General features: G+C 40.1%; 1 protein-coding gene across 1 annotated transcript; it reads right to left on the bottom strand.

Annotated features, from left to right (window-relative positions):
- Window positions 1-16123: 16123 nt before the first annotated feature.
- Window positions 16124-34324, bottom strand: LOC134856668 (mitochondrial import receptor subunit TOM70-like). The gene is made up of 11 exons (XM_063872940.1): window positions 34029-34324; window positions 25401-25548; window positions 23469-23554; window positions 21993-22172; window positions 21572-21712; window positions 21038-21218; window positions 20405-20604; window positions 19453-19624; window positions 18092-18242; window positions 17585-17768; window positions 16124-16733 (listed from the first exon to the last, which is right to left on the bottom strand). Exons 1-11 carry the CDS (start codon window positions 34266-34268, stop codon window positions 16623-16625), a joined length of 1794 nt encoding a protein of 597 aa, XP_063729010.1. The 5' UTR covers window positions 34269-34324; the 3' UTR covers window positions 16124-16622.
- Between the last annotated feature and the right edge of the window lie 37765 nt (window positions 34325-72089).

Raw genomic sequence — 72089 nt, 5'->3', positions numbered from 1 at the left:
AACACCTTAGCTTATATTAGCCACTAGAAAGTAAAAAATCATTCTTCGGAATCGATATACTTTTCTCTCCAACCCTAAACAAATAGACCCAGGTTAAGCTAACCAAAAAATCGTAAGGACTAACAGTTTAAGAAAATAAACATCATCTAACAACTTTTTGCATCCCTCATCCTAAAACTTATGTCATTCAAAAATCTAGGAAATAAACAAACAATCGTTTTACACAACTGTTAAATAGATAACAAAAAATACGATCTTGTAATCACACCTCATACACAAACAGTTGGATATATCAGAACAAAACGACTAACAATAAAAAGAAAAATAATAAACAAACAAAGACAAATCACACGAAAAAGATTTTCAAAAAATAGAAACGCATTTTCAGAATCAGAAGCCAGCAATTTAGATGAACTCTATAAATTAAAAGAATCAATTGATAAAAATTGTCCCATTCACGATCAATTATATTTTTCCGACTCAGAAACAACTTCAAATTCATCAAAAAGAGGAAAAAGAAGAATAAAAAAGCAAAATAAACACAAACCAGTACACTTGTATAATTGGAATCAACCAATTAGACACATCGATAGTTATAGATTAACAGTCATTAAACGAAAAAATGAGCCACAGCCACACTCAAAGTGACGAAAGTCCAGATGACGAAGAGGTTTACCCCTTCCTCATAGATGCACCCGATAATAGAGGGCAGCATGACTTTTGCAAGAATTTACTCCTAAATTTGTTTGAACCCGGAATCAGCCCATGCAAAGCAGAATTCCCAGATGTAAAAATCAAAAGACAAATTATCGAACATTATCTGAAAGATATATGTAATTTAACACAACAATACGGAATCTATACCATAGAATTCAGCACACCAAATCCGAATCACCGCAAATATGTAATGCAAACAGACGATCTTGAATTAGAATTTTCAAAAGTATTCTTAGAATATATTAAAAGCATACAATATCATAATTCACAAAGAGCAAACTCCATATTCACTAACGAAGTTTTTGCAATATTATATAGCTATATTTCAATATTGGAAAAAACAGAATTTCAAAGTATCTCACCAACTGAGACATCCAAACATACAAAAGTACGACATGAAATCACATTATTTTCAACTTTTCTACATATAATCAAAGAAAATTTCACTAAAGACGAAGTTTCACAACACACAAAACATGACTTACAAAAAATTTTGGCATGGTTTACAATAGATTATTTCACACATAATATAGACTTAATTTCACAAGCAAGAAAAAATTTCAGACCTCAAAATCCAAACGATGATACTGCCATCACAGAACAGTCAGACTACGTTTGGGACCCTGAATGGTCTCATCATGCATTTATAAATATCCCACAATCAATCTCAAGTCAAGCAATAAGTACAATATCTTATCAAAGAGACTATGTGAGAGTAGTACCACTGACTATTGACGCAACACCATTAAACTAAAATACATTTTAACCTGATACGCGAAATAACAGTTTAAATTCGACCGTCATACACAATGAAAACCTTAATGGAACTAGGAATCTTACACAACAAGATATCCAAACACCATCACACTTTATAAATGAAGAAATCGTCCAAACAACAACAACTACACAACAAAGCATTTCACCGATACGTCCAAATTTAACAACACTAAAAAATACAAACACTTCACTAGCACAAGTAACCTTACAATCAACCGTTAAACCTTCGGTTGCTCCAAAATATTCACATATGGATTATCAAACATATAGACCTATGACAGTACCGTCAAAAACACGAAGAACGTTCACAAGAAACACTTTTGCAAAACACAATTATAATTACGCACATTCGTCAAAAACAAACTATCCCCCACGAAAAACTAATCATAATCATGTAAGTTCTCAAAATTGGGATAACCCATTGACAACAACTAACACAGTAAATTTTCGAACTAATTCACATCCTCCACAGGATCGTACTGAAAATTACCCATTCTTTCAACAAAATGAAAATAAAAAGCAAGCACCTCATCATACGGATTACTTATCATCTGATGATGATTATTTACAACCAGATATTTTTGCACCGTATACTCAAGAATATCGCGGACAAGGAGTGCAAAAACCTTATACATATCATAGAATTTTTTCTCCAAATCCAACAGATACACAAAATCAACAACCAATACAAATGCAAAATCCAACTATAACACAATCTCTTCAACCAATTCAACCACAAAACCCAATGATCACACACTCGTATCAACCAACTCAAATGCAAAATGAAATACCACTCCCATATTACCTTCAACAACACGAAATAACAAAAAATCAACTTTCAAATTTTTCCCAAAGCCAAATGCCGCAGAATCACTACAAATGACAATGAATCCATACCTCATGGGTGGATCATCAATAACATCAAACAAACCATTAATGGTATTCACAGGAACAGACCCTGAATATTCTGTAGAAGATTATTTAAATGCAGTAACAGCAAATTTAATTTTAAATATAGGACCTGAACCAATTAATACACCACTACATCAAAATTGGATACATCGACGCACAGCGTTGATACAAACAACCTTAGATGGCGCAGCTCAAAAATGGTTTTCAGTATTACCTATAGAAATAAAATCAAATTGGAAAAGATTTACACAAGAATTTTCAAAAATGTTTGACTCCGAAAGAAATAAACAACACCAAAGAGTTATATGTAATGAAATTCGCAGATTACCAAATGAAACCATCAAACAATTAGCAGTACGCATCGAAACACTAGTTCGAAAAGCATATTCATTAAATACACATGACTATTAAAACACAAAAATGACAGAAATTTTAATGATGACCTTAACACCTCAATTAAGGAAAATAGCAATAAAAAAGAGAGCATCTTACCCTTCCTCAATTCGAGAGCCCAATTTAGATTTTCGAAAACTAGTAGACAAACTAGAGCAAGCGGAAATCACAATGAAACTTGAAGAAACAGAAAATCTGAAACTACAATATGTTAATCGAATCGAAACAAACACTACACATATCAATAAGATACAGGAATCAGATACAGACCTAGTTGAAAAAATCACTGCAATACTAAATATTTATGAAAAACGCCCAAATTTTAAAGGCAAACCATCTTTCAAAAAATGGTGTAATTATTGCCGACGATACGGACATAGTATTTCTGAATGTAGACAAAAACAACAAGATAACCAGAACAAACCTCAAAAGTATAAAGAACCAAATAAATCATTCTATCAATATATGAAGAAAGATCAAAAACTACCAAACAAAAATGTATACAGCAACAACAGTTCAGGAAAACCACTACCGAACAATACTAATTACACGAGGAATCAATCACCATATAACTCAAGTTATAGAGGAAGATCACCAGAACGAAGAAATACACAAAATTCTTCACAAAATCATTACAATCGACCAAATAGTCGAAATAACTACTCCAGATCAAATTCAAATACAACACAATTTGTTTCTAGATCTAATTCTCAATGAAACACAAGAAATAAATACTATCCAAACAATCAATCACGAAACTCATCATATAATAGAAATAGAAACTATTCAAAAAATCGAAATAGAAGTTATTCGAACAACCGAAATCAGAATTACCCGAACAATCGATCAAGAAATAACTCATATAACAGATCAAACTATCACAGATCAAACGATAATTATCAAAACAGATCACGAAACAATTCACAAAATCGACATTCAAGTTATAATAATCGTTATAGAAATTATTCTCAATCACCACATAGAAATAATAACCATTATAATAATTCTAAACATCGCCACAGAAGTAGTACACCCAAACATCACAGACATATTAATCAAGTACAATCAAATGAAGAAACAACATCAGACCCCCCAGGTATTGACGACACAGGAAATAACGAACTACAACTAAATCAAATAAACTGTGGATCATCAGACACAGAAAGTGATACAGAAAACACTCTCTCCATAAATATGATAGCAGTCGAAAACGACTACGAACCTATTATATATGAACAACCTTTTTCATCACATATATATGAAAATCAATTAGAACTCCTTCACAATTATTATATTGAACCCATCCATACTACACAAACGGCACAAGAAGCTAACGAAATCAACACTGTAAATAAAACCAATGAAAATGACAAAACAAAATGCTTGAATACAAATCACATCTACCAAAACGTACAAAAAGAACAACCCAAAAAAAAAATTTGGACAATACCATTTCTTTTAGAAAGTCCAAGAAACAAAGAATTTCAAACACCAGATCTTGATTTTTTAATTGATTCAGGAGCAGAATCAAACATAATTAACATTCCCACATGGAATGAAATCAAAACATTACACCCAAAATTAACGCCTCTTGCAACCTCCAGTAAACTAGCAACAGCACAAGGATCAACATTAGTAAACTATGGAAAAGTTCAATTATTTCTTCTCCCCACAAGAACAATGGAGCAAAATAAAATTTTAAACAAGCCATTTAAACAAATATTTCATATCACTGATATTAAACACAATATCATTGGCATACCATTTATCTCGAAATATATACCAACAATCAACATCTTGAATATTAAAATACTAATCAAAGATAAGTACACAAAAACAAAAAAAACAGCTCTAACATTTTTTCAAAGATTAAATAAACAACCACCATTCTTTTCAAAGTTTTATCCAATTTATAACCAACAACGGAAACACCTGAAACCACTATCAGGAAATATATATAACTTTTCAATAAAACAAGTTCACCAATATGATAAAAATCAAAATAAACAACAACTCTTTATGTCAGACTTTGAATTCAAACCTATCCATAAGTTTTTCAAAATCACGATTTCATCCGTAAAATATTTGAAAAATACGAATTCAGACATCATTTCGTTACATGTATATAACAATACACCGTATCAAGTAACATTACCCTTAGGAATTTTAGGATATTGCGAAACAAACGCTACAATATCACCCATACATGAAAAAGCATACCGCGTAAATAATATACTCCAATTATTAGATATTTGTCAATCCACAATTCTTAACGAAGAACTATCCATAAATAATATAATAAGTAATGAAAAAAGAAATACAGATTATTTCACAAAAACCCCATTTTTCAAACCTACATTCAACATAAACAACTATACAGAAGATCAACAGAAGATACAGAAGATCAAAGTTTTTAACAATGTTTAACTTCCAACATTCACAAATAACACAAGACGAATTTGATAAGTTAGCCAAACAGCTAATAAAATAATCATCAGTCTATGCAACATCCAAATTTGATGTTGGAAAAATCAGTTCATCACTACATCTCCCGTTAACACCTGACGCAGTTTTCAAAAAACAAAGAGCAAGTAAAGTACCAATTCAATTACACGATAAAGTGAACAAATTACTCGATATTTTAGAGCAATACAAAATTATCTCACCGGTAAACAAAGAAGAACAACCAAAAGGTAACACATTCATTAACCCTGTTATCATCCTAGCAAAAGGAGAATCATTAAAAATAGTTTTAGACGCTAGATACCTTAATTCACTAATAGACGAATCAAAATGCAATTGGCCTATTGAACCAATACAAGTTATTTTAACAAAAATAAACGGAAAATACTTTACAACCGCAGATATGAATAGTGCATACAATCAAATGCCACTAGATGAACAATCACGACGTTTAACACAATTTGTTATTGGAAATCAACAATATGAATTCAACCGCCTATTCTATGGAATATCCATAGGACCAGCAGCATTTTCAGCTTTTATGAGTAAAATTTTTAGACTACTAATACTTAAGAAAACCGCAATCACCTATTTAGACGATGTTTTTATGCAATCACAGACAAAAGAAGAAATGTTTACAGTTTTAGAACACTATCATAAAATACTTCAGAACGAAAATCTGAAGGCCGCCCCCGATAAATCACACTTCTTTTTAACACGAGTTAAATTTTTAGGGCATAATATAGAAAGAAAGACAATTACTCCATTAAAATCACGCATTGATGCTATTCAAAAACTTCAACCATCAACAAACAAAAAGAAAATCCAAGAATTCCTTGGAATGTTAAATTTCTTTCACAAATTACGACAACTCTAGGAATGTCACCATATGAAATGGTTTTTAATCAAAAGCCACGTAAACCAATTATGTTTACAGCAAACTCTCATAAAAATGCACAAAGTCATTGTCAACCGAATAAAGACTCAATTTGTTGTAACCTACCTTTACACACACATGATGAAGATCATTTTCATCACCCACAAATTCTTAAATTAGCCTTCGGTACACACCGAATGGATTTTAAATAGAGATAAAAAACACAACGAAATTTTCCAAAAAGTAAAAAAAAAATTGTTACAAAGGCAAAACATTAACGAACAAATAAATTCACGCTTTACACCAGCCTCCGATTTAAAAATTGGAACATTTGTCTTAATACCTAATTTTAATACTCAAAAGGGAATTTCTAAAAAATTACAACCCCTTCGTAAAGGACCATACCAAATAATCGCCAAACCCACTGACGTAACATATAAAATCACCGATTCAGACCAAAAAGAAATTGTTCAACATCGAAACAATCTACTACCTTATTACCCAAAAGAATACGCACTACGCAAACTAACTCAATTATATTCTTTTACAGGATTAAAAGTTATTCAAAATCCCCCACATACAGAAAATGAAATCAAAGAACAAAATGACACTCACCTTGAAAAACGAAATAAAACAACTACAACCAAAAACAATACAAAAAAGCTAGATCAAAATATACCTCAAAAAGAAAGAAAAAATAGAAAAATGACAGAAAAAATTATACCCCAAGAACAATTCGAGAAATCAGAACATAGAGAGTCATCACGACTTAGAAATCAACCACGCAAAAACTACAAAAGATTCATTCCACAATCTAAAATATTAAAGAAAGTTGAATTTCAAAAACAACTTTAATTTTAAAATCAATAATCTTTGCACCTCTGAAACATTTTGAACTTTCATTTTTCAAATAACATGCTGACAAACACGCAGCGATTCTAGTTCAAAATTAGCCAAAAGGATCCATTCAATCCGTCACCTTCTATAACTCTAACACAAACCAATTAGACAAAAGATATTAAACTCCAGGCATATCTATAACTATAACTTTACAACCTCCAGGTCAAAAATAAGCAAAATACTCCAACTTGACAACTAAAATAAAAACCACCATAATATCATAACCCTCGCTTATCTAATAACGCAAAGATCAACAATATTTTTCCAACTCAGACCTCAAAAACCCCCCAAACAAAAATGTTAAATTAGCCTAAAGTAAAAGAACGACCATATTAAATTAGCCTAAAGTATAAAAATCTCAAAAATACCCCAGATCACCTGACAAATAAAAATAAAGTAAAAGAAGACCTCCCGAATACCATAAAATTCGCCCACAACAATTTTTCACAAAACTCAACCCACTTGTCAAAAAACCAATAAATAATTCGACCACACTTGAAAATTGCCCCAAACAACAAAAAATATTCGATAAAGAAGCCATTTCTTAAATGCTCTTCTCTCGATCAGTCAACATAATTTTCAACATTTTCATAAACTTTTTAACAATATTTAAACTTTTATTCATATTTCTTTTCGATAACTTTGAAGCTTTTGTAATAATCTTAATCATTTTTTGCAATATTTTTTAAATTTTCTATTCCATATTTGAACTATATTTCAAAAGCCATTGACCATATTCACAGGTACGAAAAACCCAAAATTTATATAAATGATACGAACCATTTTTGGTAGAACAGATATTTTTTTACTATTTGTAATTTTTATAACATTTTTATCATCCCTCATATTGACAATCTGCAAATGTATAAAGAAGGCAGTCATAACATTCGCCTTAGCAACAATCCTTTTAATTCTTTTTCTAGAAGAATAATACAATAAACATAAATTTTTTCACTAAAAGAAATCAATAAAAAACCCTCAAAAATTGCTAACCAACAATCACACAGTCAGTCTTCACCGACATCATCCCGAGAAAACCCGACACTACCTACATCTACCCAAAACCCCCAAACATCTACACGAATTTCTTTCCAAGATAACCCATATACCTTTGAAGAACGACACGCTCGCTTATCTGAACCAGTTCAGCGACAGGCACCTCTAAGTGAACCACCATATAAGTTGTACCCAACACTACCACAAGAATTTAGAATACGAAATCTTAGTCAAAATCAAAATACAGTTGAAATAAATAGACAAATTATACATCCACGACGAAATAGAAATTTTCAAACCCCCCGAGTTCATTTTGATATACCCCAATCCCCATCACCAAGTACTCCGGAAAACCCAATTAGCATATTACCGGAAACCCCTACGCTTCTTTCACAACGTAGCACCTCAAGTCTACCCTCAGATTACTTAGGTTCAACACCAACATCTGAACAAATACGTAAAAATCCCTTTAACACCCCAAACCAAACATCACGACTACCATATTGGACAACACAATCATTCACACAAGGTGAACCCAATTTAATAAATGATCCAATAGATATTTCTACAGATACAACAACATCATCATCACTACCAGAAACATTATCACTACCATCAACACCATCAATAAGCCAGATTTCACCGACAACTTTTCCTTTAAATTTCCCAAATAACCTCGACGCTAGATATCGAGAACAATCATCAACAAATATCCCTTTAAGATTAGACTGGAATACATTCACAGCACCCCCACCATTATTTGGACAGCACCCAGAAAGTAACCGACTCCACAACTGGGCACTTAATAGATTACAATATAGACAAGATATCCACGAAGACATTCGTGACCATAACATCCAAATACTCCAACAAAATAGTCTACAATTAAATTTTGAAATCACGGTTAAACTAAACAATATTGCTCAACATCCTTACCCATTAAACCCACCAAATATAACAGCTCAATCGCTACCACCACCATTTATAACAACTGAAGTAATATATAAATACGACAGATATACCAAAAAGACAATTGGTTACATCACATTTTATAACCCGTACTAAGGATTATCATACACATGTATATTCTAAAAATATTGATTTTTCTCCAACTCCTTTTTCTAATAATCTCCGATCAGAACATAAATCGTTCTCCCCGCACAAGACCCCAAGACTTATTAGTAACACATTACGATTGTGAAGAAAATGAACAAAAAACACTACACAAATATGCAATAAATCAAGTATCACAATGCGAAACAGAACCACAAGCTATAGAAACTACAAATGTAATAGCGACACTCTATTCAAAAGCCCGAGCAACAACAGTTATAGGATATAAATTTACAGCAACTTTTTCCGAAAAGAAAGTACATTGTTCACAAGTCTCAAACGGAAATGAAAACCGACTTGACCACGAATCATTCTACCAAAGTAATATAGAACGACTTTTGCATCTAAACCCCGACGATTGTAAAAACGAGTTACTCAGACTAAATATTACAAGAAATAAAAACACCGACAGAAAACTAGTATATTTTCAAGTCTTTGCCGATTCTGTACATCAAGCAGAACTTGAAAGATATCATGGACATATAAAACTAGACGAAAAACACCCATACAACGGCGCACACGGAAGATTAACTTATGACATACACGATAAGCACTGGATACCACACATTGGTATAAATAATCCATCAAACTGCAAAGCAGACACAAAAAATAGAGGATATCAAGAAACAATGTTTTTCGATTGGAAAATACAACTCGAAAAAATACAGCTCACACGAGATTTATCTGACAACACAATGATCTATCAAGGAATTAGATTACCTTGTAAAAACGATCAAGGTTATTGTGACCCTACAACACGAACACAAGCAACAATTGTTTGGTTTCCCGAAGATACATGTACAACATTTCAAGTAGCAAAAATACACGCTCGAATGATAAAATTTCACGAAAAATATTTTATACAATCAATTCCATATGAACAAGTAAATCCATCACGAAAACAAAGTACTGATTTTCGAAACATCCACAATATAGAAAATAAATTGACACGTTTTCAAATATATCAAGAAACAGAACTCGCATGCAAATACAGAAATCCACTTCACAAAACACAATATTCTGAAATATTAGTTGAATACGAAAAAGGTTTCGACATGACCACTGGAAAAATAAAAAATGACCCTTATGCCACAGGTCATCCTCTAAACGAAGGAACATCATATATACCAGTTAACTTTCAAAAAAGTAATGGTCAACCTGGTGGACATCTAAAGCCACATGACACTAGAAGCACACGTTTACAAGAACTATCACAGATGAATAATTCTTATTTTGGTAATATCCACTATGATATTCATTAGATATGAAATTAGACTACACAATTAGTCGAATTTTTCAGGAAATGTCACTCTCTGAATTAGAAACACTTCACCAACTATGCGAATTAGAACGGACACAAATCCTACAATCACTTGCACTAGCAGTATTAAAAATACCCTACGCAGGATAATTACTATCAGGAAATAGATCAAATTTTTTAGACTACGAAGGAAACATTTTATGGTTTTATACTTGTACCAAAAAAGTATGACCACTATATGTTTTTGAAGATAAAAGATGCTAAAAAGAATCCCTATCTTTTATAAAAATAAAGTACATTTCGTTGACACACTTTCAAGACGAACATATTTCTGGGATACCGCAGTCCCATGTGGATCAGAAAACAGCCACAATGTAGTACAACTGAACCCTGATGAAGATAAATATTATCTTCTTACCCCATACCCCACATTAATGCAATCACTCAAAAAATTTTCACCCGAAAGCATTAGAGCTATTGCTCGAAACCCAAATATCGATTTACAATCAATTGGAATATATTCAAAATCAGATATCCAACATCACATTAGAACACAACAATTCCAAGAATTATTAACACAAATGGACACTATACAGAGACAATCAATTGACCAAAACTTACGCAAACTTGCCGAAACAGCAGGATTTGCAGATATCTATACACAAGATTATAGCGGATATTTTAAAGACATTAAAGACTATATATATATAAACGGCGAAAAATACAGGCCACAAGATATTTCACCTATAAATATTTTTAGCTTTGTTACACTAAAAAATGAAATTCTCGATTTTCTAGGATGGCCCTATTACATCTTAGAAAAATTAACTATTTTATACGCAATGTTTAACTTTATAGGATCTTTTTTCACTTTTAAAAGGAATCTATAATACATGCGCTATACACACACAATTAAATAGACAAGCAAGTGTAGCACGCATACTATTTGCAGGATTTTTTGGAATTTTTTCATCAATAAACAAAATTCTTTTAGACGCACAAATAAAAGAATATAACACAAAATTAGCGACAAGACAGAACACGTACGACGAAGAACATAATAACATAGAAGTAACGCCTGCAGCACCACAGTTACCACCCCTACCACATAACCATCCATTATCCCTAGTCCCACGAAATTTCCGAAATTTAGCAATAACACATAATCCAAATTTTAGACCAAACATATCGCAAAGTCCCATACAACATATAATGACACATCATTCACAAGATGAAAATACATATGAACAAATTATCGAACAACCCCATACCACCGCTTTTCAGTCTCAAAATAATAATTTTTTTAGCCCACGATGAGCCGACAACTTGGATCCCTACATCGCTCAATTTCCCATCCAACCAACCTCAACACTCCAATTACAATAATTCCACTTTTTGCTTTCCCGCCACCCGATTTCCCAACTAGTAATATAACATCAAGCATGAATTCAGACACTAATTCAAACATTTCAGTTTTAGACTCCATTTCACAACTCAATAACCCTAATATAGAAACCCCTGATGAATTTGCAGACTCCGAATCATCTCCATCCAATAATTTTCAAACCAACTCCTCAGTTTTTTCAAAACCCCCTTTTCAACCAATCCCACCATATAACCCACTCCCGTCCATTTCTACACCCTCTTATGCTTCACAAGTAACCCCAACCTACTCTTCATTTCATTCAGACCGATCATCCAATTCTCCAGATATTCCCCAAATCTCCCAAGAACTCGATAATTTTATCACCCTACAACAACAACTTTTACACCCTAACACCCCCACTATCAATCAGATTTCTTCCACAATAGAATCCTCAAACCCACCTACCCCTACACCCTCTTCAGCTTATACTGCATCATTAGCACAATCATCCACATCCACCGAATCATCAAATAGCACTAACCGAGCTTATCGCATTTTTAAAAGAAAATTCCCAAACCATCCATTCCCAACCAAACCAGGAACAGCCCGTGAATATATTAATCATCCACATCACACCAATACGAAAGATTTTCTAGCAATCACCTTACCTTCATTTCCACAATATACTTTAAACACCCCTCATGACACTAACGACACACGTAGTTTTGTAGATGAACATGTTTTAATGCCTACACTTCATTGGACATCATATTATCATTTTCCTAATCCCCTTTGCCTACCGTTATCTAATACTCATAACGATATAGAAAGAAATCAAGATAAGCTATATCGACTCACCACACCACTAACACATAGACAATTTACTTATATAGGATATAAAAAATCACTAAAAACATTCACTGCACCCCGAGCTAACGAATTTACACTAGAATATTACGATCATAATATCATCCGAACTAATCAAGACCAATTTTTAGATGACGACCGCTTCGCTAACCCACAACTCACAGAAAAGTTTTTCATCAAAACACCATATGTATTTACACTCAATATATTTGATCGAAAATTTGATCACATCATTTCTGAAGCACTAACTGACATGCAAGCTTACGAAAATTTTAAAGAAAAATTTCAATTATTTTCATTAACCTTCCACTTCCTTGCACCACATGAACGCGATTTGCACTGCTCACACGACATTATGTTACGCACTAAACAAACCCACACATATACATATTATCGCTTCATACAAAATCATTTTGATCTACACACTCCATCAAGACAACCACACCACCGTTTTCAGTTTTTTAACTCTAAATACACTTCACCATTTTTTCTAAATTTCACATATTGCATCAAAGATACCAACCTCCACGGCATCCTCCGCAATTATGACCCAATAACACAAATGTATATATTTTGTCCCATCACGAAGACCTTTAATGCAGAAGAATCCAGACCCTTCCTTATCCCACATGAATTTATCCAATCTATAGAAATCCCTATATTAGAATTCATCCACAATACTAAATACAATCACAAAATATATAATCTCATTCAAAACACACCTTATGAGTTTGCACTTGGCACCGAAGAACTAAAAACTATTAAAGCACTTCAATTGCTTTGGCCACTGCTTCAAACTAAAAACATCATTCGCATACTAGCAAAATTACTAACAAATTCCGACATGATACACGACATCTTCCCCCACGGTTTTTCCCCGACGACTAACAGGTAAGTATAATTTATACATATTTTTCACTAATAAATTTAAATTAATACTAACCATTCTTTACTCATGTTTCATTTAGATTTTTAGTCTTCATACCACGATCATCTGCAAAAAACAAAAAAGCAAAATAAAAAATAAAACTTCTTCCAAACTTAATCAATATTTTCCACAAGATAAACTGATAAAATTTATACCAAATGTAGTAAATTCATTTACAAATTGTTTCCCCAAAAGCAGTAAATTTCATAATGATGAAAATTTGTAATTTAACTTTTCCCCAAAACTAGCAGTAAAATTAAAAATTCTATGTAGTAAATTGATAAAATGAAAATGCAGTACTAACCTTTTGATATTTTCATTCACTCGCACAGGAATTCTATCCAAACTCGCACAGCTCGCCCACAAAGAATTGTTTAAATAATGAATTTCAGTTTCACGTTTTCACACTCAACAACTCTAACACACGATAACAAGTTCCAAACTTTCCTTTAACCCGGTTGGAAAGGAATTATATACTAAACCAAACTAACCAACGCAGCTTACTAAACACCACAAATCATAAAATAACAGCATGACTAAGGAAAGAAAACCAACGGTACCCAAACCGGATTAACCCAGTTTAAAACTGGATAATTTATTCTTTTGAAGACTATTATAAAGTCTAAGAAAGAAATCATAAAACACAAAAAAGTCGAAAGACAAACCCATAATAGAAACAATTTGATTTTTGAAAAAGGACACAACCAACGGAACATAAGAAAGACCACCATAAACCCAACATAAAACGTTATCACATAACAGGACCTCTCACAGAAACCGCACGAAATCATACTCCCACTCCTGGCCTAACCCACCAGAGAGGACGTCCTGAGCATGCTCTATAGCCGGCCTAACCCACCGCGCTACATCCACGCTTTGTGACCATACTTCTATTTTTAATAAGAGGTACTCAAGGGTGAGTAACTCTTCAAAATAACCGAACTAAAACAAAATGCTTTTGTGAAAACAACTAACCAAAATCATAATTAAAACACTGAACTAATAAAAATTTTATAAATGTAAATTATACTTTGCAGTATATAGATCAGTATACAACAACAAAGACGAACATCCAAAGACAAAACGACCCCACTAAACTCGAAAAAGAATGGCCAACCACAACCAATATGCCGTCCACAATCACAACTCAAAGGATTTAGAGTACGACTTGACTTCGCAGAAAAGGACTTCATTGAACTAGACCAATGACCACCTCGATGTTCAAGTATACGTACAGATCCGAGTTACAAGGCATCCCCTCCACGCACAATCTCCACGCCATTCCCAGACGAGGTCGAACACAAAAGAAGTTCTCTACATAAAACAGAAAAAACCCGTCATAGCAAACCATTCTGAAATCAGATTGATTTCATTGGGAAACACCATCGTTGGCACAAGAAGACACAACGATTGATGTCCCTAACTCCAGCGTCCTGGAACTTCTCTAACAAGAGAAACCGGACAAGAGTACGATGTTCGCCAAATACCAACGTCCATCATCCATCCTTTGAATTGCAGAAAGATAATTCTAAAAAACTCTGTAAAACCCGGATGGGTGGAACCTGATCTAAACTATTTTTTATGATTGGATAAATTAGATATTTTACCACTGTAAAGTATTTAATATTAACCAATCATGATCCATCTAACTAACAACCCACTTATTTGTAAGTGCTGAAATCACTTGTAATTTCAGCACCAGAGAGATTTGAATTTAACTTAGAAATTAGTTGCCTCTCCAAGAGAACTTCAGCAGCCGCAACAAACCAGTATACCCTAGATCTATTGAGCCTAGCAGAGACTAGTTAAACACCCTGAGACTAGAAAGTATAAGAGTAAGATTAGGATCGGTATTAGACTAAGAAGTTGCACGAATCTATCCGGCCCAAAATAAGATAGCGTGACGAGCAGACGGTGTACCCTATCCGAAATTACTCTATGAGTTAACCACATCGGTCCTAACTCACAACAGTTGAAAATCAGTCAATAATCACAAATAAACACAAAACTGACTTAACTTCTTTCTTTGAAAAATTCAACTTTCAATTTTTTCTTTGAAAAAAATAGATGCCCTTAAATCTCATAGACTTTCTAGAACAACGAAAAATTGACAATTTTTAAATAAAATTAGGCCAGTTTGGATTAATAGCCAGAGTTTTTATTTCGCTGGGAAATCTGATAATCAAATTCCATTTTTGAAAATAGAAGTCGATCGCGTTTTTCGTGACCTGTACAAGATTTTGATGGTAAAGTTTACCTTCCTTTGAAGAAAGGAAACACCTTGATGTCACAAGGTCTGAACCGCAAAAAGATATATTAGACTTTAAAAAAAAATATCACGTCCAATTAGATTCTGAACTACTTTCGACTCTTAAGCAACTGTTAGAAAAGTTTGAATTTTTAATAGACATTTTATTTGAGATAAAGTTATTTGTTGCCCCGGGTTTCGATAAATCTAAAAAAAAACAGTAAGTTTTAAATGTTTTGCTATAAAAACATGTTGGTTGAAAAATCCAATTTCAAAGATGATAAGAACAAAATGAACAATTCAGATTACATAATTAGGCGACATATTAACATATCTGATGTATTCAAATGCAAACAAAAACAGTGTCAAAACTCAGTTTCGTACAATCAATCATAATGTTTCATTTATAATTTACAGCAAACATTGGAATCTATTTTCGAGCATGGTATTTAAGAAAAACTTATCAAAAACTTGGGATCAGATTCCGGAAGTTTTAGTAAATACCATGAAAAAAATGTGGAAAAGTGAGTCAGGCGAAATTGAACAGGATTTACCTCAAGAGCCAGTTCTTTTAACAAAAAAAAAACTTTTCCTTTCAATACAGTTAAGCAAGTGTTTAAAAAAGTGTTTCGCAGCTCTTTCTGCTTTTGATTTTATTTTCTTTTTTTCTGTTTTAGTGAAATCCAATAATAACCTGTTCCTATTGCTCTGAAATATTAACTGTGCCTGTTTTTACAGTTTATATTCAACTAGAGTTCTTTAATTTCTGATTGGACTATAATGACTTGTCTACTGCTTTTCATTTTATTGCATGGCTTTTCCGATGATCGTGGAGACGTCTATTCCGTAATTATCCTTGACATACTTCCAGGAACTAGCTGACAGGTAGAGAAAATACATTCGCTCCATCTCAACCTAAAACATAATCGAAGTCAGCATTACCCTTTAGAGTTTCGCCTGAAAAGAACCATTTTTTACAGGGGCGGATCTAGGATTTTCTCGAGCGGGGGGGGGGGGGCTTTGTTCAAAAAATTATGGAAAATTTGTTCAAAAACTCGAACATAGCCAACAGACAGGTGAAATTATTTTGAAAAAATCTCCATTTTCGAATTTCAGGGAAAAAATATATAGCCTTAAACCTCTTGAATTTCTGGAACAATTTATAAATGACACTTTTTTGATAAAACTAACCCGATTTGAGGAAACTGGATCAATAGGTAAAATTTTTATTTCAGTGGGAAATATGAAAACTAATTTCCATTTTCAAAAACAGAAGCCGATCATGTTTTTCGGAGCCATTACATTTTGCTGTTCGATAGGGGAGTATGTCTTACTTTGAACAAGGAAATACACTGAATTTAAGAAGTCACAAGTCAATCGGCGAAAAAGCAAATTTGAGCATGAAAAAAAAAACGGAAAAAAATCATCCCGACCTATATAAGAGTCTGAACTACGTTCATCGACTCTTGATAGAGTCAAAAAACAGCAGATGATTTGATTTTTTAAATATATTTGATCTGCTAGTAAGTTTGTCAAATGTTTTGTTATTTTACATCAAAAAATCATCAATCAGTGAAACGAAGTGTTCGGATTTTTTCACATTATATTCATACGTGCTCGCTGATTGATAGTGAGACAACATAACCATTTAAAAAAAAACTAGCCAAACACCTGACTATGAAGGGCCAATAACGAACGCCGCAGCTACCAGCTAAATACCTGAAACTAAGACCCTTGCCAGACTGATTTATAGTTTCAACTCGTACCTCAAATCTAGCGTTGTCAATGGACTTTTCAAAGGCCTTGGCAGCAGCAGAGTAATCTCCTCTCTTGATCTCAATGTTGCCCATCATCTCATAGGCGAAGTCACTTCTGGGGTCTTTCTCTATCGACTGCTTGATGAGATCGATGGCTGCGTTGTAGTCGCCTTTCAGTTGCAGCAGTAACATGCTGAACACAAATTAAGATCAAATGAAAAAAGTACTTGTACTTCGAACATAACTCGATCAGAGTTCGGTGTTTAGTCAAACAACCAAAGTAAAGATCCTTCCTTGAGCTTAAGTGGCCGAACTATTCAGTAAGCCAACATGCAAAACGCTAAAATCTGATTGTCCAAAAAATCTCATTTCAAAAACTCAATCCGAAATTCAATTTTCAAGGAAATAATATATTTTACAAGTCGTACATTTTCATATTTACTTTAAATCGTGCTTTTAATTACTCTTGAAATAATTGAACTTGAAAAAGTAAAAAAAAAGATATTCTATATTTACCCCTTATGGACATAGTTGGCGGCATTCTCTGTACACAATGCAATGGCCTTGTCGAACATGGCTAGTGACTCTGTAGGCTGACCTGCATCTGCTAAGGCCTGAGCATACATTGCGTGACCATCTGACGATTTGGGAAACTTCTTCAAAATATCTAAAGAATTCAAAGTTTACATCATATTTATTGGGCTTAGCACGTTAGCTTCGCAGTTAAGTGGAACTGATGCTATCAGACAACTGTGAGTCAAAATCACCTGCGATACAATGGCAGCGTAGCATGACAAGCTGTGAAATAAACAGAAATATGGAAATAACTAAATCGAAAAAAAAACTAAATCAAAAACAAAAATTGGAAATACGAAAGTTCAATTTCAGAAAAACAGACGAGAAATACAACCACTAGCATTGAACGAGCTTTTAGTATTTTCCGAGCGTTTAATAAGCCAACTACACGCGGTTAGACATCAATTAACTTGAAAATAAAAACTTTGGAAAACGAAAAACTGAATCTCAGAAAAACAGACGAGAAACCCAACCACTAAGATTTCACAATTTTTTTCCGAGCGTTCACTGAGCTGAATACACATGGTTAGACGCCAATTTCTTCAAAAACAAAAAAAATGCCAAAGGAAACTGTTGTCATACAAATAATTTTGAGCGATTAAAAAGTTTGAAATTTTAATTTTTATACTACCAACACCCGATTTGTTCAAAACAAAATGCTCATTTTTTGCCCGTAAACCGATGCAAAAAAGTTTCACAAAACCAATAAAACATGCGCTGAAATCATTTAAGCCGAGTAAAATTTTAAGCGAAAAAAAAAAACGGAAAATATACCAGTCAGGGATAGTAAATTTTAAAAAGCTACATTAGTTAATCAACAAAACCTGAGACTGTAATGAACTGCTAGCAGCGCAAAAAAAATATTTTTGCATGGCAACGAAGCCGACAAAACATAAGCTGCCAAACTACAGTCCGACTATTGCAGTTGTCCAGGAAAAACTTCAATTTCAGACACTATAAAAAAACAAGGTCCAACCGGGACTCGAAACCCAAACCATAGGGTACAAAGGCAATCGCATTACATCCAGGCCAAGTGAGAAGGGGTCTGCAAATTGCAAAGAATCGACAATGAGCCACATCACTTTCAATTACAAAATTGTAAGACAAGTTGTTTACGGTAAAACAGTCTAGTTCCTGATGACAAGACTCTTGCTCTCGCAATTATTTAAAAACGAATACATCTAGCAAGAAACGAATTCGATCCACTGCCGTACACCTCGTGTACCTCCACCGTACACCTTGTACCGTACACCTCGTTATAACACAAGTTAGCTGAAAGTAGAAATGAAAAGGTTCGGAACCTTTGAACTCCTCCAAAGCCCTGTTGGCTTTGATGAGATCCCTCTGGGTGGCTGCCACTTTGTAGTTTGCATAGCACAGCTGGATGGCTGGTTGGTAAAAGGAGGGGTCTAGTTTGATGCACTTGTTAAACTCATCAATGCATCGCTCATTGTCCTCCATTAACAGGAACAGCTGGCAGCAAAAATAAAGATTCGATCGATTTCTATGACCGGCATTGAATAGGGTACACAGTCACTTTTTATTTCTGCTAACTTTGGTGACATTCAACACAAATGCGAAGCGAGAAAATGGCAGAAATTAGCTTTAAAAAGCCATAAACAAGAAAAGGAAGAAAAGGTATTAGCCGGAATCGAACCTCTCGCCTTGAAATTAAGAGTCTTACGTAAAAACGATTAATACTAGCTACCAAAAAAGCACTAACAGTTGCTATTATATTGCCAATGTTTGGGAATAAAACATAAGGGATCTTGTTAACTATTCCCCCCCCCCCCCCCCTATTTCGATTTTCAGAAATTCAACTTTGGCGGCCACATTTCCAATAGCTTAAAACAACTTTCAGAAAATATTCATATTTTAAAATTTTTACGTAGGTATTATATAAATAGTGAGTAATACAAATACGAACGCGCGAAAATGAAAACCCAACAAATTGTTGACGTTTTTGAAATGCATATTTTATACAGAAATGGTTGTCAAAAATAAAACATGCATAGGGGGGGGGGGGGGGGATAGTTAAAAAGATTCAACATAAGTACCACCAAATGAGGACTTTTATGTGCGACTTAAGTTGGAAAAAAATTGGTTCAAAGTACTACACTACGCTCCGTATACCTATCATCATAGACGTAACTGCAGGAAAATTTTGAGGTCTGTTGCTCGATGCCCCCCAGCACGAAAAACTTTTTTTATAAACGAGCCTACTATTTTAATTAATTTCCAAACAAATATCACCTGTCCCCTGTGATGATGGGCATCTACACTTTCGTCCGCCACTTCCACACTCTGTTCGAAGTCGGCCATGGCTCTGAAGTTCTCCTGGTTCTGCATGTGTAGACTGCCTCTCTTGATCAGAGCATTCGACTTCTGGTGTGCAGAAGACTTCGGACTGTTCACTACCTTCTCGAGGTCTTCTAAGGCCAGTTTGGCAGCACCTGTAATAATCAAAACTGAAAAATTTATCGGGTTGCATTAAACTTGAATCCCGCGCTTAAAATTCATTTGCGACTTGACTTTATTTTCAAAAAAAAACATGTCATAATTCGAATTTTTCAGTTACGGACATGTAATTTATCCTTTTAAATGGTACAACAAATAACGGGAAAAGAGCCGATGGGTCACTAAAAAATAGGTCTTGAATCTCAAACATAATTGGCAGCAATGCAATCAAAAGCTTGAAGTCTCGTTCTAAGATCGCGTTTCGAAATCAAAACCATGGTTTTCGCGAGCTTTTAGTAATGAACAGTTGCAGTTTATAAGCAATAGCAGTTGATGAACATTTTTTTTAAAGAAGGAAAGGCAAGAGATATTAAATTTTTTTTTCTTCAATTTGACAAAAATTTTCAAATCAAAACAATGACAGCTTACCTGACAATAATCGGAATGTTCCTCGGACTAGCAACGCATTAATATAAAAGGGCGAATCCTCACCCACCCTGTCAATTTCATAACTACACGCACTCTCCACACCTTCGAAGTCATCTCCCTCTTCGAACAACTTCTTCGCTTTCAGGAAACCCTTTGAAGTGTCAGCGTCTTCTGAAGGTGTCTGTTCGTGATCGGCAATGATGTCAGATTTTATTCAAGAACTTATTATTTCAAAATATCATTAAAAGTTAAAAAATGTCATCTTAATTATTTTAAGCTGCCTGAACGTTTCAAAGAAATGTGATAATTTCATGATGTTGCCAAACCTTTATTTAATCACATTTACCAATTTATAAATTATTTTTAATTTTGCATTTTTCAAATTCGAAAAAGCCACTAACTTTTTTTATTAGTTAACAAACATGATTTAAAAATATTAAAGATGACTACATTATTCTTTTTGAACGCCTCAAAACTTGTAGCTGATTTTAAAAACTGTATTAAGGAAAAGACATCACTGCTTTTTGCACTTACTTCGCAATCGAAAATACTAAAAGTGAAGCTGTCGAAATATCCCTTCACAAAATGTTTAGAAGGACTCGGTCTCGATGTTTTTGATGCATACTTCTCTTTCGCTTTCTTCTCTGACAATTCTTTCGTAATAACTTCTGATAGCTGCATGTTAGCGATATCTTAGAATAGGTGGCCAATTAAAAAAGAATTGAATCTTTTGAAAACTTTTCTAGTAAGCTTCAAAAATAACGTACAAGTAATGACAACAAGCGACGCGAATTTGAACTATTGATTAACTTTTTAGAAGAATTTTTAACTAAAACAATAAACACTCATTTTCATTTAAAAAATCTATACCTAATAAATTCACATTTTGATCTATACCTACTACAGTCACGATAGACAGTTTCCAAAACAGCCACCCATTCTAAAATATATCCACCTGCATGTTTTCCGCGTTTGCTAAATCTTCTAATAAAGCAGCCGCTGTTATATCTTGGATTGCATATTCTAGTTCGCCTAACGACTTGTAGGCTTTTGCTCTCTTCGACAAGGCTTTGATGTATTTGGGACTGATTTTGAGGCAGTTGGAGCATTCACGAACAACGTCTTCCGGCTTCTCCTGCAACGCAACTCAAACGCTAACGAACTTACGAACACAGTAAAACAATGCTTAATTTCTTGAAGCATTCTCAAAAAAATATACGACCTTTTAATTTCAAGAATCTTTTTGTGACACACTTTTTTTATTTCAAAACCCAACTCGAAAAAATGGATCTACAGCCGATTCATTTCGCTTAGAAATCTGCTAAAACATAGCCAACAGTGAGTTGGAAAAAGGTCAACTACATTAAAATTACTTTTGAAATTAAAAAATTAAAATACTTTTAAAAATGAAAATCAATCAATATGTTTCGCCTTACTTGCTTTTAAGTTTATGGGAAGCGGTACCATTTTATATTTTCCATGAAAAAAATGTTAAAGAATGATAACCGGTTACAGTGCAAGAAGCAAAGAATGTTACGAACATAGTCTTGAAAAACACACAAAAAATAGTGTCCTTTTTTAAAACTAAAGTCGTTTTTTCCGTGGTATAGTTAAATAGGCAAAATGGACAACAGTTTTAGAAGAAAAACTAAAAGGAAAACAAAAAACCATTAAAAATATCAATTTTTTTTCGAATTTTTTTAATTCCCAACATGCTCCAAAAACAAATTTACTCGAGTAAAACTAAAATGAGCCGAAATCAAATGTTTTAAGCGGCTTAAATTTAAAAAAAATAATAAGCCTGATCAATCGCTTTATTCGAACGAATTGAGACTAAAAATCTAACCTGTTTAAATTTTAAACCTGTTTTTCTGGATACTGGGACAATTATTTCGAAATTTTATGTCGTTCGAATCACGACTGAAAGTATGATATATCAAGCAACTCAATCCGATAATTATTTGTGGTACCTAATTTTGCGTGGAAAAAATATAACTAAAAAAACTAAAATGAAACTAACTTTCAACACGATCCCTTGAAATTAAGCAAAGACTAGAAACATAGCAGGCAGCTTCAGATGCTAAAAAATTGCCAATGCTATGCAGCAAAAATGCCAACAAATATAAATAAAATTAGTGCTAAATGGGGGCATTGAACCTCCGACCAGTAGATTGGGAATATCATGTCTTGACGATCGGCAAAATCTAGCCACCAATAAAGCAGAGAAGAGAACACGCGAGATTAAATTTACAATCCAACAGATCGTGAAACCTAAAGTTCCACCAAATGACAACTTCTACTTACGACTACATACTATTACAATACACCCGCTAGCTAGATTGTGTAATAGAAAACAGCAATTTCTACATCAGGTAAACCAAGTAGAACAAACATAACCAATTGCGTTTCAAACTGTGTAAAAACCACTAACCATTTTCTCATATGCGGCTGCCAGATTATGGTAAAAAGTCGCCCTTTCAGCACTTGCCAATTTCTCTCCTCCTCCCAGGTCACCACCTATGGAGCAAATAAAAATTTGGACTTTTAAAGACAGGCGAAAGTTAATCAGAGTCTATTCTGGTTAATCATGGCTTATTGAAGTACATAAAACTTGTAATCATGGCTTATTGAAGTACATAAAACTTGAAGTAGTTAGATTGGATAATTATAGTTAATGCAAAAATGTTGGCACTATCCTTTTCGTCCAAATCGATTGATCATATATTGCCAAAAATTATAATTAGGATTTGTGGACAACAAAAATTTTCTTGCACGGTCTCTTAAAAAATAAAACTGCATCTTAATTATTAATGTTCCTAACATGACTATGACTCACCCCCAGAACACATACAAAGTTTTATTTGCTCGCCGAAAGAAACAATATGAGGTCAATAAGACGATATAATATAGGCCGTAACATATAAAGCCGAAAAAAAGTTAAAACAGAGAGGCGAAGCTTTGCTTTGCAAACACTCACCAGAAAACGATAAAAAGCAGCACTATAAAATGCAATAATAAAAATAAGAAATAAGCCTCGAATTGGTAAAAACTGGAGAACAGATGCTATGCAATTTCCAATGCTACAGTGAAATTTCCAAATTCGGCTTTATAACTGGAGAACTTTCATTTGCGAGTTAGGTTAGAAAAAATAGAAGGTTCGTAATAATACACTAAGCTGATCGCAAGTGTAATGATTGAATTTTTTCGAATGCTCCAAGCAGTTCGAATAAAAAATTTACCATGTATACAAATCTTGAACAAAACAAACACCAACCAATCATCTTCGATTGAAAATTGTTCAAAATTGACAATTGTAATCATAAACGACAGACAGTTCAAGAAGATTCATTGAAGGTCAGGAAACAAAAAATACTGACTTGTTTTTTTTTTGGAAAAAAATCAAAATTTAAAAAAACTTGCGAATTTCGAAGAAAAAAAAGATGGCCCTAGCTCATTGAATTGCTAGAACTATTTATGATTGACACTTTTTTTGATAAAATTGAACCAATTTGAGAAATCTGGATAAATAGATAAAACTTTTATTCCGCTGCGAAATCTGAAAAATAAAAAAACATATGACTAATAAAAAGTTGATAAATCCACCTCACCCTCATAACACACATAACTTTCTTTGCTCGTCGAAAGACGCAATATGAGGCCATTAGGCCGATTTTATATAGGCCGAAATCTATCACGTCAAAATTAGTAAAAATTACTAATCGCAAAAACAATCAAAACTTTAATAACAACTATAAGGTAACTTCCGTACATCAAAAAAAAAAACAATTCAACGACGTCCCAACTAAGCCGACAAAGCAAGCATACAAATAATAAGCCGACATTTTTTGATGCGATAAACTTCGTTTGAAAAAAAAGCAGGTCTTGCCAAATTCAAAACCAACACCTTTGCCGTCCCAGACTTTTTCGTTACCACCAGACCAAGTGTGCCGGCGACGCAAAAAACAATGAATTTATTATGACTGAATGAACCTTAACTTGCCATTTCTAATTTTGACCATTCTATGAACAAAGTTATTTACGGGAAATTCATTATTTACCAAGTTATTATTTACAAAGTCTAGTAACCGATTGCAACAACCTTGCTCATCGCAAGGGTAAAAAAAACTTTTTCAGAACAAAAATCGAAAATGTTTTCATCGTTTTTCGTTTCTTTTTGAAATTCTTTGCATTGGAATAATGCCGTCGGAAAAAAAACTAACTTCTCTTGCTGCGGATAAAAGCTTCTTTGAAGTAATAAGAAAATTGAAAAAAAAAAAATAATAAAAACAATGAGCCGAAACGGAGGTCCAATAAGCCCGAAACCGAAAAAGTAAAAAAAACATCGTATAGCGCACTGTTTTACCTTGCGTGGTGTCTCCTCCTTTGAGACTGCTCTCTGCACCCGATAGGGCTAGTGCCTCCTGGTAGCACTCGACTGCCTTGGAGTACATCTTGCCCTTGAAGTACTTGTTGCCCCTCATTTTAGCCTCAACTGCACTCTCTAACGCTGTCTAAACAGGAAAAAAAAGATCTATTTCACTATTTCGCCCTATTGCTAAAAAGATGTCCGCCCAAATTTGCAAATATCAAAACATAGCCAACCGACAGTTGGAAAAAAGTTTTGAATTTCGAATAAAAAAATAGGTGGCCTTAAAGCTCTTTGAATTTGTAGAACAATTTATGATGAACACTTTTTCGCTAAAATTACCCCCAATTTGAGAAAAACTGGATCAATAGGTTAAACACATTTCGCTGGGAAATCTGACAAAAAATTTCCATTTTCGAAAGTAGAAGTCGATCACGTTTTTCGTGACTTTAAATTTTTGCTGTTCGATAGTGGAGGTTGCCTTCCTTTTAACAATGGAAATGCATTGAACTTGAAAAGAGATCACACGGTCAAACCTCGAAAAGTCAAAATTGAGAGTGAACAAATTTTAAGACTTTCCCAAAAAAAATCACCAAGACCTGTATAAGGGCCCTCACTACGTTCATTACTCGTAAATACGAAAACCAGAAATGTTCAAATCTATTCAGTTGAAGGTAAAATCTTTGCAAAAACATTGAACACATCCCTCAACGTATAAAGGATGCACTGGATCAATTGAGCAATCCCCCCCCTTCTCGCGTGGGGGGGGATAGCTCAATAGGTACTTCAGACATGTTTATAACCACTTGAAAATAGTTTAAATGATATGATAATATGAACGAGATTCTCCAACGAATATGGAACGCCAACTTTTACAATATCAAAGCTCAAAAATTACATTCAGAGTGAAAACAAAATCAAAAAAACTGAGGCACATAAAGCGACTTTTTTCTGTCCTAAATGAAAAAAAGCTATTGCGTACAATAGTAAGGCGCTGAAGAGAGCTTTTTTGGTATTCAGATACAAGTTCAGAGCACCAAGCCTGATACTCATTTTCCTCAATGAGAGGCAAGAGTCGCCCAAACAAAATTTCGCAAATTAATTTTTTTTTTTCAATTTTTCGATTTTTTCTTTTTCGAAATTTTTCTCGATACTCATATAAAATTAACTTCCGTCGATCAATTGATTGCGTGCCATAAACACATCAACCATCTAATTGCGTTTGTTGGCGCATTTTGTGGTGTCTTAGTTTTTGCTTGGGGGGGGGGGAGATAGCTCAATTGGTCAATACGGGGGGAGATTGCTCAATTGATCCGATGCACTTTCAGACTATTATGGGCGCATTAAGAAAAAAGACCTCAAAAGGGGCAGTTAGCAATCTCCAAAATACATTCGATAGTGGAGATTGCCTTCCTTTTAACAATGGAAATGCATTGAACTTAGCAAGCTCCAAAATACATGGAAAAAGAAATTACAATCACACTACAGTTGAATTACAATTAACTCAACTAAAACATAGCCGAAGATTGAAGCAGAGTAATGAACGCAAAAAAAGCCATAAAAAAACACTGACTCGACTTTCGAATTTCAAAGAAAAAAATAGATGCCCTGTAAGCTCTTTGAATTTCTAGAACGATTTATGCTTGGCTCTTTTTTGATAACATCAACCCAATTGAAAAAACTGGATCAACAGATAAAGTTTTTATTCCGATGAAAATCTGAAAATTAAATTACACTTTCGAAACTAGAAATCGTTCACGTTTTTTTTTCGCGCCATTCTCACGTTCGTATTTGGAGCATACTATTTATGTCACTTTCAGCAGATGAAATTCAATTACACTCAAAAAGTGCATATATACCTAAGTGCATTCATAAATGCATCAATATGTAGGTGTGCACATCTTTAGTTATTAGAGACTTTTATGCACATATTAAGACTTTTCCTGAATGAACGCAAGAAAGGCGCAAGAAAAAACTGAATTATTTTTGAAGTACACAACGCGTTCCTTTCGAATTGCACTAAAAAACGGATGGCCTTAAAATTTGAATTTGAAAAATAATTTATGATTCATAATTGCGAAACTAGGTCAATGGGCAATTTTTTAATCAACAAGGAAACCGAAAAATTAAAATCTACTTTAGAAACTAAAGATCCTTTATTTGGGTAAACTTAAACTTGGGCAATCAAAGTTTATTATACAGAACACAAAAATAACAACTAACATAATTAGTTGTCACCTTATGAGGAACTCCACTGTAAACTTCCAAATAAGCTATTTTGCTATTAAAAATAACATTTATTATAGATACTTATAAAGTATGAATATAAGTATATGTACTTATAAAGATATAAGTATGTCTAGAGATAAATTAAACGTACTTGTTTTAGAAAAACGAAGTTTCAAACCAGTTGCAGAGCGTAAAGTCGACAATGAATGAGAGTAAAAAGATCAACCAGAAGCTAAACATGCAGCTCAGTCATCAATTAACAGAAAAAGAAGCTCTCGAAGCCAAAAAACTTGTCATCAGACTCAGGTAAACTTAAATAGAAAATCAAACGAAAGACGTCTTTGTGATACGCACATCATGAACTCACATCGTTATCAATTGAGTTGATCATAAGTAAGCTACTAAATTATCTAAAAAGTTTCAAACTTTGATTTTTTTTCTTTAAAAAATTCATCCGGGCCTATTCAAGATTCATCACTACGTTCATGGACTTTTAATCAACTTTAAAGAAACAAAGTAAAAATCCTTATCCTACAATATTTGAATAAGGGTCATTTGAACTAACGGCGTAGCTACAGCTCTTAGACTTTTCAAACTAGTGAAAATATTTTTAACTTTAAATATATATTTAAAAAAGCTAAATTATAAGACTTACTTTGAAGCGGGATATCCCTATAATTACGGGGTCATCTTACAGAAAAAAAATTAAATCATAAACAAAATTCGAAAAATCTCCAAACTGTTTAGACTTGAGACATTTAAATTTTATACGAGTTAGGTATTTCAACAAAAAATGTCAGTCAGCATTGAAATTTCTTTACATTTTTTATTTAAAAAATCAAAACACAGACACGAAGCTGAGCTGCGCACTATTCAAAAACAAAAAAAAGAAAGCCACTAAGTCGGCAAAACACGAAAATGTCAAACAAAACATGAACAGTCAAAATGAATAACGCTAAATTTGAAAAAACCACAAGCCAATGTGAAAATAGCTGCGAAAGAAAATTTACCAAGTGGTAGAAAAAACCGAAAATACCTTGCCAGATACCTCTTAAGCCGAAAAAAAAACACTTACCCTCAAAAAGCACACAAAAATCTATTTGCTTGTCAAATAATTTAAGGTCACTAAGCCAATATAAAAACAAAGCCAACTGACAGTTGGAAAACGGTAATGAACGGAAGAAAAAAGAACAATGACTGTTAAAAAAGTCGCCACTTTCGAATTTCAAAGAACAAAACAGATGCCTTTTAAGCTCTTTAAATTTTTCGAATAATTTATGATTTGCGCTTTTTTGATAACATTAACCAAACTAAAGAACAAAAATGGAACAAAAGATAAAGTTTTCAATCAACTGAAAATCTAAAAAAAAAATTCCACTTTCGAAACTTAGAACTGTTCATAAATTTTTGCGCCATTTCCACAAGCGTATTTGGAGAGCGCTACTTACGTAACTTTAAGCAGATGCACTTCAATTGAACTCAAGAAGTGAATATACACGTAAGTGCATTCATAAAAGCATTAATATGTATGAATACACATCTGTAGTTATTAGAGCATTTTAAGACTTTTTCCTTAAAAACAAAAAACTACCAAGACCTATACAAGAGTCTTCACTACGTTCATTACTCTTAATAGGTCCAAACCTATTAAACTGAAAAAAAGGAAAAGTAAAAAGACAAAAAAATCAAAAAATATAATGACTATTAAAAATATTATGACTTTTTTCGCTCATCGAAAGACGCAATATGGGACCAGTTAGCCGATTTACTTTAAGCCCAAACAAATCAAGCGAAACAAAAAGGAAATGAAAAAAAAAGTTAAAAAAAATTGTGATGAAAAATTATAAATTCTAATAAGATTTTTAGAATTTAGTGCGATCCAGATGAGCACTAGAAAAAAATATGTTTCGCTTGAAACTATTCAAAATTAGGTTACTAAGCCAAAAAAACACAAGATGAAACGATTTGAGGAAAAAAGAATTTCAAAGCCAAAAAAAAACCAAAAAAAAAAGCTTTTTTGAACAACCTAAATTTACCATTTCTCATTTTGACAATTCTGCGAGCTAAGCTATTTACGGGGAAAAAGTTACGTACAATCTCCAACACAATTCCTTATCGCAAGGGTAATGCAACACTTAGGGTTGAAAATGAAGAGGCAAGGCGAAGTGAATCTAACTTTTGCTAAAAAGATGAACAATAGCAACCCCCCGAGTTGGAGAAAAAACTTCCAAAACCCGTTACTGGCTTATTTTTGATTTTGAAAAGTCAAACAAAACCCGCTCTGCAATTAATTTAAAGAAACTGCAATCTAGAACCTGGTTGCAACACACGAGTTTAAAAAAGCCAAGTAACCTCACTTCATGTTCTTAGCGGGAAAAGGTCTAAATCACAGTTGCAACACAGTGTAAAAAACAAACGCTAAGTAACGTCTCGTTCACATTAGAGAGGCTAGGTAGCGTTCAATCATCTCAAAACTCACATTCAATTAAGCAAAGCAGTTCACTTGTAAAAAAAATCAAAAACAAATGCGACAAAAAAAACAGCGACGAAGTCGAAAATCAAAAAAAACACAAATTTCATGTAATTTTTTTACCGCAAAAATATAGGAAAAACACGTATGACCGATGCACAATGTGATTCAAAAACAGCTGAGCAAAAATAGAACGCATGTGTACTGCATGCATAAGACGTAACAAGCTCAAATCTTTTAACAAAGTTCTTTACAGTAAAAAAAAAGCCTAGAACCCGGTTGCAACACACAAATGTATAATCAAAAGATGACTATTTGAAAAGCCAATTTATTTGAATATTTGGGAAATCATTCTTGCCATTTTCAATTACATTCTCAGAAAATCAAACGAAAGACGTCTTTGTGATAGGTACATCATGAACTCACATCGTTATCAAATGAGTTGGTCATAAGTAAGCTATTAAGTTATCTAAAACCTTTCAAATTTTGATTTTTTTTTCTTTAAAAATTCATATTTAAGAATCGTCACTACGTCCATCGACTCTCAATTAATTTTAAAGAAACAAAGTAAAAATCCTTATTCTACAATTTTGAAAGGGTCAATTGAATTAACGACGTAGCTATAGCACTTGGACATTTCAAATTAGCGACCGATTGCAGAAATGTTTGCAATCTCAACTTTACATAGAGATTTAAAGAAGCTAAATTGTATGATTTACTTTCTTGAAAATTTACAAGCAGCGGGATATCTCTAAAATGACGAGGTGATCTTTCAGAAAAAGATATTAAATTATATGCAAACGTCGAAAAAATCTCCAAACTGTTTAGACTTGAGACTTTTATATTTTATACGAGTTAGGTATTACAACAAAAAAAGTCAGTCAGCGTTGAATTTTCTATGCATTTTTTATTTAAAAATTCAAAACACAGACACGAAGCTGTGCTGCGCACTATTCAAAAACAAAACAAGGAAGCCACTTAGACGGAAAAACACGAATACCTCGAAAAAAACTAGATCAGTCAAAATGAATAAGGCTAAATTTGAAACAACCACATGCCAATGTGAAAATTGCTGCAGAAGAAAATTTATCAAGTGGTAAAAAAACCAAGAAAAAACATGCCACATACCTTTTAAGTCGGAAAAAAACACTCACCCTCAAAACGCACACAAAACTCTATTTGCTTGTCAAACAATTAAGGTCACTAAGCCGATATTAAAACAAAGCCAACTGAAAGTTGTAGAGCAGTAATGAACGCAGAAAAAAATGAAATTGCTAAATAAATCGCAACTTTCGAATTTCAAAGAACAAATAGATCCCCTTTAAGCTTTTTAAAAAATTTTAGAACAGTTTACGATTGGCGCTTTTTTGATAATATTAACCGAACTTGAGAAAACTGGAACAAATGATAAAGTTTTATTCCGCTGAAAATCTTAAAAGTAAATTCGTCTTTCGAAACTTAGAATTCTTCACAGTTTTTGTGCCATTTCCACGATCGTATTTGGAGAGGGCTATTTACGTAACTTTAAGCAAATTCACTTCAATTCAACTCAAGTGAATATACACTTAAGCGTATTCATAAAAGCATTAATTTGTACGAATGCACATCTGCAGCTATTAGAGCAGTTTAAGAATTTTTCCTTAAAAACAAAAAAATCACCAACACCTACACAAGAGTCTTCACAACGTCCATTACTCTAAATAGGTCGAAACATATTAAGCTGAAAAAAACGGAAAAGTAAAAGAACGGAAACTAATAAAAATATAATATATATTTTTTGCTCATCGAAAGACGCAATATGGCGCCATTAAGCCAATTTAGTTTGGGTTCTAACAAATCAAGCGAAACAAAAAGGAAAAGAAAAAAGGCGTAAAAAATTGTGATGAAAAATTATCAAATCTAATAAGACTTTTAGCATTTAGTGCGATCCAGATGAGCATTAGGAAAAAATACGTTTCCCTTGAAATTATTCAAAATTAGGCCACTAAGCCGATAAAAACAAAATGAAACCATTTGAGCAAAATAGAGTTTCAAAGTCTAGGTTTTTTGAACTGAACCTTTTTCTCATTTACCATTTCTCATTTTGACCATTCTGCGAACAAAGTTATTTACGGGGGGAAAAGTTAAGTACCCGGTTGCAATACCATTGCTTATCGCAAGCGTAATGAAACACTCAGGGTTGAAAACGAAAAGGCAAGGCGAAGTGAATCTAAGTTTTGTTAAAAGATGATTAACAACAATAGCATAGCCCAGAGTTGAAGAAAAAACTTCAAACACGTTGCTGACTTATTTTTGTTTTTGAAATGTCAAACAAAACAAGCTGTCCAATTAATTTAAAGAAACTGCAATCTAGAACCCGGTTGAAACACATGAGTTTTAAAAAAAATGCAAAGTAACCTCTCCTCCTGTTCTTTACGGGAAAATGTCTAAAACCCAGTTGCAACACACAGTGTAAAAAACAAACGATAAGTAACCTCTCGAACATGTTGTTCATATTAGAGAGGCTAGGTAGCGTTCAACCCTCTCAAAACTAACATTCAATTAAGCAAAGCAGTTCACTTGTACAAAAATCAAAAACAAATGCGACAAAAAAACTGAGAGCGACGAAAAATAAGAAAATAACAGAAATTTCATTTAACTTCGTTACCGCAAATATTTGAAAAAAAAACACTATTGAGAGATGCGCAATGTGATTTATATACCGCTGAGCAAAAATTGAATTCATGTGTACTGCATGCAGATGACGTCACGAGTTCAAATCTTTTAACAAAGTTCTTTACTGGAAAAAAAAGTCTGGAACCCGGTTGCAACACACAAATGTATAAAACAAAAGATGACTATTTGAAAAGCCAATTTATTTGAATATTTGAGAAAATAAAACTTGCCAATTTCATTTAAATTCTCAGAAAAATCAAACGAAAAGACGTCTTTGTGATACGCACATCATGAATTCTCATCGCTATCAAATGAGTTGATTATAAGTAAGCTATTAAGTTATCTAAAAAGTTTCAAGTTTTCATGAACGATGCAACATCAAGGAACATCTCTAACGCCTTGCAAGCTGCCAACTTTTGGTCTTGATCCCACAAACATCAGCAGTGTCAAAATGTGACATAATTTCCCTCTGATCGCCTGCAGTCTTCTAACTGATACATAAAACGAATCGTCTGTGTCTGTTAACAATTCTTCGAAATACTCTACAACCTGTGGGATTCTTTCATCCAAATCGAGAAGCTGGCGATTCGCTTGTAAAATCAACGCACAAAACGCTGATATTTCCAGAGCTTCGTTTTTCAGTTCGACCAAATGTGGACTGTGAGCTTTAAACAGAAATGTCAAGTACCCGCCAGCCGTTTGTTCAACAGACTGCACCAGATGACATAGCAATTTGTACCTGGACGATAATTGATCAATAGCGCAGATAGTTTTGGAATCTAAGTTCTCAAATGACGGTGCAGAAGTGAAAGAATCAGTATAATCAGGAATTTTTAACATCATTTCTTCAACGTATGGCGTTGAATTAATTCTGTAGAGCCAGTGATAGAACAAAAAAAATCAAAATTGCTCATAACATAATATATATCTTTCGTATTTAGTCAGATAAAATTACTTCAGTCATTTTTAGATTAGATACTATAATGGCTATTCGTAAAGATGTTTTAAAGGCAATTGTATGTAAGCAGTTGGTTTATAACTCAGAACATATTTGAATCAAATATGACAGCTTGGTTATAAAAACATTCATTGATTAAAAAAGGATCAACAATATCGTATTGATTTCCAAGCGAACGATTTTCTTGGTATGTAAACAATTTGATCAGACAAGGCGTATCGTTTTTTGAAAACATTCTACTTGCGGACAACTAATTGCAAACGTACACATACTGACGAAAAAATTCATGTTCAAGCAAAGAGTAAGTACTTACTTTAGTTGTTGAGATATCTGAATTTACTTCAGTGAGGTTTTTGGGAGTACTTGACTTTCCACCTCTTCCCTTCTTCCCCTTTGACACGGTTCCATCTGGCTTGAAAAAGTAGGAATAGATGCCATATGAACTAACGCCGACAAGTACAACACCTGCTGCCCCCAAAGCAACATGTTTCCAAGTCCATGATGACCCATCAGCGCTCTGGCTAGCAATAGGCAAGGCGTTGACCTGTCTCATAACAGCAGTGCCAATGATGTTTTTAAGCACCCCAAGGAGACATTAGACTCAAACTGCAACTAAAATAAGCAAATCCCTAAATCAAACTATATGTAGGTCTTTTTAGTGGAAATTGTCAAGGTAAAAATTGTTATAGCAGATGTCAATGATGTCATCCAGTCAAAAAACTTTGTGTAATGTCGTTGACATTATCGGGGTGGCACTTTCTATATTACTGAAGAGTTCATAATATGTTTTCCTAATGGGTAATCAGAAGGTCAAAGAAAAACAAGAAGAAAGAATTAATTCCTTTAAATTAATTAAGGCAAAAATAAAAACAAAAATATAAAGTTAAGATCGAGAATTTGAACAGGTGCGCTTCAAGAACTATGAACAAAAGTATCATACTAACAGAGGTTACAGTCAGGAGTCCTTTCATCAAATATTCGAACAAGAAGAAACACTTTAATTACTTAATTACTACTAGCGTTTATCGCACCTCGGGTGCTTCGAAATTTTTCGACAACTCATGAAAAACCGCATATATTGGAAACAACATCTGGAAATTTTTAGTGTACTCTGACTGCACCCAATTACAGGGTTGTAATTTCGAACTTTTCAAATTCTTTAATTCCCATTTTAAAAGCGTCATCTCGAAAACTTAATGGGCCTCTGGAGAAATTTGGAGGCCAGATTTGCAACCACTGAGAGTCCCTGAGAGCACCCTATTGTAGGGTTAGGAATTCAAAATTTTTTAAACCTAAGTTTCCCGAAAAAAAATTGAAAAAAAAACGTCTTATCTCGGAAACTAAAAGGATTTGAGCATTCATATCAAGAGGTAAGATTTGAGACGCCAGGTTGTACGCTGACAATAAGATTGTATCTTCATCGAGTTGGTAGTTTCAAATTTTTTTGAAACTAAGATTGAACTTCTTTGTACATAATTTCTTTGGGAAATTTTGAAAAAATCAAAAAAAAGGTCACATCTCGGAAACTAAAAGCATTTGAGCAGTCCCATTTAGCAGTCGCATGTGGCAAAATTTGCAACTCTTTAGAGTACCCTGACAACACCGAACTATAGCGTTGGGAATTTCAAATTTTGAAAAATAATTAATTTAAGTTTTCTTTAAATAATTAACTTAAAACTTTGAAAAAATCACAAAAAACGTCACACCTCGATAACGTCACATCTATATTTGGAGGCAAGATTCGCAATCCCTGCGACTACACTGACAGGGCCTAACTATAGGGTTGGGAATTTCAGATTTTTAAAAAATAAAAATTTAAGTTTTCTGAAAATTTTTTGAAAAAGTCACAAAAAACGTCATATCTCGGAAACTACGAAGATGTGCCAGTCGGTCATATTTGGAAGTTTGACCTTGAGAGAAGCAAAAAACACTTGATTTTGGAGTGAAATTTAATTTTTCAAAATTTCGAATGGAACCTGTCATGCACGATTTTCTCGCGAGAACTGAAAATCAGAAAAAGAGATCAGAACAATTTCAGAACAATTGAGTCGAAAACGCGGGAAAGTCGCAAGAAAAAGCAGTAGGAAATTGCTATTCGCAATTTCCATCACTATAATAATCGAGAGTAGAGCTGTCCCATCTGTGACAGAGACGAGAGCATTCCCTCGAATTGGATTATAACGACTGGAGTATTATTCGGAACTGGACTAGAGTGAACCTTCGGTGGAAAGGTGGACAGCTTGAGTGTCCTAATGGTTCACAAGAAAACTATTGTCTAGAGTATAAACTCGTTCTCATTGTTAAAACTATAAAACATTAGACTCATTTAGTTACGTTATTTAATTCTTGAGTTAGTTACCGACTGGATTATTTCCCACTTCTTGAACGTGCTACTATGTGAGTACAAATTTAAATTCCCAGAGTGTGTTTTATAATTATGTTGAGGTAAGGCGAGTTTTAGGTTGATCCATCTGAAATGGATCAAAGTTACACTGTCTAATAAAAAGTAACTTAACGGATTGTTCCAACCCGGTTTTTAACGGCGTTCATGTATTTTGGGTATCTAGAGACCTAAGTATGGGGACGTTTCTAATTCTAGAGTGGGGGGATATTTTAGTAGTAGCCTTTGAGCTGTAACCGGTCGTAGTCTCATGTCACAAGCGAACCGAACTGGCTCCGACCGTTCTTGAGGTAGAAAAACACAAGAGATAGTGTCCCTGACCCTTGAGCCAGTGGTTATAGGGCCTATTTTTCTTAAGCCTCATGTGTGACTGCAGTAGACGAATGTTACATAGTGTTTTTATGGCGCTCCTGGGTGTTTACGACATCAAGACTACGGAGTCGAACCCACTTGAGACAGCTTCGGGCTGAATGCCCATTCTAGAGTACCGGCGGTACGGTTCGACAGGAACGTGCAAACCTTCCGGTTGTACCGTGATAGCTTTTTAAGAAACCTCGAGAAAATTTCCTGGTACGCTCTCCGAACGAGGCTTAGCTAACCGAGTAAAGGGGGGCAACTAGGGAGACAAAAACACGAGCCAAAAGACAAAAAGCAAAACAAAAACCATAAAACGAAAAAAGACAGTGACTTTGACACCAGATTAGTTGGATCAAACCTTTATATTAATTAAATAGTATACCCATACTGTTTTACAAGTTCGATCGTTTCGATCAACCTAGCAATTTAAACCAGTAAACTGAATAAAGTGCCCGAAGTGGGGCGTCGTCAAGGGTTTTCAGATAGCTTGGAACTTAGCTGGACCAATAGGAGACTTGACTGGAAGAGGTGACCAGCCGAGTGGGAAAGTGGTTCAGGGACACTTGAGCTGAACCAATAGGAGACTTGACTGGAAGAGGTGACCAGCCGAGTGGGAAAGTGGTTCAGGGACACTTGAGCTGAACCAATAGGAGACTGGACTGGAACAGGTGACCAGTCGAGTGGGAAAGCAGCCAAGAAGGATTTGGCAATTCTCGAGTTCTCAAGTTGGGCAGAACGGGTATCGTTAGAATCCACATTACATTATAGGAGATAAGTGTAAAATTGGATAAGCGAAATCCCCCAGTTTTGAGGAACGTTTTTACTTGAGCAGGCCTGGAAACAGGTCTACGGTTTTCTCTTGAGAGGTTTAGCACCCGGCGCTTAAAGTAATTTTTAGGCTTAAGAAGGGGGGCTAGAAAGGGGGGAGGTTAGAAGGGGGACTGGTTAAGTTAGAGGTTGGCGGTTGTAAATTGTAAAAAGGGGGAAATTAGAGTAACTAATTAGTCGACATCGTTGACTTAGTTACATTAGAAATTAACACGCGTTGGTAATATTAGGTGGAGATCCAAAATTCAACTCGAGTTAAGACTGGTACGCTGGTTGGTTTGGTAGGGGGGACCGGATATAAACAGCTTTTGTGAAACCCCATAAGATCACTAGTGGGGGGAGGAAAACGCGTGGCAATTAGGTACCAGACATTTTTTTCGACGAAAGGTAGACATTGGTCACCTTTGAATTTCAGGTGGGCTCATTTTTCTGTTTTTATTATTTTTCTTACTTAGATTTTTGTTGCATTTTAGTGAGGATTTGTGTTTGGTTTTATACGAACAGGTGATCACAAGATACCTGCGCACCTACATTGAAATAGAAACAACCAAAAAGAAGAGGGGGGTCAGCATTTGGCTTTTAAGAGAGGGTTTTTGGGAAAATTTTACTAGAGCTTGAGTGGTGGTACAAGGTACGGTGATTCAAGAAGACCCTACAACGAGGAAGACACTCCGTGACGAGTCTTGGGACAGTACCGAAGAAGTCTTGGGACAGAGCAGTCTTGGGACAGTGGTCTTGGGACAGGGTCTTGGGACAGTGGTCTTGGGTCAGGGTCTTGGGACAGTGGTCTTGGGACAGGGTCTTGGGACAGTGGTCTTGGGACAGTGGTCTTGGGACAGTGGTCTTGGGACAGGGTCTTGGGACAGTGGTCTTGGGACGGGGTCTTGGGACAGTAGTCTTGGGACAAGGGTCTTGGGACAGGGTCTTGGGACAGGGTCTTGGGACAGTGGTCTTGGGACAGGGTCTTGGGACAGGGTCTTGGGACAGTGGTCTTGGGACAGGGTCTTGGGACAGTGGTCTTGGGACAGGGTCTTGGGACAGTGGTCTTGGGACAGTGGTCTTGGGACAAGGGTCTTGGGACACTAGTCTTGGGACACTAGCCTTGGGACACTGGTCTTGGGACACTGGTCTTGGGACAGTAGTCTTGGGACACTAGCCTTGGGACAGTAGTCTTGGGACACCAGCCTTGGGACACTGGTCTTGGGACACTACCCTTGGGACACTAGTCTTGGGACAGTAGTCTTGGGACACTAGCCTTGGGACACTAGTCTTGGGACACTAGCCTTGGGACACTGGTCTTGGGACACTACCCTTGGGACACTAGTCTTGGGACAGTAGTCTTGGGACAGTAGTCTTGGGACACTAGCCTTGGGACACTAGTCTTGGGACAGTAGTCTTGGTACAAGGGTCTTAGGACACTAGCGGAGAGTACTGTGATAGTGACGAATAGTCTTGGGACGGTATAAAAATTGAAGTAGAATCACAACAAGTGTGTCTTAAGACAGAATAAGACAAATCGAAATAGGTACGGTTAAGACCAAATTAAGGAAAGTTTTTCGGAGGTTTAAGAAAGAGAATTGGATAAGGTTTTTAACACGTTGTACAGAATTTGTTACCACAAAAAATATTTTTTTTTACCCTTAGAATAGAATCGTGTATATAATAAAATTGTAAATAGGAGCAGTTGTAAATAGAAATAATGAGGCGGAGTAGGGTACCGGTGCTCGAAAAAAGGTCAAGTGGATCAAACACGAAATATAATTCATCGCTGCGCGGAACGACATCAACGGGCCCAAAGATAACGAAGACGAACTTTTCAGTTAACATGGTCAGCACAAGGAGTACAGCGGAGAACAGGGCGAAAGAGGGCACGGAAGGGGAGCGAGTAGAACCCACCATCGAGATTGATCTAGAGACACCCGATCAAACTGTGGATGAAACAAGGAAGATGGCGACAGAGTCAACTCCAATGCCCAATGCAGAGGAACCGAACCAGAAACCCATAGAGTTCTCACCGATAGATGACGCGGAAGATGCAATAGGCAACACCGAAGAAACGGTGAAAGAAGACTCTCAAGTAAAGAGGACATCTTTTACGGAAAAATTGGGAATAATGTTCGGAATAAAAACAAAAGAAAACGTGACTGAAGAACCAAAAGCAGAAAGAGCACGAACATTTGGGACAGTGAGCACGAAGACCTCAGAAGCCAATCCAAGAGAGGAACAAGCTAAAGCAGAGGCTACGGCCGAAGAGAGACCGACAGCTGACCATGAAGAGACTACCATTGAGCTGGGTGACTTGTTGGCGAAATTAAATCAGATTGACAAAAGACTTAAGCACAGTGAAGAAGACAGAGAGGTGATAAAAAAGGAGATAAGATACAACAAGCACGAGTATCTAGACAGTTATTTTAACCTAGCTAAGGCAACAGATGAGAGACTCAAGGAAATGTCAGATAAGGTAGAAGCCACCAATGAAGAACGAGAAAAGAACATCAAAACAGACATGCAACAGTTGAAGAACCGATATGATGATGTCAACAGCCAATTAGGGAGCCTGGAAAGGAGAATGGACACAATGAGCAAGAGTCAAGCCGAGAGTTCGTGTGCAATACAGGCGAAGTTGGATGCAATCTTGAGAGGTTCCACTCCACAAGAAAGACCGGCAGCGGATCGTACGCAAAGCACCAGAGTTGACTTTGTAGAACCACAAAGGAACAAACGGCAATCGACACCGTTGCCCTTAACCAGGGATGCGATAAGCATAGCACCAACAGCTGCGAAAACAATAATGAAGAATGGAACGTCGAATACAACGACTGCTCCGGGAGATTCAACAGCTAACAGCAACACAGGACCGGATGCTATGACATGGGCCAGCACTTGGGAGATGATGAACAGGACTCTAGAGGCCTTCGCCACGAGGAACACTGACTCGAGCGACAGGAGAGAGGGAAAATCAAGAAAGACATTCAAGAAGCCAAAAGAATTCAAGGACGACTCCGATGGATGCATTGACACTTGGGTGGAAGTGATGAGATTACATCTAGAACAAGACAACTTGAGTGACGAAAGACAAGCATGTACAGCCATACTGAGCAACTTGGAAGGAACGGCATTAAAATGCGTGGTCGCAAAGAAGGAGGAAGAACGCGACACCGCGGACAAGATCTTCGAGATATTGCTGAATCGATTCGGGTCAGGCATGAAGGGTCACCAAGCGATGATGCGATTTGAAAAGAGAAGGCAGAGGGACGACGAGTCAATAGATCGGTTCCTAGATGACCTCGAGAGCTTGAGAAGGAGGAGTGACCCAGAGGAGTCGACAAATAGACGGAACTTTAGCATTGCCTCGAAGTTCATCGATGGGGTGAAAAGTGATGACTTAAGGACAATGTTAGCAACATACTACACATTGTCGAAGGACAGCGCACCCACCCCAGAAGAAATAAGACAGAAATCAAGAGAATACATGCTGATGAAACCTAAGAAGTACTCATATTCCGAAAACAGGAACACGCAAGGGGGAAGCCAACCCCAGAGGTCATCATGGTACAAACCTAGAGATGATATGGACAAGCGCAGATCATGCGCGAACTGCGGGTCAGCGGATCATCATGTGGCTGACTGCACAACGTACAAACAAGGCATGAAGAGCCTAGGTTATGCACCGGATGAAGAGGATATGAGCCAGATGGAGGAACACGAGTACTATAATGGCTTAATCATCAAGATAGGCGCCAGATGCTTCTTCTGTAACCAGGAGGGGCACTTCAGAATGGATTGTCCCTTGTTCTGGGAAGCGGTCAAGGACCAGAATCACCCCAAACATAAGTTGGCATTAGCGGCGGTGCAGAATCAGCGGAACAGGCAAAACGAGTTTGAATCTAGGAACTTGGGGGCACCAAACACCGAATTGCCGACGAAGACAGTGAAAGCTGTTACACATGTTAGCGGTGCGTTAGAGTCCGCGGCCGGAAGCTCTCTAGAGATAAATTATGAGAAAGCGGCGACGGAAGCAATTGCCAAAGTGAAACAAGATCTGGCTGCGAAAGAAATAGAGCAACGACTAAAGTTGGAGATCGAAAGACAGAATTTTAACGAAGCATTAACCGGATCGAACTCAATACCAGAGGCTAGAACGGGCTCAATGAAGACCGGGAATTGTAACACCGTGAAAATGGTGACAGGTAAACCTTTTGGAATATCGAAAATCGGAGCAAGAATAATGTCGATAATCACAGTGGGCGGACACGAGGTAACCAGAAACTTGAGCGAGCCGAGCGACCAGACGATAATGCACATTGACGTGTATGCAGACTACTTGAGTGGAATAAGTCCACAAACGACTTCTAGAGCGCTCAGGGCACTACTCACGAGAGGGGGCAGCAAATCGGTACGTGTTGATAATAGGTACACTGAAGCTTATGGTCCACACGAGGTCATGCTAAATATAGATGGAATCAACATCTATACCAAGACGATGATAACATGCGACGAAGACCTAATTGGACAAATCTATGTAGGGAAAGAAGAATTGAAAGTAAGATCGATTGGACACTGTGCTATGCTCGAAGAAGATGCAATGCACATCGGGACGGAAGCAGACGTGACAGGGCACGTGCTAGACATAAATGGCAAAAAGACTCAGTTACGTGGATTACTCGACACGGGAGCAGTCTTGAGCGTCATACCAATCGAAACATGGGAAAAGATGGGCTTTGACAAAGGTGACTTGATAGACTCGAGAATACGGCTGTCAGCTGCAAACAAAGGGGCCCTTCGGGTGTTGGGCAGGACGCCGATAATAGCCCTCAATTTGGGGGAACGTAACCTGTGGATGAGCTTCATCGTGGTAGAAAACCTAGATGAATCTGACCAATTCATTTTGGGCAGAGACTTCATCAGGAATTTCGACGTAACGATTGATCTAAATAATGCAATGTTCAGGATACGGAACCCGGATAGGAGGTACGCAATCAAACCGGTCAATTTAATAATGGCGAATGAAAACAAAGCACCGGTATTCTTGAGTAGGAGAGTGAGGTTAAAAGCTAATGAAGCGGCAATCGTAAGCTTGAGGATGAAAAATTATAATGAACTAAGTGACAACAAGCAAGTGTGTATAGTTCCAAATCCTAATAGTCAAAGCGCTGCTGTTTTAGGAAGATCATTTTCGATAACGAAGAGCGGCCTCTGCGTCAGTGTCTTGTTGAATACCCTTGATATACCGATCACGATACAGAGAGGGAGGAAGCTGGGATATGCTTTACCGGTTAAAACTCGATATGAAACAATTGAAAACTCAAAACAAAATGAAGTTGTTGATTGTCCCAACCACAGGGACAAAATTTGTATCTTGAGACGATTGCAGAGAATAAAAGATTCTTCAGGTCTTATCAAATCACTTAAGTCAGAAACGGACGATGGGCTTTCGAGCTGTTCAAACTTTCCAGAGCGACCCACACCAGATGAAATGCAAACTGATAAACCGGTTCTGCCGGAGATTGAACATTTAAGGGGCAAACTGAAAGATGAACAGCTCGAAGCTATCAAGGACGTACTAGAGCGGAACGAGGAGGTTTTTTCAAGGCATAAGGCGGATATCGGGTGTTGTAATTTTGTTGAACATGAAATAGAACTTGAGGAAAACGCGGTACCACACAGGGAGGGGGCGAGGCGCATGACCCCACACAAATCGGACGCGTGTAGAAAAGAAATCGAAACGTTACTAGAGTATGACATGATAGAACCATCCAAGTCACCGTGGGCGTGTGGAGTAGTGATGGCCAAAAAGAAAGGCGACCAGTTAAGGTTTTGTTGTGACTTTCGATACCTGAACTCCGTCACGGTGAAGGATGCCTATCCCATACCTAGAATTGATGAGAGCCTCTCGAAGTTAGGTGATGCGAAATTTTTTACGACTCTTGATTTAGGCTCGGCCTTTTGGCAGGTACCATTAAGGAAGCAAGACAGGGACAAGACAGGGTTCGCCTGCGAGTTGGGTCTGTTTCAATGGAAACGGATGCCGTTTGGACTCTGCAATGCAACAGCCACGTTTCAGCGGCTGATGGCACACGCGTTGATAGGCGTGACGAAGAAGTACGGCAACCTGGTAATGTGCTACGTGGACGACGTGGTAATAGCAACGCCAACACTAGAAGACCACATCGAGAGGCTTGACGAGGTGTTCGCGTGCATGAAAAGATCGGGGCTGAAGTGTAAACCATCAAAGTGCGAGATACTCAAGGACTCGATTAAATACTTGGGCAGGATGGTAGATAAACACGGTATCAGACCTGACCCAGACGCCGTGGAAGCAGTCCTAACCTGGAAATCACCGAAGACGGAACACCAGCTGATGAGCTTCCTGGGTTTCGCCAACTATTATAGAGAATTCATCAAGGGCTATGCGGACAAGGTATACCCGATGCAACAATTAATGAGACATAAGGGCAAGAAGTTCACGTGGAACAACGCGGCAGAAGAGTCATTCCAGAGAATAAAGAAAGAGCTGTGTGAGGCACCAGTACTGGGTATGCCGACTGAGAAGGGGATGTACGTGCTAGACACGGATGCGTCAGTAGTCGCTATTTCTGGGATTCTCCATCAAGAACAAGAATGGAATGGGAAGACAGTTTTGAGACCAATAGCATACGGGAGCAAGGTCCTAAGTGACACAGAAATGAAGTACGGAGCACCGAAAGCAGAGATGTTCGCGGTGGTCACCTTTGTCGAAAAATACAGAGCATACTTAGGCAGTGAGCCCTTCAAGCTGCGAGTCGACAACCGAGCACTAAGCTGGCTGAAAACGTACTCAATGGACCAGAGCTATATTGGGAGGTGGATAGTTCGCTTGGATGGATACAACATGATAATTGAGCACAGAACACGAGATAAACATCAAAATGCTGACAGCTTGAGTAAGAAGACGGAGTTCTACGAGAGGCAAGAACAAAGAGAGGCGGACAGACCTGAGATCAAAGACGGCTTCTCCTTTATGGACAAAGAAACGTACGACAGTCTTCCACTCACGAGATGGCTGGACAAATCAGGCAAACCGATTGAAGATCATCCCGAATTGCCGAAAGAGCCTCTTGAAAAGACCATCTTGAAGAAAAGCAGAGGGATTCCGATAGGAATAATGCTCAAGTCCAAGATCGTGAGGGAAACACTCAAGGCAAAAGGTTATGATCTCATCCAGGTAGAGGAGGGAACGGTCCGAATAGATGAAGACTTAATGAGGTTGCTTGAGAAACTATCAGATGACAAGCCCGTGATCCAAGGGAAAGGTCAGGAGGCACCGGAACTAACCATACTTCGGAGCGAAGAAACAGTGAACAATACTGACGTCTCAAAAGGAAGCATCACTGATAGCAAGGAAGTTGTGCGATCACTAGTTGAAAAAATCCCCGAAAAAATTCTGGAGCAGACAAAAGTCAGGGATAAGAAAGTAACATTCAGAGAAGAAGTTGAACACCTGGGACTAGATCAAGAGTCCGGGGAGTGGTCCAGATTCATGGAAGAAGACGAAACCGGAGAAGGGAAATTGTCCGGGGAGCGTGAAGAATGGGATGAAGACTCGGATGAGAGCAGCGAAGACCAAGACAGTCTATGCATGATACTGGCGGAAGAGAAGATAAGACAGCACGACAGGGAATTACAGACGGATCCATCTTCAGGGACGTACAATCTGGAAATACAAGAGGTACGAGGTGGTGAAGAGCTCGAGAAAATAGCAGTTTCAAGAAAACCACTAAGGGAACTATCGTGCAACTCAAACGTCAGAACGAATCTGGTACCAGAAGACGACATGAAAATCGTGAAAAGGATGATATGTGTGAAACTGAGCGATGACATCCACAACCCTGGTGAGATGAATGGACAGATCATGGCGCTAAAGGAGCACGTTAAGGCGAGATACAGGCTGTCTGACCTAATAAGGGCCCAGAAGAATGACAAAATGACAAGTAACCTCTCCAAATGGATCCATTCGGGAGTCAAGGAGAAGGGGGAACTTGAGGAAGACAGCTACAAGATCTTGAGCCAGTTCTACAAAGAAAAGAGAGACTTACTTTATCACACAGCTGAAGGGGTGGTAGCGTGCAAGAGAAGAGATGAGGAAAAAATATTACACAAACACAACCTCATCATACTACCACAATTGTACCAAACGGAGGTGCTTTTCAGATCACACGACCAGATGGGCCACCAGGGGATAGATAAAGTACAACAAAGGATACTTCACAGGTTCGACTGGCCGGGAATGAGAAAAGCTTGCGAGAGATGGGTGAATGCCTGCCTAGCATGCCTTCAAGTAAAAGACCCAAGGAAGATGAAGTTTCCCCTCAAGTCTGTCGAAAGTTCGGAATTCAATGAAGTGGTGCAGATAGACCATCAGAAAATCTGCATGAAGGAGTCGGGTTATAACCAAATACTAGTTATAATAGATCACTTCACTAAGTTGGCGGAAGCGGTTCCGTGCCAGACAGCCTCAGCAGAGGAGACATGTGATCACCTGATAACGCATTGGATATCGCGGTATGGTTGTCCAATGACTTTCCAGTCGGACAACGGCAAGGCTTTTGTGGGGGACTTGACAAAAGAATTGATGAAGAGATCACACATTGCTCAAGCACACTCGACGACCTATCATCCACAGACCAATGGGTTGGTAGAGAGACAGAACAGGACACTGGTCAACATGCTCAGGGTGTACTGCTCGAGATACATGACGGACTGGGACAAATACCTGCCACAGGTAGTAGGAGCCTATAATAGTACTCAGCACTCGACGACGGGTATCAGTCCTTTCATGATGTTGACAGGCAGGGAAAGGGCAATGCCTATAACATTCTTCTACCCGGAGTACGAGGGGAAGAGGACGTCACCTCAAGCATACGTGAAGGAAGCGATCAAAAGACAACAAGAGCTAAACGAGCTATGTCGGAGAAACACGGCGCAAGCGCAAATGAGGCAACGCAAGAAATATGACGAAAAGATACTAAGAGCAAAGCCATACGAAGTGGGCCAATACGTGTGGGTCTTCCAAAATGTCATACCGCCCAAGGGAACAAAGAAACTACTCAAGAAATGGAGAGGACCGTTCATGATTACGGAAGTACATCAACAAGGACGGTTCTATCGCTTGAGTACAGGGCGAGCAGCACATTACGAAAATCTGAAGCCTCACGTCCCGTCCCCGGAGGACTGGTGCCTACCAAAAGACATCGAAGGTCTTGAGTACCTGGTGGTGGAACCAGCGTGCGAAGTGAATGAGAAAGGCACTAGAGAGAAAAATGATGGTAATGAGAACTTGAGTTTGGACGACAACGAAAAGATAGAAGTGGAGTCGGATGCAGGTTCATTTGTAGAAGAAGACTGGAACGACCCAGAGCAAAACGAGGTACCGAAGTGGATGGAGCCGGATCGACCAACACCACCGGAAACCAGGACTGGCAATCGTAAACGAACAGGTATGAGGTACAATAGGTACGGGGATGACTTCTTGATCGATAAGATACAGCCAGACAAGTTGGGCGATGAACTACTAAGCGCAGGCGAACTGGAAGCCGAAGAGGAATGGCAGGTCATTGACGATGGTGGACATTATCCGCAGGATGATTACTCGACGCCAGAATTGGAGACGGATCTCGAGCAGAGTGAAATAGAAAGGAGGGAGAACACGAACTTGAGGATTCTAGAGTGGATGCGTGATGTCAAAGACGAGAGCCGCGAAGGACAAAGCATTCAGCAAATCGATGTATCAGCAGCAAATTACATGAAGACAGAGGACCCTCTTTTCGGATGGACAGCAAGAGACAGGCCACTGGACATCCCCAAGGACAATTCAGACCCGACTACATCGACGGGGACGTCGATAAATATTTTTGTCCGGGGAGTGGGGGTAGGACTTACCCACACCGAAAATTTGATGATAAAGGAGCTCAAGGAAGTGAGGAAAACAAGCGGATTGGAACTGGAGGAAGAAGAACCAGAGCCTACCATTGGAAGGAATTTCAAAACGAAATTCGAAATACCCAATGAATACTCAGAGAACATCATGATAACGGATAGCGACTTCATCCTGTCAAACAGGACCAGCGCGATCTGCATCACGGCGGACATGAGTTTCAAATCAAGATTGGAGGCTGGCTTCAAAAGAGAGTACCAGAACGTAGAGTTTCTGTTCAGACAGAGGCCAGGACTGGGAGGCATAGCAGCGCTTCCACCGTCAGTGGCACAAGTCCCGGGCAAATACCTCTGCTTCCTAGTAACGAGAGTCAACGACAGAAACACAATTGATCCCGAACACGTGATATTGGCACTGACAAGACTACGTGACTTCATGATTGAAAGAGGAATAGTGGAGGTCTCGATGCCGGTGTACGACCCAAACAGGGGCAAACTGAGCTCGAGGGAATTGTACGCTATCCTACATGTGGTCTTTGCAGAAACAGAGATAATGGTGCATCTTCACGAGAAGTACTACTTGAGCATCGCCTGAGTCGGGTACATGGAGGTATCAGGTCGGGTGTGAGGGAGGAGTCTTGAGTTAGGTACTGGGGTGCGGCGCAGGTAAAGGGATCTTAAGATGTGATTGGCATGACAATTGAATTTTAAAAGAAAGAATTGATGGTGCTAAAACATAAAATGAATCTGCATGTTCTTAAGGGAAAATCCAATAGAATTGCTTTAAGTGATATGAGAATGATAAGATTTTAACCATATGGGTAGAAGGGGGGTCTCTAGGTTAGGGACGTGATATGCTAAGTTTTAATGAGCTTTCTGTTTTCAGATCAAGTTTGAAAAACAAAGTTGAAAATCCAACTACACTCAAGCGAGTAACAGAAAGAGAGAATCTTGATTGAACACGCGATAATCCGAATCTACAGCGAGTACTTGCGGGAGAACATTTCTAGGTAATTCTTGAGTTGGTAAGGTAATTCTTGAGTTGGTAAGGTAATTCTTGAGCTGGTTAACATCTACCTACATACATCCCGAAGTTACAAAGAATGGCAGACCGATTCTGGAACTCCGTGCCCGCGGTCCTGAGGAAGCCCACTCTTGATGAGCTGTACAGGCGCCTGAGGGACTTGGACTATACCCAAATAGACGAGAGAATGGCGGTAATGCTGAATGCCATCCTCCAGTTGGAGGACCAGGGTGAGTGCAGGGAGTCTGCAACGGAGGCTGTCTTGATGATCGGCTACACCACCGAGGGAATATCGAACCAAGAACAGACCAGATGGTTGTCTTGGAATGTGGATGGAGGAGTAAGGGGTTTTGACTTGGCAAGGAATCCTGGCCTGAATAACAACACCGAATATGGCGCAGGGGAATTCCCATTACCGACTAGGCCAACAGTAAGGTCCACCAGCCAGAGCTCGAGTAGGGTGCCATCGATGTCACGAATGCAACAGACGACCGAGGCATATCCGGATCTAGGTGTTCTAAAGAAAGAGCTCGAGAAGACGCAGAAGGAAAGGAATAAGGCAAACCTCGATCGGGATCAGGCAAATCTGGATCGGGAGAAGGTTCAGCTGGAAAGGGACCAGGCGGTCAATGAGCGAGACCAGGCTCTGAGGTTGCTTGAGATACAAAAAGCTGAGCATCAACAGGAGTTAAGGGTGCGGGAGAACGTCGCGAATCGTGATCAATTGAAGTCGGAGTTGGAAAGGATAGAACAGCGACAACGCGAGCTTGACGCACAGAAGGGAGCCAGGTCAAACGAACGAGTGGTGACCAGCTCGAGGCCAGAGTCGCGCATGGAGGTGGATGAAGCTCCCAGGGCTAGAGGACGGTTCAACCTTGACCGCGAGGCCAGAGAACACATGAGTGAAGGGTTGGAGGTCTGGATACCGAATGACGTGACGCCTTCCCTGCGCAACCTAGAGACACAACCTGTACGTCCCCTGATGGATGTGGTGTTACCAGGATATACCCCAACCTCGACCTCGAGTGGCAGTCAGGTGAGCGGCGCCTCATCGCGCCTGAAGGAGCTAGGCGAGAAATTGCAGCAGCAGAGTCGTGAAAGATCGACAAGGCCAGAGCTTCCCCCAACTTGGAGGGAACAGCCGGTCAGGAATGTCGTGATCGCAAGCTATAAGAAGAATACAGAAGGGAACTACCACAGGCACAATCGGCTGGACTGGAGTGCGGAACAGGGAGCCAGGAGGGACTGCTTCCATGACGCAGCCTGGGTGGAGTATCTAGCGCCACCTCGTGTGCCAGAGGGTGCAGTTCACCTAATTATAGGGGATAGCCTGGTGCGGGTGTTGACCCAGATACGGTCACATTGGCAGACAGGAGTTTTGAGTTTCGCTGGAGCTGCCACGCCACAGATGTTGGCAACCCTGGACATGCTAGGGATGACCAAAGTTTACACAGTGACCCTGATGGTTGGGACCAACGACGTGTCAAGGGGAGAAGCGAGGAAGGTAACGAGGTTGTGCGACAAGATGAGCTGCCTTCTTGAGGAACTGAGGATCCAGATGGACCCCATCCTGCTGACGGTATGCACGGTCCCCTACAACATGATGTTTGATCAGCACGCCCTAGAGATGAACCAGAAGGTGCGGAGCCTGAACAAGGTGATCCGAGACATACACCGAAAGAGTGTGCTTCCTCTCAGGCTGTTGGACATAGCAGAACGTATGGAGAAAAAGGGATTCCCTGAAGACACCTCAAAAGATGGAATCCATTTCGATAGGCCAAGGGGAGTGGAGTGGCTGAACGATGTCTTCCAGGAACACATAAACACGCTAGAGGCGGACCTGCTGGAGACAGCCCAATTCACTTTAGGACCACCTCCCAACCCACCATTCCTTGCCTCGAGGGCCTTGGCTGGTCGCTTGGGACCGAGAGTTGACACTAGAGACAGTTCAAGGAGCAGCCAGACCAGATTGCAGAGTGCCACGCCAATGGAGTCTGAGGAGGTGACGTCATCAACACCTCCAAGCTCGGCGATATCCTCAGTGGTAGTGGCAGAGAGCAAACGGGAAAATAAGTCTATGGAGACCGCTCGCTTGAGATATCCCAAGAAGGTGAAAGAACTGGATCTAGAGAGTTTGGAATGCAGGCAAGAATTGGCGGAAACCCTGGGGATCGAACGAGTATCACACGAGGACTTGAATAGGCATCATTGCGTGGACTGGTTGAAAGCTCATGAGGCGCACTTCTCGAGAGCGAAGTTGATGGAGACCACAGACCTGACGGGAATTCCCACAAAAACGATCATGGGACCCATTAATTACAGACCTCTCAAGCTGCTGGGGAGTCCGGGACTTATAGCAGAACCTCCCAAGCACCGAACTAGCATCGCCAGAATCAGGTTGGCAACCCCGGCACAGTTGAAGGTGGTAGACAAGCTACTCAATCCGGGAGGAACGGGATTGCCAGATGCCGCTTACGAAGGCTCGAAATTGGCGGAAGATCCCAGGTACGGGAAGCCCTGTGGGAGTACCCAGCTGGCCAAAACCCTGGCAGTATATGATAGAGCAGACCCAGCTGCTGCGAGAGTAGTCATTGTGGCGGGATCAGACTTCGAAGGAACGTCTCCCAAGTTGTTCTGGCCGGAGACTTTGATATACTCTTTGCCAGGAGCTGAATTGAATCAGATGTTAACTCTGGTAGTAGCAATAAAGTCGGAGATGCCCTGTGAACCTGAACTGCTATTGTTTGCAGGGATGAATGATCACCTGCACGCGATGGGACTTCTTGAGCAACTAAAGGGCGATGAAATTCCGACATCGAGGAAGATATGGGAAGCCATTCAAGCGTTGTTTGCGGCGATGAATGAAGTGCAAGAGAATGTTGTCTCGACATTCGGGTCCAAGACGAAGGTGGTGTTTACCACATCCCCTGGATACGCGAAAATGCCACCCGCCCTACAGTTCGTGTACGCGGTCTTGATCCTGATAGCAGAAGGGAGTGAATGGCGGATTCTAATGGCAGCCCCCAATCGGGAGTTGGAGCCATCGAGCCTGAGACTTCGCAAGTCAGAATTGGCGGCGGCATGGGCGGATATATCTCATGCACTGAGGGGCTTTTATGGACTAGCCGACATCCTGATCGTATTAGACGAGGTGCTCTTGCTAGAGATATCGAACTTTGCCAGGCAGCTCAAGTTCAGCCCAGTCATCGGGGACGATCACCCGGCGATAAGCAATTTAACGGCCAGCCTGTGGTTTCGGAGTATGGATGTAAAGATCACGAACTCCACCAGCAAGTCTAGAGGTCCCAGTAACGAGAGAAGAAATGTGGCCGAGACGGAAAAGCAATTAGGATCGTTGAAATATCGTTTGACTCAAGAGAATGGCTGGTGGCCATTTTTGACACCAAGGTTGGAGAACGCCACGAATAAGACAAGGGAGGAAGCACCACTCCTCGTGAAGCAAGTCTGGAGTTTCCTAGAGAAGCAACTGGAGCTGGCCGAGGTAAGAGACATGACGGTGGCTAGATTTGTCTCGGCCGCCAATGAAGTGACAATCGCAGGGTTCTGGAGAGAGCACGCCAAAGGCGAATTGAAGACTCGGAGGGATTACGAGATTCTCAAGTTCTTGAGTCCTTGCTGGGAGAAGGAATTCTTGGCAGGAGTATTCGGTACCACGGCGACTATCTTTGGAGCCTTCGCGCAGGAGATACTGGGCATGCCCATCAGCCTGCTCTTGGCCCTGTATTTGGTCTACCCCAGATACTTGTTCAACATGGGTCCAGCATACATGTTTAGTCGGGGAGTGGAGACACTTCGAGTTGATGGGTACCTGGCACTAGTGCTCTTGACCCATGGGGAATTGGTGTCGTTTCATCGGTTAATGGAATATGGAGAACCTCTGTCTATGGGGAGAGTCCACACGAGCATTGAAACCAGCTCCTACAAGTGTGCCGCAGGGTTGAAGACACTGCTGGTGCAATACCTCATGATGCAGAATCGATACATGACGGGTGAAGATGAGAACCCAACCTCGAGAGAAGAATGGGAGAAGGCGAACAGAGGGATGCCTCTGTTGACGGACCTGTGCCTGGCAATGAGGTCGGACCCAATGGGGATAATCCGAGGTCTAGAGGAGGTGGTGACCTGCATCTATGGTCCAGCAGTGACGTACGCGTTTCCAGATCCCCTGGTGATAACGTATCGTCACTCGGTGACGCACTTGAGTCTCATCAGCGTACTGGATGGTACAGCGCTGAATTGGTGTCAGCAGGAGGTGCTCAGGGCGCGTATGAGCAACACGGTACTCTTCGGAAAAGTGAAAGATGCCGAGATGATGGTGTGCAACTTCAGGGGACAAATGCAATGTAGAATGGGAGGCAAGCGAGAGGACCCCATTGAAATGTATCCAAAGTTTTGGAACCTAAACCCATTGACGGCCGACGGACGAGAAGTCTTGAGAATCCCCGCCTGGAAGGAGTGCTTTGCACTAGTCAAGAGGGAGCTGGAGGCCATAATGGAGAAAGAAATCCTACCAGCCACCATGCCTGAATTCCCGACAGTCAGGAGGATGACCTTGGGAATGAATAGTCCCTTGGTGGTTCCCTCCATAATGGCGAAGATGATGACGGAGGAAACGCAGAGGCATTTCACGGATGGCTGGGATCCCCTGTTCATCGGCTACACGGCGGCAGTCTACTTCCACATCAGCGAGATGAAGGTAAATTCGTGGACGACGCAAGCGAAAAAGAGTAGAGGTTCGCAGCCCCCTGGATATGAAGTGCGGAAAGTCTTGAGGACTCTTGAGAAGGAAGGACTTGAGAATATGCTACCCATATGGGATGATGGCAGGATGATCGTGATGGAGGGGCACGTCGCATTGGTGGACGAAATGAAATTTGCCACGAGAAAATACAAGGCACCCTATGGCTTGGAACAAGTAGAAGTGACACAGGAGGGAACAGAACTAGATGCAGCAGGTCAACTGCATGTAGCCCTGACGGAATATAAAAAGCTGGATCCTACGACACCGTCACCACTGTCTGTAGACACGCCTAGAGACAAGAGGAGTGGACCTGTTGAGGATCGATTCAAAAGAATTCTCGAGAGAAGAAGAAATGAATCAGAGGAAGAGAGTATGGATGAAACTCTCAGTGAAGCTGGAGAAGACATGGAGGTGGGGAATACGCCTGAACCACGGCCATCAGGGGAGGAACTCACCACTCAAGAGCTGTTGAAAGACTTGAGCGAAGAGAATTGGGCAGATACTGCCACCCCACCTCTGAACCCGTCCCCACGGAAGAACCTAGAGTTGCCATTGGCAGGTGAGACCTTCAATATGGGGATGTTACTCTTGAGCTCGGAGGAAAGGGAGAAGAACACGTTCGAAGGGAACAGGGACATATTCTTGGGATCTCTCGAGGATGACGCTTGGCAGGAATTCCTGGGGGAATTCAATCGAGAAGTGGGCAGCGAGACGACGCTGGACAAGTTCAAGAAGGAACTGTGGGACGCAGTAGTGAGATTCGGGGAACCGCTCCTGATAGGAACGGGCCTGGATGAGAAAGCAAGAAAAGAGCTGCTGAACAAGCTAGTGGAGCTGAGGAACGCACGATCGAAGACTAGAAAAGAGAAATGTGAGGACAGCTCTACTCTGAAACAAAAAACTGTGGATAAAATGGTTGATGATATAAAAAGGGATAAGGTTGGGACTAGTAATATGATTAAAAGTACTAATATCCTTAAGGCTCGAGCAGGGGGGAGGCAAGAGTTGGAAGGAGTGGATGGAGAGGTCGAATCAATGATGATAGCCACAACACCCTCGAGCAGAGATGTGAAGACTCGCAAGAGGAAGAGAGAAGTGGAAGGATGGGGTAGTCCTTCAGTGGATGCTGTTTCGGAAGGAAACTTGAGAGAGACGGCGCCCATCGTTTTGGCTCGATGCAAGACGGCGGCATACAAGAACAGCTCGGAGCTCAGGAAACCACTTGAAGTAGAAAAGGAAATAGAGGTTTCCGCCAGTTCGACGTCAGAAGAAGACTTCAAGCCTCAGAAGGTAAACGTGAAGAGAGGTTCAACGAACGGACAGGTAGGGGAAGTGGAGATCGGCAAAGAATGGATCTCGAAGGCACATCAGGACATGGGCAAGCAAGTGACGAGTGATCCATTGGAGAGGAACAAGACGAGGAACACTTCCCGGACGTGGTGGGTGGCCCTCGAAACATTGAAGGAAATGGAGGACTGCTTGAAGAAGTTGGACAGTGGAATAGCTCGCAAGCGACGCAATTGGGCCACCCAGCAAAAAGCCGAGGTTAATAAGATAGAGATGGCAAGTCATCTGAAGAGGTCCTGGCAGAGTTTGTTGAAGGATCATTTTGAAGAGGCGATGAGGACATCCTCATCAGCACCGCCACTGATGGCGAACCCCTTCGTTAGAACTGCGGGACAATTAATGTTCACCTGGAGTCTGGTGGGAATAGAGTTGGAGACATTGACCTCGTATGACAGGCTGAAGTTGGGAAGCAAGAAGCTAGAGGTGTATCAGGCACTGATGCAACACGTGGCCAGGGACATTTCAGGCTTGAGCCTGGCTAGAAGAAAAGATGCCACATGTTTCTTGAGATGGATAATGTCAATGATGTCTGATAGCACCATCCTGGCATGCCACCAGAGAGCAAGTGGAAGTAAAACCATGGAGAAAAGAGTCTCAACGATCATCTTGAACGTATATCAGAGTACAGGAATAGAGAAAGAAGATGGTTCCAGACTATCCTTAGAGAACCATCGAAAGCTGGACGAGGTACGGAGGTTCTCTAATAAGAAGTTCGAGGAAGAACATGATGTTCACCGTAACCTGGCCTCGTCAGAACAGTACTCGAGACTCAGTGAGAAGGGGGAATACCAATATGTGTCTGGAGTGATGGGAATAGCCTACAATCCCTTCTTAGACTCGGAAGCTGGAGGAGCCCACAGAAACCATGAGGTAGCGGAGCTACTGAAGTTTTGGACAGAAAGAATAATGGAAATAGACGCGGTGGAAAAAGAGGGGCCGAGCCTGGGCCTGATTCTTGAGAAAACACCAGAGGTGATAAGCATACCGCGCTCAAACAAGAGAGTTGAAGTGAACATGGGCGGTGGAAATGGCTTGTTAACCACGAACTTGGGAGTGATATGGAAGCTACTAAGACCCTCCTGGTGTCCACATCCCCATGCGAGTCTAATCGAGGAAACCACCGAGCGAGTGAGGTTAGCACCAACGGAAGATGAAGATCTGGCGAAGTTGAGTGTGCTACATAAGCTAATCACGCCCCAGATGCAAGAGCCAAGCGAAAGGACGAGCGACCCCGGGTCAGCAAAGAAATTGGAGCCGGGTAGCTGTCTGGATTCGACGTGTGGGAACGGAGAGCACATCTGCGATGGACGGTCATGCGTCAGAATACTGTCGTTTCAAAAAGAAGACCTGGTCACTTGGTTCGAAGACATCACAGAAAGGGAGAAAAGTGAAGTGCAAATAACAGCGGAATGTTACGCGAGAACCACGGTGAATATAGCGACAGCTCTCGGATTCTTCTCGAGAATGTGTGGTCTGCAGGCACTGGAGAGACTGGAATCTGAACATCATTTAGTGACGGCGTTGAGCGTAGAATCATGGCCCGGGGTGTTGCAGGTGACTCAAAAACACATCCGGAGCTGGAAGGTTGGTCTTGAGGCGGAAATGGGATTTCCCATGAGCGAAGCTTATGGCTTGCCATTGAACGCGAAATCGCTGATAGGGTCAATGATGGCCAACTTGTGCGGAAGTCACTACCCGCTACACATGGCGATGGTGGAAGTGTCCAGCCAGAGAATACTGGTGGACAAGGCCTTCTCAGTGCCCAAGTGCGTGAGGTTGGCTCGGATGTCGCATCACTCGCACAAGTTGTTGAGAAAAATCAAAGGGACAGTACCAAAAGAATTGAGAGATGACTTAAGCGAAATCTGGGGAGAAGATCTTCTGAAGTTGGAAAGAGAAAACACGAGCGATCACGAGAGACAAAACGTGATCGGGAAACCTGTGGGAAGTACTCCGAACCTGGAAGACAACGACACGATGCACGAGAAAATGATGGAGCTTGAGCCTCTCTTGGAAGCCTCAGGGGAGCGTAATCTCAGGAGCATTGAGATCTCTCATGGGGAATGCCCATGCCACTGTTTGGCACAAACGGTGTGGTATCCAGATCACAAGAACCTTTGCCTGGTGTGGGATGTGGAAGAGATTCGGTCGATCGGACTACCGGATCACCGGCAGAAGGTGACGCTCTTAGTAGTGAGTACGATGTTAGCTCTGAGATGGATAGAAGAGAATATAACGAAGTATCGGGAGGCGACGACGCCAACGGCTGAGTCAATATACGCGATAGACTACAGCAGGAGACTCGAGTTGTTTGAGACTGCGTGCAAAGTATTCGCCATACCGACGGAAGTCAGGCACGTATGGAGTCGCTTGAGGTACTTTCCATGGTTTCGGGCGACACTGACGTCTTGGTTGTACATGACAACGAAAGATCACATGAGAAAACATCAAAAAGAATATCGACAGTTCCAGGCCGAGATTGGGCCGGAAGCTTTCAAGAGACCCCTGCTAACCCATCGTAATGCGATCACGACAGGATGGAAAAGAGTGGGTAAGATGTCTAGAGACAATACCAAAGCGAGGGAGTCGATACTAGAGGAAGACCTGGCGAAGAACGTGAGCTTGAGCCTGCACAACTCCTTTTGCTTGAACCGAGAAGCTAGGGTGAAGGCACTACCCAACCAAGCAAAGAGATTGCAGGAGCAGAGAGAATGGATGCGATCCTATGAACAGCTGAAGGCTTGGGAGGAGATTGTGATTAGTTCCGATGATGAAGAGGAACTGTTGAGACAGTTTGCCGCATCTAGCACTTCAGGATGCAGTACCTCCAAGGCGAAGAGCACGAGATGAATGGGCAAATCGGATGGATCTTGAGTCTTGAGAGGGAAGGGGGGCTTGAGCGTGGATCCGAGTGAAACTTGGATTCACGAAAAAGAAATTTTAACAAAGCAAATATTGTTACTAATATACTATATTTATTATATAAATCGAAATGCTGCATGACAATTTCCTGATTGAATAGGACAAAAGAGATTTTAAAATGATTGGCTTGAAAAGCGAAAATTCAAGGGTGCAGGTGTATGCAGATTTTGGTTGCTGTTTAGCAGTAGTGTGAAGATTTTAAATGGCTGTGATTTTTGGGGCGTAGATAAGCTTAAATCTGCTGCAAACTTCTGTAAATGACCACTGGCACTGTATCTTGAGCAACACTCGGTTTTTCTGGGACTCACTGGCAGAAGACAGCGCGCGATGAGGACATCGATCTCGAGTCCGGGGAGTATGTGCCAGTCGGTCATATTTGGAAGTTTGACCTTGAGAGAAGCAAAAAACACTTGATTTTGGAGTGAAATTTAATTTTTCAAAATTTCGAATGGAACCTGTCATGCACGATTTTCTCGCGAGAACTGAAAATCAGAAAAAGAGATCAGAACAATTTCAGAACAATTGAGTCGAAAACGCGGGAAAGTCGCAAGAAAAAGCAGTAGGAAATTGCTATTCGCAATTTCCATCACTATAATAATCGAGAGTAGAGCTGTCCCATCTGTGACAGAGACGAGAGCATTCCCTCGAATTGGATTATAACGACTGGAGTATTATTCGGAACTGGACTAGAGTGAACCTTCGGTGGAAAGGTGGACAGCTTGAGTGTCCTAATGGTTCACAAGAAAACTATTGTCTAGAGTATAAACTCGTTCTCATTGTTAAAACTATAAAACATTAGACTCATTTAGTTACGTTATTTAATTCTTGAGTTAGTTACCGACTGGATTATTTCCCACTTCTTGAACGTGCTACTATGTGAGTACAAATTTAAATTCCCAGAGTGTGTTTTATAATTGTTATGTTGAGGTAAGGCGAGTTTTAGGTTGATCCATCTGAAATGGATCAAAGTTACACTGTCTAATAAAAAGTAACTTAACGGATTGTTCCAACCCGGTTTTTAACGGCGTTCATGTATTTTGGGTATCTAGAGACCTAAGTATGGGGACGTTTCTAATTCTAGAGTGGGGGGATATTTTAGTAGTAGCCTTTGAGCTGTAACGGGTCGTAGTCTCATGTCACAAGCGAACCGAACTGGCTCCGACCGTTCTTGAGGTAGAAAAACACAAGAGATAGTGTCCCTGACCCTTGAGCCAGTGGTTATAGGGCCTATTTTTCTTAAGCCTCATGTGTGACTGCAGTAGACGAATGTTACAAGAATTAAGCAGTCATACTTGGAGACAAGACTCGGAATCTTTAAGAGTACTCTGACAGGACCTAACTACAGGGTTGGAAATTTCAGATTTTCAAAAAATAATAACATTTCAGGTTTTCTGAAAACTTTTGAAAAAATCACAAAAACGTCATATCTAGAAAACTACAAAGAATTGAGCAGTCATATTTGGAGACAAGATTCGCAATCTTTGAGAGTACTCTGACAGGACCCAACTACAGGGTTGGGAATTTCAGATTTAAGAAAAAAATAATTCAACTATTCTGAACATTTTTTGAAAAAAATCATCTATCTATTATATATTTAAATGCGGGCTTCACTATCTCGCCATGTTTACGCTTTTTCAACGTATTTTTTTTGCATGCTTAAGCTATATCGTATATTGCAATGGTTAAGAACGTTCTTTCGCTTTTCCAATTTGATTTTAGTGGTTATTTTACCGAGTTTGAATTAAGCAGCCTAATATCGAATTAGGGGCTGCAAATTTGGTCTCCAATTTTGAATGCCCGAATCATTTTAGTTAACGAGATAAGACAATTTTTGAGATTTTTTCAAAAATTTTCAGAAATTTCAAACAACAAAATAAGTTAGAAAACTTGAAAATCCCAACTTTGTAGTTGGGTACTGTCAGAGTACTATCAAGGATTGCGAGTCTTGCCTCTAAAAATGACTGCTCAAATCCTTGTAGTGTTCGAGATATGACGTTTTTTGTGATTTTTTCAAAAATTAAGAAAATTTGAATTGTTTATTTTTCAAAGTTTGAAATTTGCATTCTTGTAGTTGGGTGCTGTCAGAGTACTCTAAGGAATTACAAATCTTGCCTCCAAATATGACTGTTCAAATCCTTGAAGTTTTCGAGATTTGCGAAAAAAAATTAATACAAGTTTTCTGAAAATTTTTTGAAAAAAATCACCAAATACGTCATATCTCGAAAAACTTCAAGGATTTGAACAATCATATTTGGAGGCAAGATTTGTAATTCCTTAGAGTACTCTGACAGCACACAACTACAAGATTGAGATTGCGAATTTCAAACTTTGAAAAATAATGAATTAAAAATTTCTTAAATTTTTGAAAAAATAACAAAAAACGTCATATGTCGAAAACTACAAGGATTTGAGCAGTCATATTTGGAGGCAAGACTCGCAATCCTTGATAGTACTCTGACAGTACCCAACTACAGGGTTGGGAACTTCAAGTTTTGTAAATTATTTTGTTATTTGAAATTTCTGAAAATTTTAGAAAAAATCTCTAAAATTGTCTTATCTCGTAAACTAAAATGATTCGGGCATTCAAAATTGGAGACCAAATTCGCAGCCCCTAATTCGATATTGGGCTGCTTAATTCAAACTCGGTAAAATAACCACTAAAATCAAATTGGAAAATCGAAAAAACGTTCTTAACCATTGCAATATACGATATAGCTTAAACATGCAAAAATAATACGTCGAAAAAGCTTAAACATGGCGAGGTAGTGAAGCCCGCATTTTGTAACATTCGCCCGGAAGATACATATCGACGGATAACAAAACTAAGTCTTAAGACGACTGGCTAGCGTCTAAACAGAGCTTTGCATGTTTTTCACCGTCTCTACCAAGCCAGTACTTTTCGGTGGTCTTTCTTACATCGGGTCGACAAAAACGTTACTGTTCTCCGGCTTCGACCAGAACGCTCAAATTAACTGAATTACATGCAAAAATAGTGAGCTCATGGCTGGGTCTCAGTATCCCCAGACCACGAGGTCACTCCTAAAAACAGGGCTACTATTTATTATATCACTATTGTTTTTGTTCAGTAGATAAAAATCATCATCTCCATCGAAGATGGATCAACCCTTTCCCCCCCAACTCTTAGCACCTCATCCTTGTCAAAACTAATCCAAATATCAATTAAATTCAAGTCAGGACATGACAGGATGCTAAAAGTTCATATGAGTCAATAAAAGTTTTCCGTCCCGAGACCCTTCCGGATTCTTGAATCCAGTGAATCAAGCTCCTCAAGTTCGAATTCACGATAACACGGAGGGCTGATTTCTTACCCTTCACCGTTGTTCGCAACGGCCTTGCAACTATTGTAGCAGCACAATAGTTGCAACTCGGAACGTTCTCTGCACTCTGCGTTCTGTGCACACTTCTTCAATTTCGATCAAGTTGTTCTCGTCAGCGCAACCAACGTTGTTGTTCTGTTTTTTCACTCGTTTTTTGTTAAAAATGGCCGTTTCAGCATTTCTCAGAAATGTGACGTCATCATTCGAATTTTTGAAATTTTAAAACACTAGAATATTCCAGCCTTCACCGTTTGGCTAAACGTTCCAATAACGCCCTTAGTTCTTAAAAACCACCAATCCGGAAGGCTTACTGCTAAAATTCCGAATTCTGCAGAGATTGCATTTTTCACATTCTGGTCGAATGTCACATACTCCCCGGACAGTCCGGTCAATGTCCTCATTGAATCGCGCAATGTTCTAAATGGTTACAGTGTCATCGAACAGAATTTACAAAATGCACGAAATTACTTTTATCAACGTCACATCGACTCACTGCAGATTATAAATGGCATCATACTACATCACTATAGCCTTCAAATTCTTTCATTAATCTGCACATTGAGGATATGACTTAAGATAAAACATATTTTCTGACTTCCAGTGTCAATGTCCCGATTGAAACTTTTTCTCTTAGATTTAAAAGGTGCTGGCTTGCAGGACAGTCCTGCCAACCAACAAGCTAAAATTATCCTATTATGCTCCTTCCCTTCGGAAATCTTGCTTGTTTATTGTCCTGAATATTAAAACTAAGAAACTTTGTGGTTAGAAAGAGCAATGAAACAATCTCCCTCTTCGAGAGATTACTCAAGCCTTCCACATCACCACAAAGTGATCAGTTTTCCTAAGTGATTTAAAAACAATCATGCAGGCTGGAATATTTTAATATACTCTTCCCTCAAGCCTTTCTAAATAAATAATAAGTGAGTGTCTCTAAAGCCACTTCAACTAAAACCAAAATGCAAATTTATAAATGCAACAATTTCAAAACTCAACTAAATGTTTCAGTTTTCAATTACAACTTGGTTGCTTGGTTTCTCACTTGAGTTTTTCACACACATAAAACAATTCTGAGTTTTGACTTTTCTTCATCATCCCTTTGTTCTCCTCTTTTTCGTCGTTTAGAAGTTCTAAAACTTCTAAATTCTTCTAATTTTCTTTCTTGCTGCCTCTTGTTTTCTCGACCATTCGTCAATGCTCCATTTCCTCCTCCTGTGACACTGACTCCGCACTTTCGGTTTCCGTGTCTTGTAGCACGTCATTGACTATCCTGACGCTGTTGGAAGCCGTCCTCCAACACTTCTGCTCTTCCACCCTCTGCTTACAGCAAGGTAGGGGATCCACGTTTGATTCTCTGTTTCTACAGAAGCTGTTGTGGAGACACAACGTCACGTTTCTCTCCAAATCTTCTTTCAGCATCTCTGCCTTCTCATTTCCACTACGCTCGCTCGTCCTGGAAATTCTTTTCACAGCGGTGGTCACTGCATTCCGATGGGTCACGAAAGCTCGCTTGAAAGCTCCTGCCCCAATGTCCAGCTGATATTCACTGTATACTCTGCCATGCTTCGACATATGCTTTTTCGCATACTCGTACAACCATGCAGTCATGTTAGCTCTGAACCATGGCATCAATCGTTTTCTTGCCCATATCTTCTTCACTTCCATCGGAATGTTTAGAACTTTGCACATTGTCTCAAAAAGATCTAAATCTTTTAGACAATCTAATTTCCGTAATTGTTCTCTCGTCGGTGCCTCCTGTCTATTATTTTCTCTCACATGAGCTTCCAGCCATCGTATTGCCATCATAACTCCCACTATCACTATTGTTACGGGCTGTGATGAATCTGGTAAACCCATGGAGAGCAGCTCTCCAGAGTCCCAGATCAACATCAGATTACTACGCTTGGGATACCACCAGGTCTGCAGCAAGCAGTGGCAAGGAAACTCATCATGCGTCAACATGATGCTCCTCCAATTACGTTTTCCCGAAGCTTCCAGCAATGGTTCCACTTCCATCATCACTCGGTGGATTTCATCATTCTCATCTACTGCATTGTAATCTGTGACAGTTGATCCTCCCTGTTTCTGTTTTTCGAAGTCACTGAAGTTCCCGCTCACATATCCCATGAACTTCTTTCCTAGTATTGACTCCAACTCTTCTTTGGTTCTCTCTGGAATTGCTGAGAACATCTTACATAGTAACTCGTAAGACTTTTCAGACATCCTCGCTAATCTCACACACTTCGGCACTGAGAAGGCTTGATCCACAATCGCTCTTGTACTCTTTACGTCCACAGCTACGAAATGTACAGGATATCTGCTCTTGCACATTGGAGCCAATGTCGAGCCCACCAAATATCGTGCTCCTGATGGATTACAATAAGTCTCACTGTGTCTGATGTTCATTTCCGCCTCGATCGCTTCCCTCCATTTTCCTATGTGTTTCTGCTCGGTTTGTAGAACTCCTGGGAATACTTCTACACTGATGGCAGTGACCATCTCATGTCTCTGTTCTAGATTCAATAGTGACTCTAAAGAACTAAACATGCTGTAGAACCCTAGTGCAGTCACTAGATTCACCTCGGTTCCTCCATGACAATCCGCTATCAGTTCCGTTTCCGCTCTTGCTTTCACCACGACATTCCCAAACAATACTGTCAATTGCTTGTGTTGTTTCTCTAGGGTCTTCACACAGTCCAGACTTCCACAAACGTGACCCTCCAGTCCACAGACTTCCACCAGACAGCTACCAGGTTTGACCCAGTCTTCTGGTCCCCAGCCAGGCATCTCCACGTTATCTTCCTAGAGGCCGTTATCATCACATTATATATGATGTTAAGGTCACGCAGGTTGCAGTCTGCATTCAGCTCCCTCTGCACGTCTTGTGTTGCCCGTAATATCGAGTCAGCGTTCGGACTAGGACACCATGATGGCCTCATCAATTCCCACACTGCCATCAAGCTCGTTCTTAGTAATTCATCTGAGAATCCCAACCCAAACTCCACTCTTTTGACGGATTTTGGTACGGAAGGTGCAGTCACCTCTTCTTCCAAGACCAGTCCCAATTTGGCCTGTGAATTGTTGACGCTTTTAATCGTTACAATTCTGGACGTCCAGAATCTTAGTAACACCGCCTGATCATAATCAAAGAAGCAATAACGTATGTCTTCACTCAGGAAAGGATTGTACGCTATCCCTAAGATCCCAGATACGTAGCTATATGACTTCTTCTTGATCGGTCCACAGTATTCACTGGATTTCGGCAATGCTCTCATAGATTCTTTAGTGAGTCTCAACTCCTTGTTGGAGAATCTCCTGATCTCGTCTATCTTTTTCATGGGTTCCAATTCTTCAGGTTCTTTCATGTTCACCCTCATCGGTTTACTTTGCTGCATCTCCAGCATTGCTAGTAAGAACAAGGCTTTCGTTCGCTCATCGCCTTCCTTCAACATTTTAACACAAGTGTTTAATGCAGGTACTGAAATCTGCTCTATCAGGAATCGAATGAAACAGAGAGCGTCTCTCCGCTTCGCACACGCTACTGCTGCTCCCTCCTGGACTATCAGATCCCTCAGGTTCGTCATAAGGAAAACCTTTCCTTCTTTTGATCTCTTTCTTTAGACGGTTAGTCGGTTGTATTCCACTGGTGTTAGTTGTCCTGCAACACTTCCCTTTCCATGATTCATGGGAGATGGCTTGAAGTCCCTCATTTTGCTCTCTCCACATTGGCTGAGTATTTCCATTTCTAACGTTGCTCCAGTCAGAGTGCGGTCACTCCTTTTGGATTTATAACCGGTTGACTTTATTCCCGCCATGAGAATGGGTGGCACCATTGCTATATCGGTTAATATTCTATCTGTGCCAGACAATTGATAATCACCTTGCCCCAAATCCGTGACTTCTTCGACTCGCTTCCTTTTCGCTGAGTTACCAGCTTTCATCGATATCTCTGAATCCACTTTCGTCTTTCCAATTCTCCTCGGCATCACTCTGCTGCCTAACTTCATTTTCATCGCATTGATTTTATCAATCACCATTTTCGATCGCATCGTTCCTCTCCTGGTCCTTGACAGGTACACCACCTCTCCATCGTCCTGCGGTGTCATCTTGATGGGAGAATTCGCTTCACTCTCATGAGTGGCTGAGTCGATCAATAACTCACTCAGTCTCCCTTCACACTCATCAAGCTTGTCAAGTACTTCTCTCATCAAGGGTTGATTGAGACCTGTTTTGAGGATGGATTGGGTCCCATAGCTCTGAACCACAGTCCAGACTTCTTCCATGAACGCCACTCTGTCCAGCTTACATCCCGTCCTACTCTCGTGGTCTCGGTGATGTACTTCCCATTCTTCTTCGGGCAGCGTTCCCAAGAAAGGTACTCTGGCTGAGGCCTCTATTCTTCACCTCCGAGGTGATTCCATGAGGATTCTCTGGTCGTTATTTCTTGAATTGCCAGGAGAGCTGCTCTCCGGCAAATTCCGTTTCATTTCCATAAAGGCTGACGGAGGCTCCAGTGTCGAGGTGCCTTCATCCGCTGGCTCAGTTGCTTCCAACGTATCCGCATTGTTTTCAAGATCACTGAAGATGTTAAAATCCAGGCTGGATGCTCCTCCTGTCGATGCCCTGTCGTCTTCCCCACCAGCTTGATCTTGTTGCATGGGTTCTTCAGTCTGACGGCTTCTCCTTCTTCACCCTGTCCGTCATCTCCTTCTGACTTATCCTTATTCGAGTTCGATGGTCCTTGTTCGTCATTGTCGGCTTCTTCATGGAATCTCGGTATGAGCAATGTACCGGCCGATTTATCTTCCTCTTCTCCATGGACCACTTTGATTTCGGAGCTAAGCCTAGTATGAGCAATGTACCGGCCGATTTATCTTCCTCTTCTCCATGGACCACTTTGATTTCGGAGCTAAGCCTAGTCCTTTCCATTCCTCATCAAATCTTCCAGGCTTGGGAGTAGCGGCGTTGCTTATTCGCCTTCTCGTCGCTTGATCCGTGTATGCAAATCGTGTGTACTGTAACACGGCGGCATTTCTCCCCACGAAGTATGGATCCATCGTTCCCATGAAATTCCCTACTCTCCTTTCATTGGTTTCGAATGCTCTCAATCTAGGAGTTTGTACTACGGAGACTGCTCCGAGCAGCATCCTTCTTATCAGAGGGAATTCAGGGATTGCCTCCGGTAGCTTCTTGTAATCGCCCCAGTCCTTCGTCTCTTCTCTCACTTTGTGATAGGCTGCTGTGAGACGAGGCACTCTGGTCATTTCACCATTCGTTTTGTCATAGGGCCTCAGATTCCAAAGCTTTGGAAACACCTCGATGTGCCCTCTTTCTACTTCTCCCATGCGGTCACAGAAGTGATCGTCAAAATTGATGACTGTCATCTCTGGCTCCGATATTTTCGCAAATAACAGATCTTCACTCATGAGCTCTCGCAATGCGTGCTGCTCGCACCAGTTCAGTGTACTACCGTCCACTGCCGATATGAGGTTCAGGTGCAGCACCGACCTCCTATATGCTTCCACTTTAACGTCAGGGAACGCAAAGGTGACTGCTGGTCCATAGATCACTGTCACGAACTCCGTGACTCCTCTGATCAGCGCCAAGGGATCGATTCTCATAGCTAAGCTCAAATCTGTTAATAGCGGCATGCCTCCAACATGTCGTCTAACATCTTCCTCTCTTTCAATTGTCTCGTCTTCTCCGGTTCCAAAGCGATTTTGCTGCAAGAGATACTGGATAAGAGTGTGTCTCAGGTCTCTTATTTTGTTCCACGAGTCCGTGGATTTCTTCATATCCAGATTCCTCACTCTCTCTTTCATCTGCTCTGGACAACGTGCCAGTTTCATCAGTCCTCCCAAGTTTCCGTGGGTTATTGCGATCAATGTCAGAAGTCCATCTAGTCGCAGGTTCTGTATTCCATCCGTAAGCAGTATCGCCGGTCCTTTTACGAAACTCTCCGCTCCGAACGTCACGAACAAGGCTATTAATTCCACTATCGATACTTTCACTACTGCTTGGAGGAATTCCTTTATCAAATAGTGCGAGACTTTCGGGTAAACTTTTGCCAAGAAGGACGCGGTCCATCCGGCTCCCAACCCTTCTAGCATGCTGTCTGTCCTTTCAAATCCCTCCTGTCCCTTCACTCCCAGGGTCCAGAAGGTTTCCAGAGTAATCTGACACATTCTGTTCACGAACTCAGCTGTCTTTTCTCCGGCATTTTCCGCCAGGTTCACCTCCTTCAACAAGTAGGAGTGTATCTTAGTGATCATTACTGGGCCTTGCTGAAAAGCATCTGCACCCAATGCCGCTACTCTAGGATTCAGGTGTAGCCACTGGTTTGCTTCCGGCTTGGTTCTCAGCACCATCGCTTCCAGATGAGCTCTCGTCTCCAGTGAATTCTTTCTTCTCGTGTCTTCACTCGCCACTTCCATTGCTCGGAACCACAAGTCGTTGGACATTGCCGTGATTACTCGATGATCGTCATCTATTCCTGGTTTCAGTTTGAGTTGCCGACTGAAGTTGGACAGTTCCAACCCCAGCACTTCGTCCAACACCAACATGTGTAGCGCGTGGTCCTTGAACCCTCTCATCGCGTTTGAGATATCTGACCATACTGCAGGCAGTTCAGCCGTAAGTGGCCTCAGGTTCTCCATTTCTATCATGCGATTCGGGGCTGATATGATCACATCATATTTTCCTTCCGAAAGTAAGGCTACCATTGCATACACAAATTTCAGTCCATCCGGGAGATGTGCATATCCCGGAGACAACGCAAATACTACTCTCAACGTCACTTTATTGAATGATCCCTCCTTCGTCGCGTCCACCACTTCACCCATCGACTCCAGGATGTCTTTTATCGCTGGCCATACTGCGTTTTCTGCTGTTGCAGAATCTCTGAGCCTGCTCAGAAAACCTCTACTGTGCAGATGGTCATTGATGCCAGCAAACACAATCGTTATCGGGTTCATTTCTGTCTGCCTTTGTACCCCTATAGCCAATGACACTGATTGCAATAGGTCTAGGTCAACTGCGGCCAGCATTATGACGTCCGGCCAAAACAAAGACTTAGAGGTGTACACGAACTCTGAATTCGCTACTACCATGATTTTGGCCTTTCTCATCTCTGCTTTGTCGTAGGCGGCGAAGATGGTCTCATCTTTCTTTATCGCTGTCAATCCGCCATATCTCTGGGCATCACCATCTTGGTTCACTAGTTTTGGGTACACCCTCTCCTTCACATGACCAGGTGGTGTCGTCAGTTGCCTAAATATCTTCACGTGTTGTCCAATCGGCGCTCTCGCCGTCAGGAATCTTCCTGGTCTTTCTTCACGATTCCTCTCATCATGGTTCAATCTCACATCTTGCAACGGTCTTGCATTCACAGGTCCCATTGTGTTGTTGGAGAGCAGTCCCTCCAAGTCGGCAAATCTCAAGGCCGTCGTGGAACTGAAATTTATGCTAGCGGCTATCAACCAGTCTACGCCGGTTATCGAGTACAATCTGCTGACGGATAGCGTCGCTCCATTCAGCATCCTCCTTGCATCTTCGATGAAGCTCACTCTCTGTAGGTCCAGCTTCATTAGTTCGTCTTTGCATATATGCCAAGGAGACGGTATGGATCGCGACCACATCAATGAGCCTCTGCTCGGTCTCTCCTCTCGACTGGTACTCGTCGTCTCCGATCTAGTCTCCGATCTAGATGTGCCTGCTACTTCTTCGATTGGTTGGTTGACAGGTCCTATCCTTCTCCTAGGATGAATTGTCCTCCTCATCGGTGCTTCTCCCAACCGATCCTGTACGTCTGTTCTTCGACCTGGTTCACTGGAGCTTTGTTGCCGGTAATTTGTGACGGCTGGGACCGTACCCAAGCGTGTTTCCAGGTTAGGAGGCACAAAGGTGGTGATCACCGTATCACTCACCGTTCCTTCTTCCTTCAGCACTCCTGTGTCAAAGAGTTCTGCTTCCAGCTCATCCAACCGTTCTTGGAACACTCGATTCAACCAAGCTTGTCCTTCGACACTGTCGAAGTGGATGCCATCTGTGGTCAATCTGGCTTGATCCATGGCTCTCAATTCATGTTCAATGTCCATGAGGATCATTCTTCCGGCATTTCGATTTGCTAGGTTTCTCAAGATGTTGTTCCATCTCATGACTCCCTCGTTGTGCCTTCTTCCTGATGCTGTCAGGCTTCTTGCGTTCATTGGCACCGTGCAAACGGTCAGTACCGCGCAACTGAACTTCTGCCAGAGAGTAGTGAACAAACACACCATCATTGATTCCCACAGTGCTTCCTGCTCATCTGATCCTCTGGAGATATCATTCGTCCCAACTAAGATCATCACATTGGGTATCTTCCCTGGATTCATCAGCTCCACCATGCGATATAATTGGGCAATCGTCGCGCCTCCAAAGGCCATCACCGTGGTGACCCATGAGGTCCTCAAATTCGACAGTACTCTGACTAAGCTGTCTCCCAATATCAGGTGAGATGTCCCGAGTGGTGGTTGCTGCAGGTTCACAGCCGGGCTCCAGGTAGCTCGATTGAAGCAGGCCCTCGGATCTGTCTCCGGAACTCCCGTGAAATTATACTTCAATTGATTATTCTTCTGCACATCTATTACACGAGACACTTTCTTCGCTGGCATCTTCCTTACTTTCCTCTCTGGGATTCTCGAGTTCCCCATGAGTGGTGTCACGTTACTCATCCCTTGTCTGATTACTGTCTGGGAGAGTTGTACTCTGCCCGTATCGTCAATCGTTCCATAGGGTGCAGTCACCCCGGAACCTGGTGCATTCTTGTTAGCGACCAATCGTCCAGCTGTCTCTATCAGTTTTCTCACTGTCTGTTCTACGACGGGATCACCCAAGGTGTCACTAGGATCCGGGATTGTTACTCGGTTAGTCTCTGCTGGAAGCCGTGTCTCCGTTGTTTGACTCATTTCTCGAGGTGTCAAGAGTTCCATCGGGGACTGCCCACGAGGAATATCCCTTGCAGGTATCACTTTCTCAATGGACGTCGTCAACACCGCCTGTTCCGATCGCTCTTTGTATTCCTGCCTTAAGCGTTCGATCTCTTGACCCTGCTTTTTGTTGCAGTCTTCAAACAACTTTCTCCACATGTCCCGGTCTTCCTCCATCGCCAGCATGGTCTTCGTCATATCGTCTAACTCCTTCTTCGTACTTCTCAGCTGATCGTTCATCTCGTCCAGATCTTGTATGGTTTGGTTCGTCTGAACCTTCTGTGTTACTTTCGCCCTTTTTGGTGGCACAGCTGCTCTCAGTGGTGAACCAGACGAGGTCGCCTCGCTGTTCATCTCCCGATGCATTCTCGTCAGCCCAGGTTTGGGCTTGGAGGGCATTGGCATCTCACCTGGTTGGTATTTCCTAGAATTTCCCAATCCAGGCTCATTCGCCAAGTCACTCCCTGAGAGAGCCCCGTTTCTCCACCTCATCACTCTCATGTTCGGGCGGTCTAGTACTCCTCTTTCTCCATATGCTGCCATCAACAGGACTTCCGTGGGGCGGTCCCCCACGGTTGTCGTGCCCCAAGATGTTAATCAGGGCGGTCAGCAACATGACCACCTCTGGGTCCGACTCTGAGAAATGAGTCAAACAACGGAGACACGGCTTCCAGCAGAGACTAACCGAGTAACAATCCCGGATCCTAGTGACACCTTGGGTGATCCCGTCGTAGAACAGACAGTGAGAAAACTGATAGAGACAGCTGGACGATTGGTCGCTAACAAGAATGCACCAGGTTCCGGGGTGACTGCACCCTATGGAACGATTGACGATACGGGCAGAGTACAACTCTCCCAGACAGTAATCAGACAAGGGATGAGTAACGTGACACCACTCATGGGGAACTCGAGAATCCCAGAGAGGAAAGTAAGGAAGATGCCAGCGAAGAAAGTGTCTCGTGTAATAGATGTGCAGAAGAATAATCAATTGAAGTATAATTTCGTCAACCCAGGTTTGGGCTTGGAGGGCATTGGCATCTCACCTGGTTGGTATGTCCTAGAACTTCCCAATCCAGGCTCATTCGCCAAGTCACACCCTGAGAGAGCCCCGTTTCTCCACCTCATCACTCTCATGTTCGGACGGTCTAGTACTCCTCTTTCTCCATATGCTGCCATCAACAGGACTTCCGTGGGGCGGTCCCCCACGGTTGTCGTGCCCAAGATGTTAATCAGGGCGGTCAGCAACATGACCACCTCTGGGTCCTCCAGAGCGAAGTCTCGTTCGATCAGCCGACGATAGATCGCATCTACCCATCGGTCCTACATATGCCTCTGCCAGGTCCATCAATTCATCCAGGTTGAAATTGTCCATACTGTTCTTTCCAAGTTTGATTTGATTTCGATTTCAAGTTTTGACTCAAATGAGCAATTAAATGATCAATCAGGATCTAGAAAAGGAATCACGACTGTCACACCTGTCAGTTTCACCTTAACTTATATCGTTAAAATCTGCTTAAAACAGTTCAGATAAAAAGATATTTATCCTAAAATTTATTAAAATCAATTGGTTTCTAAAATTTTGGAATTCGACCTAAGATTGGACAGTCCAAACTTTGGATCTATTCACAAGATCGTCATTTAGTTGTTCATGGTCACTAACGCTTACTTACCCATGATCTTAATAACCTAACACATAACATAACATAACATAACACACATATCACATATTACATGCAACTTGGTCTTTGGCCTAACACTCTTTCGCACATCACTCAGCCTATACTTAAATAATATTTCTTATGTAGATATACTTGTATGTTCGTATCAGAGAATATCACGTGTACAAGCGCGTACAATTCCCGAGGATGCAGTCTTCCTCTATTTGGATCGTACACTGGAAGCGAGAGCTCCTTCACGTCCATTTCCACAAGGAAGTCCCTCAGCCTCGTCAAAGACAAGACTAGGTTTTCTGGGTCCACGTGCTGCTTCTCCGTCGCCCTCGTTACCAAGAAGCACAAGTACTTTCCCGGTATCTGCGACACCGCCGGAGGTAAGGCTGCTACGCCCCCCTATCCCTGGTCTTTGCTTCCAAAGGAATTCCACGTTTTTATATTCCCTCTTAAAATCTGCCGCTAGCGCCGTCCTAAAACTCATGTCTGCGGTGATTGCTACCGCACATGTTCTGTTTGTGAGTATGAAATCACTGTCTGTTAGTATTATGTTACTAGAATATTCATTTGGTAAATTAAAATATGACTCAACTACCCTGCCTATGTCAGGTTTCTTAGATTCTTCACCTGTTTCTGCTTCTAAGTCTCCTGTTTCTCTTGCTATTCTTAATTTTTTTATTATCAAGTTTTCAGTGTGGGTAAGTCCTACCCCCACTCCCCGGACAAAAATATCCATCGGCGTCCCCGTCGATCGCATACCGGGTATTAAGTCAAGGTTAGAAGCTGGAATGAGAAGTTGTCCTTCCTGGGCAGCCCAGGAAGGATCATCTCGTTTGGTCTTAATGTATTT

The sequence above is a fragment of the Symsagittifera roscoffensis genome, unplaced genomic scaffold (assembly GCF_963678635.1).
Source record: "Symsagittifera roscoffensis unplaced genomic scaffold, txSymRosc1.1 SCAFFOLD_212, whole genome shotgun sequence".
Taxonomy (NCBI): Eukaryota; Metazoa; Xenacoelomorpha; order Acoela; family Convolutidae; genus Symsagittifera; species Symsagittifera roscoffensis.
This window is presented reverse-complemented; position numbering and strand designations above follow the sequence as displayed.

What these genes read in the sequence shown, in the direction of transcription:
- LOC134856668 (XM_063872940.1), bottom strand. Translation starts at nt 34,268, where the DNA reads ATGAGACAGGTCAACGCCTTGCCTATTGCTAGCCAGAGCGCTGATGGG. An exon ending in AACATTCCGATTATTGTCAG is followed by an intron (nt 20,605 to 21,037) that starts GTAAGCTGTCAT and finishes TGATTATTACAG; the next exon opens with GTGCTGCCAAACTGGCCTTA. An exon ending in GGCTTTGGAGGAGTTCAAAG is followed by an intron (nt 18,243 to 19,452) that starts GTTCCGAACCTT and finishes TGAATTCTTTAG; the next exon opens with ATATTTTGAAGAAGTTTCCC.